At 30.5% G+C, this 72,089-nt stretch overlaps 2 protein-coding genes across 5 annotated transcripts; both read right to left on the reverse strand.

Annotated features, from left to right (window-relative positions):
* Positions 1-13,253: 13,253 nt before the first annotated feature.
* On the reverse strand, positions 13,254-28,616 carry LOC137821810 (protein argonaute PNH1). 4 transcript variants are annotated; one of them, XM_068626568.2, is made up of 24 exons: positions 28,314-28,616; positions 27,243-27,369; positions 19,715-20,002; positions 19,293-19,501; positions 19,000-19,146; positions 18,766-18,899; positions 18,565-18,674; positions 18,193-18,299; positions 17,968-18,106; positions 17,768-17,884; positions 17,439-17,546; positions 17,279-17,350; positions 17,050-17,172; positions 16,645-16,804; positions 16,224-16,345; positions 15,935-16,072; positions 15,409-15,551; positions 14,751-14,813; positions 14,591-14,654; positions 14,373-14,508; positions 14,073-14,146; positions 13,821-13,915; positions 13,705-13,736; positions 13,254-13,609 (listed from the first exon to the last, which is right to left on the reverse strand). In XM_068626568.2, the coding sequence occupies exons 3-24, from the start codon at positions 19,979-19,981 to the stop codon at positions 13,443-13,445; spliced, it is 2,727 nt and encodes a 908-aa protein (XP_068482669.1). In that variant the 5' UTR covers positions 19,982-20,002; positions 27,243-27,369; positions 28,314-28,616; the 3' UTR covers positions 13,254-13,442. The 4 variants fall into 4 exon arrangements, with proteins under 4 accessions (XP_068482669.1, XP_068482670.1, XP_068482671.1 ...); XM_068626569.2 differs by having other exon boundaries at positions 28,306-28,596; XM_068626570.2 differs by having other exon boundaries at positions 27,927-28,535.
* Positions 28,617-54,301: 25,685 nt separating this feature from the next.
* On the reverse strand, positions 54,302-57,368 carry LOC137822528 (myb family transcription factor EFM). The gene is made up of 4 exons (XM_068627422.2): positions 56,730-57,368; positions 55,550-56,167; positions 55,255-55,331; positions 54,302-55,021 (listed from the first exon to the last, which is right to left on the reverse strand). Exons 1-4 carry the CDS (start codon positions 56,917-56,919, stop codon positions 54,545-54,547), a joined length of 1,362 nt encoding a protein of 453 aa, XP_068483523.2. The 5' UTR covers positions 56,920-57,368; the 3' UTR covers positions 54,302-54,544.
* Between the last annotated feature and the right edge of the window lie 14,721 nt (positions 57,369-72,089).

The following is a 72,089-nucleotide window of genomic DNA, read 5'->3' on the forward strand; positions in this document are numbered from 1 at the left end:
TTTTAAAGTCAATTGAATTTTTCTAGTATACAATTACTTAAATATCAACCACATGGTTAATTATCTCAATCATTTTAAAATTCAAACAAAATTAATAGAATTAATTTTTTTATAATCATTGTGAATTATTTCTTATTTTACTTAAAAAAATATGGCAATACTTATTGTCCTGGACTTACTATTTACCATTTAAAAAAAAAGAAATTGAATTAATTAATTTTATTATATGTGTGGTTATAATAAAAATGCATAGAATCCATAAGTTTCACTTTTTCTAGGAACTTATTATTTGAAAGTGATGGAAGACCTTTTATTAACTATTATATCCAAAGGGTGGGAATTAGGAAGAAATATGTGATTAAATTCAACTTAAAAGTGAGTTTTATTCAAATCTTAATTAAGGAAAGCTAAGGAGCTCAACCAAATTCAACATCCAATGAAAAGGATATGATGATTATTCCACTAAGCCAATTGAAATGTGGAGCCATGTCTACATCTGAACCAATTCCCTTTCTCTCTTTCTTTAAGACTTAAGTTGGTGAGGATTTTTTCAACTATTCCGAGATAAAGATATAATTGAATTTTAGATAGAGGTTAACATTTAGTTGTAGATATTAACATTTTTAAAAATTATAATTAAATTATATATGTTTTTCAAACACATTAGTTTTTAGTTTACAAAGTAGTTATGTGGAAAATCTTTCTTCTCGGTGTTAAATTATTTTTCTCATTTCATAATTACTCATGTAATTTATGGAATCACTTTAATGTATGTGATGATTATTAGATTATAAGTGAATTAACAGTAGTGTATTAAATAGTTGGTTTGGTACAACAAATATTAACATATTTTGTTTTTATTACGTTGTTATTACTATAAAAAGAAACTATTGTTTTAGTATAATAGTTTTAATTCTATTAGTTTTGTTTGAATCTCTTTAATGATTAATATAATTGAATACATATTTTATCTTTAATAATTGTTGTATATATTTATTTAAGAAAAAAAATTAACATTAATATGTAATTAACCTTGAAGGAACTATTAAGGATTTTAAATTTTCAAAGAAAAAACAAAAAATGAAAGACTTCCTTTAAGGTTAATTGCATGTTAATGTTAATTTTCCATTTAATATATGTGACAATTATTAAAGATCAAACATATGTTGAATTACCTTGATCATTAATTAAATTTAAACAAAATTAATCTTTGGCCTAGTGATAAGTGTTCAATCTAATAATTGGTATCAAAGTCAAGGTCACAAGTTTAATTTTCAGCGGAACAATTGTTAATGAGAAAATTCTTGCATGTGACATTAATTGTTCCCAATAGGAGAATTGATAAAGGGGAGATTGTTGTTGTTATTACCTAGTTTAAAATAAGTCAAATAAGTTAAAGCCTAAACTAAGTGGGTTAATGACCTATTTAAGATAGACCCCTTTGGTCAAACCTATACCAACCTCTCCTTAGATTAACTAAGCCTTCTTAAGCTGAAGAAGACATAAAATTCTAAGACATACCCCCACCTAATTGGGCACAAACCAACCCCTCACTAAGGGCCTAAAAATCGTAAGGCTTTGTTTGCTTCAAGGGCTCCACTGTTGAAGAAGAAGGATGTGAGAGGATATCCATTGTTTGGATCAAGGGATATGCATGGAAAGAGGGAGAGTGAATCTGTGTGAATAGTGATATCTCCTTTCTCCCCCATCTGATGCAAAGATTGGAGGGAAAGCCACCTAGGATGGTGGTGTTTTCCCGTCTTACCTTATTTTTTTACTTTGTATGGAACAAGTTTAGGGACCAAATTTGGGTATTATCGTTGGATGAGAGACATAATTTTCTAAGAGTGTTAGTTTTAAGGAAAAAAAACTAGATAATCGTGTATGGATCATGTTTGACGGTAATATAATACAATAACTTAATTATTTGATTAATTAAAAAATGAAGAAATTTTTTATTGAATTTGAAAATAAATAGATAAATGAAAATTTATTGTATTTGGAAAATAAATAGAGAATTATTGTTGTGAATTAACAAAATAAATAGCTTGAGAAGTAATGATTATTAACTAACTTAACCCATGTCGCCACTTATAATCATTACTTTTCAAACTATTTATTTTGCTAATTCACAACAATAATTTTCTATTTATTTTTCAAATACAATAAATTTTTATTTATCTATTTATTTCCAAAATTCAATAACAATTTTCTTCATTTTTTAAATAATCAAGTTATTGTATTACATTACCGTCAAACATGATCAATACACGATTATCCAATTTTTTGTTCCTTAAAACTAACACTCTTAAAAAATTATGTATCAAATTAATTTTTAACATTACATAACTTACTACTCAATATAAACAATAAAATTAAAAATAAATAAATTATGATGTGGCAGAAGTCGTGCCAAGTTGGCACGACTTCAGTATGACAGGACAGAAGTCGTGTCAAGTTGGCACGACTTCAGTATGACATGACAGAGTCGTGTTTAATTGAGACGATTTGTGCATATGAAGTCGTGCCGAATTGACACGACTTGCCTAAATTTGTAATTTTTTTTAAACGGACCCCATTTTAGTAAAAAACAAAAAAAATAACTCCATGATAGTCAAAAAACCGAGTGGTGACGACTTGAGGTCTGAGAAAGAAATGTTCTAACTAATTGGAATGTTAAAAAAAGTTGTATTAATTATTAATAACTAATATAATAATATATTAGGTTGAGACAACACATCAACAGCTAAAATGAAGGGTTTATTATAAAATAGATCTGTCATTCATGCAATAATATATATAACAATACTTTTTATTTATATTATTTTTCCATCATATTGTATGATATTTCATACTTTGTTCTATATATTTTTCCTTCTTTATAAATAAATTTGTTGAACAATTCACTCTACATATTATTCTGAAAATAATTGTTTAACGATATCAAAATAAATTATTTAAAGGTACCAAAATAAATTATTCAACGATACTCACAAAAATTTACAATATTTTAATTAACTCAAATCTACACAAAAGTACCTTGTATTTTATTGTTTAAATATTTTTAAATACAATGGTAAATTTGTAAACTTACATTTTACACCTATTATAAAAATTAAAAAATTTCATAAAAAAAATTAAAAAATCTTTCACAACCATTACATCACTCACAAACTTCAATAAATTTTTCTCACAAATCAACTCTAACATACCCCGGTTCAAACACACCCACTTTCTTTACACTTTTCTCTCAAATCCTCACACATTTATTCTCTCAAATTCTCACACATCTCCTCCCCAATCCAAACACAACCTTAAAGTGTTAAGAAAAAGACCATTTTGTCTCTCATTATTCCTTAAGTATGAAATTTAGCTCACTTTCCCCTCACACCAAGTTATTTTCTTCTCTCTCTTTTTGTGCACCAAGATAAAGGAGAGCTCCATCTCCACCTTTCTTCCCAGTAACACCTTTATCCTCTCCCTTCTTCAAGATACTTAAAGTATGAATGAGTATTTCCTTCTCTTTATTTTGTTATTGATTGGCCAAACAAGGCTTTCACCTTCCTCCACTGTCTTCTCATTATTCCTTTAGGATGTTCATGGTGCATTGATGTTATATTTTTCAATAAATATCCATAATTAGGACTTGTTTATTGCACCTTCAAGTTAAGCTTTGGCTTGGTTAGATGGAAGATTTGATAAAACTTGGCCTACTAAGTGGTGTTTTAACCAAACCCTCAACACCTTAAGGTTTTTGGAATGTTGAAGCTTTGGAGGTGAAAAACATGAGACTTGGACTTGGCTAAAATTAACTGTAAGTTGGAAACAGAGATAACATAATAAAAAAAAAAAAGATGACAACTTTGCTATGTTTGCTTTTTTTTTTTTTATTGTTTTGTGTTTGAGTTCATGTAAAACTTCATGACTTCTCTTAAAAGTTTTAACATAAAAATGAAAGCTTTATTATTCGTTAAAAATCTATATAAACAAGACTCAAAAAGCTTTTGAGCAAAAAAAAGGTCATAGACATTTAGTAAAGGTCTTGCTGATAAAATGGGAATGAAGGATTTGCCAACCTATGTTAAAGGAATCCCATTTTCTCATTTTTTTTTCCTTATTTTGTTTTTGGCCTATGATATAAAAGTGACACCTTTGTGTTTTAGGAGATCAAGGAACTGAAATCACACTAAAATATATTTTAGACTTTTAATTACAAATTATTTTATGAAAATGTGCAATGATTGTTTTATTTACTAAACAATTTTATTGTTTGGGTTTTCATATGGTTTAACCATGTTTTTGATACCTTGCATAAAATATTTTACAATTCATTGAACTGTCTAATACACATAAATACAAGACAATAATAGAGAAAACAACAAGAAAAGAGAAAGTAAACAAGAACAAAATAAAAGATATACACATAAATGCAAGACAATAATAGAGAAAACAACAAGAAAAGAGAAAGTAAAAAAGAACAAAACAAAAGAAGAAATACATAAAGAAAATTTAATGTGGTTTGACTAAAAGTTAGTCTACGTCCACGGTCAAAAATTTAATATGAACAGAATCTAACATTACAATACGAAATTTCTAGTCCTACAAGTGAACTCTTAACTCAAAGTTAGAGAAAAAATTGTTCATAAAACACATTTTTCTTAGTTCAAGATATATATTTTTTAAATTAGTCGAATTTTGACCAGAAGTTTATGAATCCAAATATTAATCCAAATATATTAATCGAAAAGTTCTTATTAGTTAAACACATTTAAAGTCACCTTTTGAGAGTGGTCTAAACTAAACAATTCTATCTATATTTTGAAAAAAATCTAGAAAGAAGAGTGATGAGCATATATTTATTCACACTCACTAGCCTTATTCATAGATTATTGGACTATAATAATAAATAAATCCATTGTTTTAATTAATATTCTTATAATTGGGTTTATTTGGGCCTTAACTATTATTATTGTTAATTTTGTGTTTTTAGAGTAAATTATCCAGAGGAAGCATCTACCTTTGTGAATGGGCCAAATATGCAAAAGTCCAAGTTGCTTCTTGAACCAAAACAGGAAACAAATTCTGAGGAGAAGAAAGAGAAAATAAAATCTACAATATCTCAGAAACAGAATTGGAAGCAAATCTTCTGCAAAATACAAGAATTATGGAAAGATAGAAACTTGGAAACGGTTAACAAAATATAAACTACAATATTCTCTCAAGATCCTTGGAGGTGAAAAGCCTATAAAAGGACACAAGCATCAAGGAGAAAAGGGAGAGCTTCATAGGGTTTTCTTAGTTTATTTTCTTCTTAGTAATTCTTTTGTTTTGCCTCCGCATGGAAGGCTAAACCTTTTTGGTTGATTCTTTTGTAATTCCCCATTGAGTTCTGAGGTTTTGTTCAATAAAAGTTTCGATTTTTAATTCTCTATAGCAGTTGTTTTTATTGTCTAATCTCCTGGAAAACTGGTTTTTGTGAGAGGTTGTACTTGAACGCATGATTGAGAGTCTTCCTTATCTTAAACTTTGGTTTCTTAGTTAGTTCGCATTGTTCTAATTAATTTCTTGGGCGCATGATTCAAGGGAGAGGAGGTAAGCATTCCCATGGAGTATACGCATGGAACAAAGTGGGTATTGATTAAACTAGTAGACGCATGCTTTACTGGTGAGTTTCAGTTGAATCAGATCGGCGCATGTTCAATCTGGTTTAGCTCTGTTGGAGGATTGAGAAAAGATTAATCTTTAGAGAACCTGTGAAGAATTCAATGGTGGAAGAACTTGGGATCAACCACTTTTTATTTGTTATTTTAATTTTTTTTTATATTTTCTGCACAACTATCTCAACCCCCCTTTTTATCTTTGTTGTTATTGCTAACTTTTATTGTCTGCAGATAGATTTTAAACCCTGATCAACTGATTTTACTATTGGATTCGTTGGGAGACGACTTGGGGACATTTGTCCGCAATTATACTATCATCTCTCTAATGTTAGACAAGTCTACGCTAGAATCATATTAATTTGACAGCAAAACGGCAGCTATCAAATTTGGCGCCGTTGCCGGGGAATTCAATTTGATTTTGGTTATCAGGTTTTTCTTTTTATCTGCATATTTTTTTTTTATTTTCCTAATTTTATTTTCTTCACATTTAACCTTTATTTTCTTCCTTTTAGTTTTTATTTATTTATTATAGCAATAAAAAAAAACGAAAAAAATAAAATAAAAAAATCTAATATTTAGGATATCTCTTACCTTTATTTTATTTTGATTTGTTTTTATTTTCTTTCTATATATCTTTTATCTTTATTTTGTTTTGATTTGTTTTATTTTCTTTCTTTATATCTTTTATCTTTATTTTTTGTTTTGATTTGTTTTTATTTTATTCCTTTATATCTTTTATCTTTATCTTATTTTGCCTTTATTTTATATCTTTTATGTTTTTAGTTTTTTTTTTTAATTTTTTTTTGTCATCTTTATTTATTTCTATTTTTGTTTTTGTTTACTGTTTTTATTTTCTATATTTTATTTATTTATTTATTTATTTTAACATAAATTTTTTTCTCTAACTTTTTTTTTAAGCATTAAGATTTTTTTTTCTCTAACTTTTTTTTAAGCATTAAGTGTAGCATTTGCATTAGTTTTTTTTTTTTAGGATCTTGCATTTAGGGTAGACACTTTAGTTGCTACTTGTTGATTTTTTAATATTGAAAGCAATTCAGGGAAGACTCTGGCTAGGAAAGACTTGGTTTCTAAGTTTGTCCACTTGTGACTCACCTCTCTTTCCTGAGAGTTTACTTGGTTTTCTTTTCAATTTAAACAAAAAAAAAGAGTTTGCTCTAAGGCGTCTAATAGGTGTTGGTGTCCATAATATACATCCCCTATTTTCAATTCTAAAATGGAACGGAAATTAGCTAAAGAAATTTACAATTATGATATTTATTATGAGCCATATTTGCAACAACGTTCACAGTTTTATGAGCAGCCTCTACAACAATGTGAACCATATTTTCAACAACCTTAGCATTTTAATCCATATTGTCAGTCGTCATATGAGCAACCTCAACAACAACCATATTATCAGCAATACTATTTTGATGAAAGTGAAACACCTTTTCAACCATTTTTGCAAACTGATAATATTACTCATAATCTTGAAGAGCCATCTTTGGAGGAGCTGGTGAGACAATTAATGGTAAATACAATGAAATCTCAGCAACGCATAGATGCTACTCTATCAAAGTTAGAAGAGAAAGTTGGTCAATTGACTAGACAATTTGAAGATATTTCTAAGCAAAGTTTGAATTCACATCATGATCCTAATTTAGATATAGAAAATCTTTCCAACTTTGATACATGCTATACTTGTGATCCTGATATATATGTTGAGATTAATTCTGCCATGCCTCCAGTTTCCATTTCATTTGCAGGAATAAAAACTTATCCAGACACTCCCAAAGTGCATATGACTGCTGAAGACACAAAGGATTTTGATGATACATGTGCAGCATGTTCTGTGATGAACAAATGCATAACCTCTGATGATATAATTTGCAATGCAGACATTGTTGATTTGCAGGTTGTTAGGATCTCTGAACCATTACCAACTAATGTCCAACCTCCACTGATGGAGGAAAAATCATTGCTTAATCAAGAGGCATTAGACTTTATGACACATGCTGAAGTTGTTGATGTTGTTATACTTGCTGAATCTACTGAAAAAGATTGCGCACTAGCAGATGACTCTAATAGGGTTTTGGAGGTAATACAAAATGAGGAAGAGTTGACATTGGCCATCTTTCAGGTAGATGCTGCTAGTGGAGAAGAAGATGATATTATTCTTCCATCCTTGAAGCTTCAAAGAGTACAACCTCCACTATTTAAGGTGAAACCCATATCACTCATTCCATCATCTCCACTGGCTACATCTTCTATCATAATTGGAACGTTTGAAAGCAGCCTTTACCAGCCACCACCACCTCCTAACTTACATTTCATTCCATCTCCCACCCCAACTAGACCGTCTACCCTAGCTAGACTGTCTAGCCTTAGACCACCACCCTTAGACGATCCCCAAACAGCTAACCATATCAGATCGTCTATGATGAATACATTTTTGTCTTCCATCTATACTTTAGAAAGTACCATCATCCATTCATGGAAGAAACTGTACCATTTCACACGCCCTCCTGACCCGCCCCTTTTTCATCTATTAATTCAACGCTTATTCGTCATAGCATGTTTGTTTCATAGTTTACCAAGGTACTGCATGCCTTGGCAAGACCTTCCAGCAATCATCATCTTTGTGCTACACTATACAAAGGCCCTTGGATTATATTGTAGAGGAGATGGTTGAAGAGATTTGTTGCAATTGCCACTTCCCTCAAGCTGAATGAGGGAGTACTTCTTCTCTCACTTTTATTATACACATTTATTTGTTGATTTTACATTGCGGACAATGTATGATTTAAGTGTGGGGGAGGAGAATGATAGTTTAGGATTTATCTTTTGTTGATTTATTTTTGTGTTTTTTGTTTTTTCTTTTAATTGTTTGAATTTCTTTTTGCTTTTGTTAATAAATAAGCTTTTTAGGATTGTCTAATGGCTGACATGTTTTATAATTCTTGAAAATCTTGGTTTCTTGATATTTTTTGTTTGGATTTTCTAAAAAATTGATAAATAAGTTGGTTATGAGAAATTTTGGGTTGAATCTTTTGATAGAATGTCCCTAGTGAGTTTTGAGCCTTAATTGATATATCATTTAATACTCTTTTTAGTGTGTTTTCACTCATGTTTGCTTATACTCTAGAACTTAGCTTGATTCTTTGTTTTACAATTGTGATTTACGTGCATGAACTGATATGATAGAGGCATTCTTTGTTTAAACTAACCCACTAGCCATATTAGCCTACCTTTATGATAATCCATTTGTTAGCCCCTTGAGCCTATAACCTTTTTCTTATTTTTAACCCTCATTACAAGCCTCAAAACAAGAAAAACCATGTTTTTCCCTACCTTAGAAGATAAAGGAGCTTTGAAATTATTTAGGAATAGGTTTTTGAATAAGTGTGGGGGTGTATCTCATTTTCATAATTTACCTCTTCAGTTTTAAAGAAGAAAAAAAAGAAAAAAAAACGGTAGAAAAAAAAGGAATACAACAAGAAAAAGAAAAGCAAAGCAAAATAAAGAAAATAATAATGGATCCTCTAATACATTGGATTGACTTTCTATTATATGAAAAAATGATATCTTGAAATAAAAAGAGGAGTTGAATTGTCATAATACTTACACTTGTTTTTAGACCTATCCTTCATTGCTCCTTTGTTTTTCTATGGTTTTTAAGCCTATTTTCCCACTTTTACCTACCTTTACCTTAGCCTCATTACATCCTTTATGAAGACCTTTTGATCTTTGATTGCATGTTTTTTTCGATTGTTATGAATATTAGAGTCTTGCTAAGCATATGGTAGTCTTTGTCTGCATGGGTGCTGAGTGTAAATACAAACCCTACTAAACACTGAGAGTTGGAGAGTGTCCAGTGAAGTTCTGTCAATTTTGATTCAACCTTCGATTTCAATTACCTACTTGTATATTAAAATATAGGAATTTCCATTCACATTTTTCTTAATTCCTTGATTTCTTGAAATTATATCATGTTTGTCATTATGCATTCTTAGAATTTGCTATTTGTTATTTGCACTGTTTTTCTTTTCTTTTTAAACCTTAGAGTGTTTTGCCCGGGAGTGCAAAAGGATAAGTGTGGGGGTATTTGATGAGCATATATTTATTCACACTCACTAGCCTTATTCATAGATTATTGGACTATAATAATAAATAAATCCATTGTTTTAATTAATATTCTTATAATTGGGTTTATTTGGGCCTTAACTATTATTATTGTTAATTTTGTGTTTTTAGAGTAAATTATCCAGAGGAAGCATCTACCTTTGTGAATGGGCCAAATATGCAAAAGTCCAAGTTGCTTCTTGAACCAAAACAGGAAACAAATTCTGAGGAGAAGAAAGAGAAAATAAAATCTACAATATCTCAGAAACAGAATTGGAAGCAAATCTTCTGCAAAATACAAGAATTATGGAAAGATAGAAACTTGGAAACGGTTAACAAAATATAAACTACAATATTCTCTCAAGATCCTTGGAGGTGAAAAGCCTATAAAAGGACACAAGCATCAAGGAGAAAAGGGAGAGCTTCATAGGGTTTTCTTAGTTTATTTTCTTCTTATTAATTCTTTTGTTTTGCCTCCGCATGAAAGGCTAAACCTTTTTGGTTGATTCTTTTGTAATTCCCCATTGAGTTCTGAGGTTTTGTTCAATAAAAGTTTCGATTTTTAATTCTCTATAGCAGTTGTTTTTATTGTCTAATTTCCTGGAAAACTGGTTTTTGTGAGAGGTTGTACTTGAACGCATGATTGAGAGTCTTCCTTATCTTAAACTTTGGTTTCTTAGTTAGTTCGCATTGTTCTAATTAATTTCTTGGGCGCATGATTCAAGGGAGAGGAGGTAAGCATTCCCATGGAGTATACGCATGGAACAAAGTGGGTATTGATTAAACTAGTAGACGCATGCTTTACTGGTGAGTTTCAGTTGAATCAGATCGGCGCATGTTCAATCTGGTTTAGCTCTGTTGGAGGATTGAGAAAAGATTAATCTTTAGAGAACCTGTGAAGAATTCAATGGTGGAAGAACTTGGGATCAACCGCTTTTTATTTGTTATTTTAATTTTTTTTTATATTTTCTGCACAACTATCTCAACCCCCTTTTTATCTTTATTGTTATTGCTAACTTTTATTGTCTGCAGATAGATTTTAAACCCTGATCAACTGATTTTACTATTGGATTCGTTGGGAGACGACTTGGGGACATTTGTCCGCAATTATACTATCATCTCTCTAGTGTTAGACAAGTCTATGCTAGAATCATATTAATTTGACAGCAAAACGACAGCTATCAAAGAGCCACTTAAAATGTGCCTTATTTTGTTAGTTATGAAAATGTATAATAACTTTATTAATCCTTACATTTAGGGTCAATATTCAATTTAGTACAGTAGTTTTACAAAAAATCAATTTGGTCCTTTTGTTTTTTAAAAAGTACTTAAATTTTCCTTTCTTTTAACTTTCCTCAACGACGTCAAGTGTTGTTTATGTGACAGAGAGAATTGTTGATGTGGACTATGAATTAAAATAAAAATGTGATTTGGTATTGTGTGAGGTGACAAGTGGGGGTTTTGACAAAGTTTAGAAAAATTTGGGGTTTAGGGTTTCTCCCATTCTTTCAATCATAATTCCAAAAGAACAAATATCATTGGAAACAAGAAAATCACCTCCTTTTTTAGCAACTGCTGATGAGAATCACTTTGAGAACCATCTAGTTACGTTCACACCTCAATTGTTCAATTTTCTTCAATCAGATAAAACTGGATCGAACCAAAGTAAACAAAATGAGACCGACTCAGATGGGATAATCAAAGATAATGAACACTTTTCTTCCTTAATGGTTAGAGAGAGAGAGATCACGTTCGTGTTAGTTTGTTTGAGAGGAAGGGAACAATGTTTCATAAATCAATCAATTCCGTAATCTTCTCCCGCAGAACATCTAGGTCTATTTCTACATGACCATAGACAAATATCTCTTAACTTCCACTTCAATTACAGTACTAACAAATTCAAGAACCTTATGCAACCTCTCACTTTGGCAATCAAAGCACAATAGAATAAAATTCTCAATAACATGTTGTGAATGAAAGCAGATGGGTTTCCAAATTTGTGACTAATCGATACAAGTAGAGAAGGAATAGTGGGAGTTGAAGAAACTGAAAGATGTGGACATTGTTATGAACCATTGCACTTGCTAATCTTTTTTTAAGAAACTGAAAGAGGTTAAGGAATGGGAGAAACCTTAATCCCCAAATTTTACTATTTTTGCCAAAGGCCTCCACTTGCCACCTAACACAACACCAAATCTCATATGTCTTTTAAGTCACAGCACATAAACAATTCTCTCTGTCACATAAGCAGCATTGGACGTCGTTGAGAGAAAGTTAACAAAAATGACCAATTTGACTTTTTAAAAAATCACTGTACTAAATTGAATATTGACCATAAATATAGAGATTAATAAGATAATTATACCTTATGAAAGTTTTAAACATAGGCTTTTGAACATGCTTTCTCAAGTTCCAAAATTTGGTTTGTATTGTGCTTATAATTAAGCATCTTAGTGTTTTCCTTTTGGGATAGCAATGAACTAAGAATTTTTAGCCTTATATATGTGTGGGAACATTGATACAAAAATTACCTAAAAAAGATGTTTGATTTTATGAGTTATCATTTTTTCTTTTAAAGAAGTGTTCATTGGTCAGTATTGCTTGCTAGGTTGTGGCACATTGATTTGAAATATGAGAACAAAGTGTGAGCTTTCAAATTGTGTTCTATTTAGTTAGACTTTCTATTTTCCTATTATGTGTAAGTGTGTGTTCCGTGAAACTTTGCAATCACTACTATTCGTTTTTGTATGTGTTCATTAAGAATGCTTATAAAAATCATCTTCATTTTCTTATTATCTCTTTATTCTTTATTGTATATTATTATGTATTTACTAGACCGTGTTCATTCATACGCTTTTTAGTTTCTGATATCCAGTAGAATTTTGTTTTGATATATTATCAGCAAAGCATATGTTGTATCGTGCTACTACAAATTTCATGCATCACTATCACAAGAAAGAAGAATGAAGTCTAGTTTCTACCACTTTTCAATATATTTTCCCGAAGCTCGAATCAGACATTAACCTTTTATTTAAACTAAAAACAAATTATTATGAGATGCACCAAATATGTGAGTTCAAATCTAGTTTCTCTGCTAAATGTGTCAGATTGCATAAGTAGTCTTGTTACTTTAATTTCAACATTTTAGCACATAAAATTGCATTATTCGTCATATGCACCTACTAAAACTTAATACTTGTGCATGTTTATGGTTTTTATATTAATAATTCTCTTTATAAACAATTTAAAACATTTTCACCTTCAACTCAAGAACCGAATTGGAAGTAAATAATACATTATAGGAGGACCCATATGCGATTCACATTCTTTTGATCATTACACAGAAAGGAATGAAATATGAAACACACATCATGCTTGAAACATTGACACATACTTGAATGAAACTTGTCGGAGTCAACCAACGATGCCAACATTTGATATATTACTTTACCTTAAAACGACATTATGCATAGAAAACTAGGACTGTAAAGATATACTCAAAATTTTCCATGCAGAACTTGCTTATAATATCAACATCGACAAAAAATTTGTCACCTCTAATTAGTTTCCGTCAACTATATATGCTACTGTTTCTCTACACTGAAGCCTCTTATTGCGTCTCATTCAACAGTAAAACATTACATTCCTCACATGCTCTATTCAACAGTAAAACATAACATTTTTCACCTTCTCTTTCAGAGCAGGCAGTGGCCTAACTGGCCCCTCTTTCGATCTTGTGCCTCGCAGTTTAGTAATCTCTACAACATCAGGTTCCATGTAGAATCGAGCTCTGTAGGCTGCTAGATGAGCATAGTATGCTGGAGGCACTGCACACACAACATAAACTTTATATATCTGATAATGGTAACTTTATATTTTGAGAAGTTTGTTCAAAGATAGTGTCTGCGTTTAGCATAATTACCTACAGAAACAGACCGTGTACATCTTGCATAACTGCAACCAAAATGTTAAGGAAGGTTATGTCATCTTAAAATATAGCATTACAAATTTGAGATGATGAATACAAAAATTATTTACGTGTAGCATAAATTGTTGGTAAGAGACTGAATCTCATCTGCAGTGAAATTGTTCTCGTCCCAGAGGACATGGTAGTGTGCTGGTCTACTTGTACCCTGTAAATAGTTCATCAACAAGGTAAAATCGATGCTACTGCATACTAGATATTTTAATGGTTTGCAACAATAAGATGCTGATTCAGCAATTTATACAGGTTTTCATTTTCAGTTTTATGTCCTAACCAATGTGGCAGCAACAATACCATTACCATACCTGAATTCCTGCATGACTGCATAAGTAGAAGTCAAATTCAGAAGGATGACAGATCTTAGAATCTACCACAGTACCTACATCAAATAGTTGATGAAATTGGATAATGGACAGAAGACTGAAAGATCTTAAAATCTACCACAGTATCTACATTGCCATAAGATTTTCTTAGGCCAAAATAATCTTTTAAATTTTCAATTGAATTCATCCCCCTTAGACACTTGCATTCGGATATCGTTAAAATAGTGACAACTGACAAACCCAAAGTTTAGCAGCTGGTAGAATCAAAAAGAAAAAACTAACCAGGTAAGATATTCCCACTCTTATCAGTACTATTTCTGTCATCGTGATTGTTTGCAAAGAGTCTAGTGTGATGCCGCTTTTGAACTACTACAAATGTTACTGGTGGCTGGTAACTAGGTTCCAAAGATGCACAAGCCTATACACAGAGAATATAAATATTGGAGAATAGCATACTAATAAAAGTTATAACTATATACCGAATTGTTTTCTCCAAGTACCTTGCGGATGGCATCAAGCTCATATAGCAAAACCTGGTAGAACTGTCCTTCACTTACCCCATCCCTGGTAATATATTAGACAACATTGTTGTTAAAGTAACTGCATAGTTCACATTCTTAACTACCTCCCCATAATAATATCAGAACAGATCCAACCTACCTGTAAAAGATTATTCTCAATGGTTTTTGTCCTGTTGCCTTCTTAAATGATAGTAAAAGCTCCCTGCAGATTCACAAATTAGCATGAACTAATATGAATGAAAATGTTGGATAACATCAAATGATAAATGCTAAAATATTATTAAGATTTCCTAGTGGTCAATAATCGAGTTCCAAATTTAAAGAAATTTAATTTTGCTGCTGTGAGACTCCTCAGACATGGTCTAAGTTAACACAGTTTCCACAAAACATTAATGAGGTTGACACGGTGATCCTTTTAAGAAGTTCAAAAGTAAGAAACTTAGTGTGTAAGTTTTTATTTTTCCTTTAAACAAAGGAACCATCTATTTCACATTTACATTTTGTGTTTCCCCTTCTCTATTTAAATTTGTCTTTAGATTCATCTAAGTTACATGGTGTCTTTTCAATGATGGTGATCAACAAAGAAATAATGCGTTCAAATTGTTATATATGTATGTGTCCGTGCTTTAATAACCCATATACAGGTTGTGAGCCTTTTATATTTTGGAGCAATGTGAACCAAAGACAATGTAAGACCATTAAAGAAAAATCAGATAAATACAACAGGGGACCCAATATGAATTTGAAGCAAACACATTCACAAAGAGACAAATTTAAAAGAGATGCCAATTAAGTACCTGATCATACCACCATAAGTTACACCCCTCTGTGGATCTTTCCAAGATCTGAAAAGATCTTGAATAAGTTCTTCTCGATGAGGCTGAGCACAAACCAACCCTGCATACTTTGTTACTTCAGGCCAGTCCTGGGAGGCAACAACCTGTTACCATACTCAGTTAGAGGCCAGAAAAAAATAAATAGGAGAATAAAAGGACATGTAAGATAATTTACTATTACTCAAAAAGCAATGAGAAATACAGTAGGGTGAAGATCCTACTGCCACATAGCAAGCTCCTTGAAGGAAAACAACATTCTCTATCCCCCCTCTCTCCTATTTTTCTCCCCTGCATTCTCCCCACCCCTTCACTCATTAATCGATTCTGTCACATCTTTTTCCATCTCAGCATTTCTCTTCACACCCTTTTTTCCTTCTCCAAAACTTGCGCTTATTGCAAACTTCTAAGCCCACATTCTCAGTCCTATCAAGTACATATCAAACATAGGGCATCCTTTAGTTGTACATAGAAGTTTGGAAATTCTTACCGCAGCAATGGATGGACAAGAATCCTCTCCTGATTCTGGATGAGTTACATCAGCTCCAAATATTATTGTTGGAATATCACTAACCAGTGGAATCCTCCAACTTAAAGCATCCAAAAGTACTGTGTTTCTTCCTCCCATCTGCAAGAATAAATAATTTAATCAAGCAAATGAAATGAAAATAATAGTTACAAATAAAAGACTTCAGACATCAAAGTAAAGATTTTCGCATAGCATGTAGCCACCCTGTCACTTTTGATCGTAAAGTATGACCCAAGATTTAGTAGCAGACCTTGACATTGATTTTTAGTGCCACATTTGCAAGATATTGTCTATTGATCTTGAATACATGTTTTGTAAGGCAACATTGAGAAATCAACCCCAGATCTGTTTCACAAATTCTTTTGAGATCACCTGCGCGAAGAGTTTGTTTCTTTAATGCAAGTATGAAATAATTTTCTCCACAGATAAACTGAAATATAGATGATGGAGAAATGCTAAGCATCTCTTTTTTTCTTAAAACCATGTTTATAAAGGAATCAACCAGGGAAAAAACACATTCAAGAGCAATGAGGCATTAAGAAATGAAAAAAAATGTCAAAATGAAGAAACATCAAGGCACTATTACCTCAACATTTCTATAATTATAAACCAGTACCATCTTAGTTACGGTTATGATGTAATACAAATGGAAGAGTGGCCTAGAATCATACCATACAGAGAGCCATTATTGTCTGGAAGAATGACAATCAGTAACTCTAGCTCTTTCCCTCCGAGCTTATCCATAGCAGCAGAATGCACATAATTCAAAGCTTTCTTTACCTGATCTGGTCTTGCAGAATATATAGGAATGACAGGGTCCTGACTGAATTCCTGAAAAAGATCAAACTTTAAACCAATTGGTCGTAAACATTCTGATACCCCCCAAAAGCTAAAACTATTAGGTGACACAAGAATGTGTTTACATTACACCTTGACAACGAATGTGATTAAGAGTGACAATGATATATAATGAAAGATGAGTATATATAATTTGAAAGAGTATCGAGTGCAGTTCAAATAAATAGTCCCTACAAAAAGTTCAGCTAACAAGGCTTAGCCAACTTTTGAAACTTTACCATGCCTGAGATTTGGCACATCTGAACTAACTGTTGGCAAAATCCACGAGCTGTACCTTCCTGTACACTTCGAGAGAAATTGATACATGTCCAATATCTTACAGTACTTCCATTTATTACTTTCTGCATTAAAATTACCAGATTCCAATCAGTCAGGAACAAGTAGTTTTCCTTTTCTTTTCTTTCACCAAAAGAATTAAAACTACTATATGTTGGCGTCAGTGCTGACCTTGTTCATCATGTTCCACTGACCAACCTGTGGCAAGTATTCTTTCTCTCTTCCAGTGTCGTGATATTTCAACTATAAGTAAAAGGAAGAGCCAAAATATATTATCAACACAACGGCAAAAGTAAACAATAGGTAAAAGATTTAATTATGGGAAAATTACCCAAGGAGGTGGAAGAACCCGAGCCTCAACGGATGCAAGCTTGTTGTCTATGCTGATGCCAAACTCTTTTGCATACGGATTATTGTCGTAATTGTTTTGTTGCATTGTCTGCAAGTAAACAGACAAGCTCAAGATAAATAAAGCAAACTAAACAAACCATGTTAGAAGAGGAAGAGCTCACGTGACTATAAAGTATGAAGTTACCATGATTGCAATTTCGTATATGGGAAGGACCTATTCAAACTATATAATGTTCAATTGACTCTAAAGTAAAAATGTATCAAAAAGGGAAGGATGGAGGTAAAATCAAGAACCAATGATAATGTGACCTGTAAAATGTCTGCCTCTTGTTCTCGGGGTCTCTGGCATGAGAACTTCAGCAGAGAAGTTATCTGTTTCTCATTTAGCCCTTTTGTATATCTCTGGCCCTCAACTATTTTGCATGCCTGGGACAAGATTCACATGAGTTCTCTATGGAAAAGGTAGAGATAGAATAATTTAATTTGATTAAATTCAAAGCAAAGATTACCTCCATGGGCAAATAGTTCACCTTCCTTTGGCTTCCTACTTGAAGGCAAGGTAGATGAGAATATTTGATAGTAAATCCATACATTTCTTGAAAATAATCAACTACTGATTTCATGTTCATTTGCTCATCAAGAGGGAAACTGTTCAGAGGGGAGAGAGACAGTCATTTCAAAGGAGGATATGTGTAAAATGTAAAGTTCAACCTTCTAAGTTAGAAAAGACATACATAAGCTCCCTTGTAGGCTGTGAAGTCAGTCCTGATATTCTATACTTCCTTCGGAAATTTCCTCTGTGTGTAACTTCAACTTTTACACCTCTTAAGGCCTTTTTTATCTGTTTTCCAGTGACAGCCCACACATATTTTGGTTAGATACTACTTAAATATTTCTCTCAATTTGAGAACTAGAGACATCACCAATTCACAGTTACGTCATTCATTCTTGATGAATTGTGTAGTGGAACAATGATTGAATAGTTTTCCATAAGACAACATTCATAGTATTAGTGGAACATTGATTGCAGAGTTTACAGGAAGGTAACATTCATAGTTTTCCTCGACCAATGATTGCAGGGATTCCAAAACACAATAAATTCATACCTTGACACGATCTGCATCCGATAATGGCTTTGAGTGCACATCTTTTCCCAAAATTTGAGCAACAAAGTCAATCACAGGTAGTGGTTCAATAAAAGCCATTGATGACATATCTGAATGCAATCAAACATAACTGAATAAACACCAATGACAAGGGAAAACAAAGGATTGCAGCTTATTAGTTATTAATGGTGGAAGCATAACCAATGTTAAGTGACAATCCCATCTGAGTAGGCCTTATACTCTGGTAGAAGCCCCTCCACGATTCAAGGCCACCACCCAACTGCTGTGGTTTTCTTACATCCGGAGAATAAAGAAACCTCCCAATTGACACATAACTAAACATGCACACGAAGCCATAAGAAACAAGAAAAATTATCACAACGAATGGTACAAAAGTAGTCAACATATAACTTTCAAAGAACAACCACAACGCACCTCTGAGCCGCAAGCTCCCTTAACACAATATCAAAGACGGTTAGAGCTTCCTGTGGATTGTCCACTTGCTTTCCACTTAAAAGGTCACGTAGCTGATGCATGCTAACATGAGTTGCAAACTTGATTAACACCTTAAACTCTCTTGCCCTGTTACAAAATAATTAAAACTCCATAAGACACTCACATTCCACAAAATCCAAACGTTGGTGCAAATTCAGAAACAGTCATGGACCAGTTATGATTATGAACAAAATAAAGTACTCTTGAAGAGAACATGGGAACTTGAAAATTACCTGGTACCACTGGTGGCATCGTCATCCTCACTCAATGTTACATTGAATTCTTTGTGTGTAAAAGGAAGCAAACCAGATGTGTAAAGGTTTCTTCCTCCATCATACACAGGGAGCCTCGTGGCTAAGCCAGTGTGCCTGTGAACCCTCACCAACTCTGCTATGATAGCCTTGCTTGTTTTTCGTGAAGTGACTTCAGGTGTTATTTTAACCTTAATAAAAATCAAACGCAACAAAGTGAGTCAAAACAATTCTAGGCCAACCCTTGCAATGAGTAGGTGTTCATATTTTCTCCACACCCCTATTTGATTATTTTGGAAGAAACAATGTACTTTTTTTTAACCACTCTCATGAGGGTGGCAAAAAAAAATCTTTTTAAAATTAAATCATCCATGCATAAATCATATATATAAGATTAGACTTACATTGTAATGGCTCAAGTCAGATACTGATATATCTGCAAGGAAGTGGTTAGCTTTGATGAGACACTTAGTCCCAAGTTGGCCAAAGCCAGGCCTTTGATGAAACACAAGACTCTTGCAAGTGGCAGAGGAAGCAAGCTGTGGATCAAGTTCTGCTTCTTGTAAATTCTCTGGCTTGCACTGGCTCCTCCTCCTGCACCTTCTTCTACGTTCTGTGGGTTTCGAAAGAGGCCTTCTAGACTTCACTTGGTACTCCTCTGGATCCTTCATTTTTCACTTGGCAGAGTAGTTCTGTGGAAAAGACACAGAAGCAAGTTTGTTTTATGTTTCTGTTAGGAGAGGGGCAAGTGGGAAAAAGACAGATTCCAGCTGGGAAAAAGGAACCAAATGGTTTTTATGGCACAACAAGTCTCAAGTTTCACTCACAAACAAACCATGTCTCAGCTTATCGGTTATGCAATGGTCTTGAAGGAAGAGAATAGAAAGTACAAGAGTGGGAAAGAAATGAAACTTTGTAACGGCTGAAAAGGCTGAAAAGAAGGGGAAAAAGAGGAGGGGAGGATGGCACAACATCAAATCCAGACAGTGTTTTCCTCTTCCCCTAGGTGCTGTATATTCTCTGAAAAGATGTGGATCATAAATAAAGTGACGTGCTTATATACATGCAAACCAGGAATAGCCTATATCTATATATATACTTTCCTAACTACAATAAATTCTCACTTTTATTTTTTTAAAGTTAACATGTCACCATATATAAAATTAAGAAAAAAAAATATACCCCATTTATTTTAACTTAACTAAAAATATGAAATTGAAGTCTAAATATGTCTTTAAAACTAAAAAATAATTATCATCTATAATAATATAACATAAAATTTTGTCTTTCATAATGAGCATAAATATTTAAACTAGTATATTGGATTATAAGATTAAAACTTTTATGTAATGTCCTTGAAAAATCAACCTGCTTTCATAATCTTTTAAAAAGTAATCAATACTATCCCCCTAATTTTCATATTTTTCAAATATTTATGAATGAAAAAAATGGAAAGGATTTTGACCGAGAGAAAATAAATAGTCATTATAAAAAGTAAATAATTTGACAAAGTAAAACTTACAATAAATTTATTAATATTATATAAATTAAGAAAAAGATACCTATTAAACTTAGATTTTGAAACTTTTAAAGGTTATGCATGTAAATCTAAATAACCAAATTAAGTTTTTGTCTTTTTCTCTCCCCAAATAGTTTCAAATCTTTCAAAAGTTTAACTTCACTATTTTTTTAATTGGTAGAGTGGAATGAAGAAAAACTGAATTAAAATATATAGGTCCCATATTACTTATCTATGAATTAATCTTTAAACTACTCGCACTCTCGAAAATGAAGCATAGAAAGTTGAAGAGTTAGTGAGTGTGAGAAGAAAATTTTTGATATGCCCCATTAGGGTGGAAGTGTAGGTTGCATGTCCATAGGCGATAGGTGTAAGGTAGAAAGAAAATGGGGGTGTGTAATTATTTGAGTTGAAATAAAAAGGTGGTCCCAAAGTAGATGTTTTGAAATTTACAGTAGTCGAAGTTCTTGGAAGGACAGGTTGTAATGTTGCATGTATAAACTCCTTTTGCAGAAAGGAGAAGAAAAGCTTTATGATCTTGGCAAGTTGAACTACAGCGACAGAACATGGCCTAAAGCAGTGAGCAGTACTAAGACAAGAGACTAAAACAAAATGAGAAGAAGGTAATGGCACTAGCAATGGGTGGCTGCCACCAAATAACAATGTCAGGAACTGAGGCTAAAACACTGCAAGCTTTATCATGCGTGGCCGAAAAAACAAAGATTTTGGTCCTGTTCCCTTTGGCTTCGGTCTTTTGGATGCGAACGAATGTGGAGCCTAGAAAACTATAATTGACGCTAACGCTTATCGACTATTCGGGATCTTTACAAAGACATGAAGAACAATCATGTGTCCCGTCCCTTTCATCCAACCGACACAACAACATCCCTCTAAATTTATTCACAATTTTCATCAACACTTTAGACTTTCAAATTTAAATAACTTTATTCTTGAGGGATTTTGAAAATAGGAACTACAAATATTAAAAAATTTATGTTTACAAAACCAAAAGAGATTAGTGATATGTTATAAAGTTCATACACTTCTCTTAAATGGTGTGTCAGTATTAAATATTCGGATACCGTATGATACTTGTAGAAACACGTATCCGTGAAATGTTCAATTCAAAAATTATTTGTTGGATTTATAACAATTTTAGTATGACTCTAACACAATTTTTTTTTAAAAAAAATACATTAATTTTCTAAAATCTTAAACTTATTGTATAAATTTTTATTATAATTATAAAAATAAAAAGTAAATTCTTTTGAACCAATAATGAAAAACATCTTTCTGCTCAAAACAATAATTTGGAACATACTTATACACATAAACCTTTATTGTCAATTTATATAATTCATAATTATATAATATATAAATTTATGTCATGGTGTTCTTCATTTTAAAGATTATACTAACTCAGTATCAATATCAGTTTCTGTGCTATATAGGTGATATGTGTAAAAGCTAATTCCGATTATTTTTAACTATAATTTTTTTAAGGAAAAATACTCAATCAGGAATCAATTTAATTTAACTTGATAATTATCTCAATGACATACATTTAATGATTTCTTATAATTCATCTTTGATATTGATAGTATTATGAGTTAATTTTTTTAAAATAAAGACTTTAATTAAAACATACTCTGTCAATACAATATTTTTTACACATTCTTTTATATTTCCTTTAATATGCATTTCTATATAGTATTTTTATAATTTCTTGAAAGTTTAATATAGTAAACATATAAAAATTAAACAATAAATATATAAGAAGTCACACGAAAAAATATAGGCGTAACATTTATTTTTCATGATATAAAATTGATATTGAATTGATGCGAGAAAAAAATATATAAAAGAACCTCTAATTCTTCTCCAAACTTTAGGTTTTGTGTGCATCTATTTTTTCTTATATTTTTTAAAGGGTTAAAAAAATTGGTAAAAATTATTCTGTATTAAATTGGTATCACAATCATTTTTCAATTCGTTTATTATAATTTAGTCCTTAAAATAATTATGTTACTTTTAAACCAACACCGTCGTTGACATATAATCAATTTTAATATATTTTAGTAAAATATTTGCATGTAAAGTGAAATATGAGAATGTTAAAATTAATATATAAATGGAAAAAAAATAACAAAATTACTCCTCAGATCACATTATAGCATATTTATTAAAAGAGAGATAAAAGTTAATATAGAAGTTTTTTTCTTCTAAAGGTCAAGTTAAAAGAATAACAGTTAAACTGAAACAAATTAATTTTAATTTTGACGTAAAAAATAATAATAGTTTAAATTTTAAAATTAGTTTTTATTCTTTAATTTCTTTATAGATTATGGAGCATGACGGGTCGGAGCTGGTGAAGTGGTATGATTTGGCAGCTTGAAGATATTAAAAATTTATTTAATATTTTTTGTAAGGAAAAGACAAAAAAAAAAAGGTCCTTCTGCAGAGGACGAAATGTACTAAAATTTTGTCTTTTTTAAAGTAAATGGAAAATCAGATGTGAAAATGTCACAGTCAATTGACAATTCGTGTATCAGATTATCTGAATTCTTTACCCGATTCAGCTCTCTATCTTTACCCTAAGGTCACCCAAAGATTAAGACCCACTATCAAATATTTAATTAATTTTTATTTATTTATTGAATATTTAAAATTTTATATTTTTAATCAAACTTTTGTTTTTTAACTTTCTTTTGTTAAATGAGTTTAAAATTCTGTCATCTTATTTACCTCTTGTATTAAGAAATATAAATTTTTATATGAAACCATATTAATATTGATAAGTTTTTATAGTAAAGAATTCAGCTCTCTATGTCTACCTTAAGGTCACCCTGAGATTATGACCCACAATCAAATATTTGATTAAATTTTAAATATTTTTAGTTGAGGTTTTATTAAATTTTTGTTATTTAATTTTTTTCGTATTAAGAAATATAAAGTTTTATATAAAACCATATTTAATAATGATAAGTTACTTTAATTTTTTAATTTAATTGAAATATTGTTTTATATTAATCATACAATTTTAAATTTATTAATACATTGATACAAGTAAACAATAACATACATAGTCACATCACCTTCATAAAAAATTAAATGAAAAAGTTAATTAGAAATATATTTTTTTTTAATACTTAATAGACAAACTTTTTTAATAAGAATTTAATTGAAAATACCAAATTTACGAGAGACTTGGAATCCAATAAAAGATTATATTAAATTTGCTTAATTTTTAAAAGCTTTCAAGCTAGAGAAGCAAAATGTATAACATAGTTTAGAAGAATTCACATATAATAATTTAAACAATATTTATTATCCTACGTTTAATATAGAGTATAGGATAGACATCTATTATCTTATAAATTAGTATCTTATACTTATTCAGGATTCTTATAGATAAATTGAAATATGTTTGACATCAGAAATATTAAAACAGACGCATGTAATTTAAAATTCTAAAACAAATTATTCTCAAGATAGCACTTAAATAATTTTTAAATTGCACATTAAATTACTCATAAAAGTATATAATCTTATTATCCAAAAAAAAATATTAAATAACAACTAAATTTAAAAATAAAAAAATAATTAGTTACTATATTAATTAAATTAGATACTAATTTAAAAATTAAAAAATTATTAATGTATAAAATAATTTCTATTATTAGTAAAAATTTATAAAATAATTTTTAAATTGATAAATAAATTACAATTAAATTACTCATACAAGTATATAATCTTGTTATGTAAATCTTCTAAAATTTCAAGATGTATTAAATTGCAACTAAATTTAGAAATAAAAAATAATTATTCACTATATTAACTAAATTAGATAATAATTTAAAGATTAAAAAATTATTGATATAAAAAATAATTTTAATTATTAGTATAAATTTATAAAATAATTTTTAATTGATAGCTAATTTAACTATCTAGGTTTTAAATACTAATAATAGAGACTAATTTATAATATAAAGTAATAAGTAGTTAAAAAATTGATAGTTAAGGAGTTAGATAACAATTTAAAAATTATTTTTTAAATTTTTTACTAATAATAAAAATTACTTTTTATACCAATAGTTGTTTTAGTTTATAAAATAATCTTTAATTTAGTTAAATAGTAACTAATTATTTTATTCTTTAAATTAATTTCTTTTTTAGTGAATATTGTAATAATGTGAGTTTTAATAAACATTGTCGTAATTGTTAAATAATTTTCCACCAACAAAACTCTTTTAAATTTATAGTTTTTATATTTTACTTACATATAATTAAAAATACTCAGATAATGCAAGAAAATCTTGATAGTTGATTGTTTGATAAAGGAATATTTTATGCAAGAGTTGAGATTTTCCCCAACTTAAAATATATACATTTTTTTTAATTTTAATTTTAAGCTATTAAATAATAAAGTAGAATAAAATAAAATTTAAGAGATTTTGTGAAAAGTCTTCACCGTTAATACCACCCAATTATTTTTATTTTAATTTCAAGCTATTAAATAAGAAACTATAATTAAATTAAATTAAATTAAAGAGTTAGTGTATTAGAAGGATTAATTAAAATTATTTTTACTATTTTTGAGAACAGATGTTTCTAGAATCTCTATTATTTTATATATTTTTTTAAATTAAACTGTATGTATGGAAATTTATTGATTGTACTAATATTAATTTATACATTTTTACTATATTAATTAATAAAAAAATTATTTTAAATATTTTATTTATTATTATATTAATATCTCTTTCTCGAATAATACAATACAAAACCGTATTAATATATTGATGTTGTTTGCAGCTTTAATTAATTAATTTATATTAAATTGTATATTGACATTTGTAAAGAAACTACAAGATAAAGGATAAAAAGGACATTGTAGTTTTTATAGACTAAATTAATCTTATTTAAGTTATAAATTTTCTATTAATTAATTATTTAATAATGAATTTATTTAGCCTAGACTTGAGTAATAAGTTGAAAATAAAAACTGTTAACAATTAAGGGTTATGGAAAAGAAAGTTTTACTATAATATTTAATATTGTTTTTTATTTTAGTGTCTAAATGAATAAAAAACATTTACACATTAACTTTTTGTGGACCTATATAATAACAAAATTATATTTAAATCTAGGATTTCCTACTATCTATAAAATTTCCCACTATAAACTACTCTAATAGATTTGCAAATAATATTTAAATTTTTTTGAAGTGTCTATTTTATTAGATGTTAATCAATTCCATAAATGTTTAATACTATTGTAATTACTGAAGTTTCCGAGGATAAAAAACTATTGATTAAATATATTTTTAGTCCTAAACTTCATATAAAAATGACTTTTGTCAACTTTCAATTGATACTATTCATACATATAGTATAGTAAGAAAAATTATTAGAATGTTTTATTGCCATTTTTAGTTAAATAATTTTTATTGTAAATTAAGATCTTAAAATATTTTATGTAACTCATTACTAAATGTTAATGTATTATAATATAATTCAAACTAAAAATTAATTTATTATGTAAAAACATATATTAATAAGATTTTATTTCAGAAAAAAAAATTCTTTACCACAACTACTCAACTACTCATAATGAGTAGTTCTAATATTTGAACTAAGAACAAAATCTAATTTTATATTATAATAATATATTTATTTGTTATGTAAAGAAATATACTAATAAGGTGGTTCCATTCAGAAAGAAAATAATTTCTTTACCACAACTACTTATAATAAGGAGTTATAATGTTTGGATTAAAAATAAAATTTAATTTTATATTATAATAATATATGAACGAAAGTGTTTTTAATCCAAAAATTATATATTTTCAGTCAATTAGATATTTTCAAATGAAAAATTATACTCTTGTAACTTTTAAAGTAATAAACTTATAATAAACTATCATTATTTTTTTCTTAAGAAAAAAAACTATTTCTAGATAGTTTCATTTTAAAAAAATAATCTACTATATTATCAGTAATATAAGGAGCTTGTAACAAAGAATACCTGAATTTTAGAAAAGAAAAAGTGTAATTAAAAACTTGAAAACAAAAAAATTAAACTGGCCATGATTTAGTGTGTCAAGTGATATGATCTATTCCTCAATTATTCTCTGCAGAATTGTGTTTGTGGCTTTTTCTTTTCAGAGATGTATTTATGAGTCTGGAAATAGTCGAAAATAGCAGTGGAGGTAACCCATATCGCAATCATGACAAAGTGAGACCCAAATCAACACATTCACACACCAACAAACATTTCACATCCACAAAACTTCATACATAAACATAATAACTCGGGTATAGACTTTTGCAGAGTAGAAAGCCAAGTGTAAAAAAATTTGAAAAATTAAGAACCTTTTCACAGAACAAGAGAAGCAGTTAATGGAACCAAACCTTTTGCTTTACGCTATGTGTGTGTATTAATGCCTCTCTGCTCTGACTGCGCTCCAACCCAACTATATGATCAGTATATTAAATACCAAATGTCAACAAAACCTTCACATTACCCCTTCCATTCTCCCTGCACACAAAGGTATAATACTGTTACCACAGACTTTCAATTAAGATCATACACATGCATCAACTGCACTTAGCTACTCTGTCATTAATATACCCAGAGGCACCTTCAATCTTCAAACACTACATGCACTAACAGAGGTTTTGTTTTTCTTACTATATGAATTATGATAAACTACTACTACTAGTTTAGTATCATGGTAAATTTTTACACAATAAAAGCTTGTTTTATATCATGCTAAATTTTCTGAAAGACACAGACAATGGAAGTATAATGGAATATTTGTTTGTGCTTGTGTTTGTGGTAGCTCTTTACCAAAGTTGAAAATAAACCATGAAAAAACTGAAACTTTTGTGTATGTTTGGACTTAAGAACTAGTGTCTATACATCAAAAATATCAAAAACATAAAAACATCAAAGTAGTGTATACATCAAAATAGTTTATTATTTACTATAAGGCAAACAAGAATTAGTTTCTTAGGGTTTTTTGGAGAAACATGAAGCAGAAGTAGAATTAGAAACAGGACTAAGATTGTAGATCTACAGCGGTTAGAACGAACCTGAAAAGTCAAATTTTAACAGTGAAGAGTGAACACCATGCAGGACCTTTACCAATTTATATGAAATTGCAAAGAAATTGTGAAGAAGGAAGTTGATGAGGCATTATATAATGTTTGAGAAATTGGTGTTTACTAAGAAAGGAGCTTTAACCGAGAAAGGAGATCTAAGAAGGGGTTTTGGGGATGAAAGCGTGCCACTTTGATTATTTAAAAGGATAAAAAAAAAATGAAGGCTTTTTTATCTTTTGGGAACCAGGAAAAGAAACGCCACATACATTAATGAAAAATTGCAGAAAGGAGCATTTGGGTGGTTGGAGAGAGTAATAAACAAAATCTGAAGTACTGTGTATAATGCAAAGAAAGGTGTGAGATTCCTTACACACATACATAAATACATAGATAGAGTCTCTGCCTCTGGTGCAAAGCTTGTATCAGAGCATTTCCCAGCAAACTTTGGGGTGTTATGAGAGTAAAGAGAAAATTAAAGAGATTGTTTAAGGGAAAGAGAAGTTGTGTGTGAGTTTCTTAGTCGGAAAATGTGGCGGAATTGTGTTATGTTCAGTGTTAAAAATGGCAGAAAAAGAGAGCAGAGAGGTTGTGGAGAAGCATGTGTAATGTGGCGAAGGGTAAAACTTTTATAAAGCAGGAACGAAGGCCAACACTTCTTCTCTCTTTGTCCCTGTACCTCTCTACTATTATTTATTTTACAAAACTATATACTATTAATATTTCGATTATATCATATATTTTCTCCTTTATATCATATTATTTATTTTATTACAGGAATCGTTTTCTTTACCTTTTACATTTTATAGTATAAAAACTGTATAAAGGACATTGTCTCTCTTTTAACAAAAACATGTTACTTCCTCCTATGCTTCATATAAAAATTTAAAAAAACTGACAATTCTTTTTAAAAATGAAAAAGAGACATTTTGTATCTTTATGTTTTTTTAATAATAGTAATAATGTAAAAATAGTAGATAGTTTCTAGTATATTGTGCTATTAAAATATGAGTTATTTTTAATATGTTAATGTAGTTGAAATGTATGTGTAGTTCTTTGTAATATTTAGAGAAAAAAAAATTAAAAGATAACTAAAAAGTAAAATAAAATATATAACGTGTATACCAATGAAAGAATCTCTTTATTTTACAATTTTATATAACATTGCATTTTTTATTTATTCTATTAAATAATACAATTACCTGTGTTTCTTAATAATAGATCAAACTAATATAGTTTTAGAAGTCATTATTGAAAAACTAATTATTTGTATTGTACTGGTGATTTTGTTAGAAGTGTATTATATAGAGAATCATATTTTTTCACTTTAACATATTTTTATTTGTGATTTTAAGCATTATCATATCACTTGAATTTAAAGAATTACTATTAATTTTTAACTTCAGAAAGTGAAAAAAATATTATTTTAAATAAAACTTCAAAATTAATAATATAAATTATTTTAAATTCTTGGATCTTAAAAATCATAGAGTTCGTTTTTAAAGTCCAATATGGTCTCTTTTCTAATTTTCTTCTTTCTTTTAAGCTTATTTTCAACCTTTTCTTCTTTTTTTTCTCTCATTTTTCTCCAAGTTTTTATTTTTTGTTTTTCATTCAGAAATAGCCTATTATCTAAGAGGTATTACAGTATAGAGCATTTTTATCTAACACTATAAAAAAAATTGTGATAACAAAGAAGTTGTCACAAAGTGATAAATAAAAATTTAATTTTTGTGATGATTTTTTTTATAAATTTATGTAAGGAGTACGTATTGTCCCTAAATATTATGTCATAAAATTTTATTAGTGACGAAATTTTGTGACGCTAAGTATTATTTTTAAAATTATGTGTTTTAAAATATATAATTTGAAGTTTAGGATTTGATCTCTATAGTATTTTAAATTAAAGTAAAGCTTAAAAACTTTACTTGTTGAAAATGAAATTCTAAAAAAGAGATATAAACTGATGGAAAGATCTCTATTTTAGAACATACTCAGAATTCAAATGTTGAGAAAATAAAAACTCTAGAAGAAAACGTAATGTTGCAAGCATTTTTTCAAAAGTTTTGTAAAAGCTCAAAGACTTTAAATATTTAATTTTCTACTTCCAAACATGCATCTAACAAATTTGGATTAGGATATAATTTTATCGATAAGAATAAAAGAAATGGGAAAAAGTTAAGAGTGTTCAAAAGTTGTTGATTAAACATTTATTATTAGACCAAAAGTTATAGTTGATAGTAAATGTGTAATTTTTTCTACTTAAGAGTGTAAGAACACAAGTGTCATGATTCAATTTTTGGATCAAGTGTTTACTACCAGGTCAAAAGATATAGCTGATAGTCAAGACACAACTTTTTATATACTTGAGAGCTTAACAACCCAAGCACCTCGATTTGATTATGACTTTGCCCACTTGACCTGCATCACGGGACAATTGATGCACTCTACAATAAAAGTGTCAAATGTAGAAACAAGAAGCAACTTCCTAAAACTAATAGGAACATACCCAAGAAATTTTGGGTACCAAAAGAGCTCATAATTCTTGTGCAGACATGTTGTATAGGAAGAGGCCAAAGGCTAAACTGGTTCTTGGATAATGGATGCTCACAACATATTATGGGGGCAAAGTCTACATTCGTAGACCTCTAAAAACATGACAGAGGAAAATTAGTCTTCGACAAAGGCAATAGTAGTAAGATAACAAGTATTAGTTCTATCGAAATCTCTTCACTTATTTCAATTCAAAATATTTTATATGTTCAAGGTCTCAAGTATAACTGCCAAACATTAGTTAATTATGTGATGATGGTTATATGGTTTGAGCAAGGACAAGTGCATAGTCTTATCGTTTGATTGTTAGACTATCTTCTTTGCCAAACAAAAAAATAATTTATATGATATTGATATTATAGATCTAAGTAAGCAAAATGTTACTTGCCCGCTTTAAAGAAGATGAAAGATGGCTTTATTGACACAAAAACTTAAGGCATTTGAACTTAAAATATACTTCATAACTTTCAAAGAAAATCTCGTAAGAGGATTGTCCAATCTTTTGTGGAAAACTCATCTTCTTTATGAAGCATGCTAGAAAGGAAAGTAGTTAAAAAGTTCATTTAAACCCAAAAACTATGTTTTCACTATTAAACCTAATACTCGATTAACGTGATCAAGATTTCACTAATGCAGACTAATGATGCAAGGTACAAGGCAAGGATTATTTGAACACAATTACTTCTGGCTAAACTACAAGTATTCTATGAACACAACCACTCTTGGCTAATACACAAGTATTCTTTGGACCACTCTTAGCTAAACACGAGTATTGTTTGAAATACAATCACTCTTGGCTAAGACCAAGTATTCTTTGGAACATACCTCTTGGCTAAGATCGAGTATTCTTTAGAATGTAGACACTCTTAACTGAGTGCAAAGATTCTTTGGATCCAACCATTCCTAGCTAAAGCACTTTATTTACATAAAGGTTTTGATGTAAATGATCACAAATTTTGTTCACTGAAAGAGAGTTAATATCCTAAGACGAATACAAGTTTGAGCACAATCTTCTAGATGGTTGCGAACACAATAATGATCTTTCTCACAAACTAAAAGCGTAAAGGATTGCTAAAGATAATGATAACTCGTTTGTATATATTGTAGTTGTCAACCTCTTTTCTTCAAATAGAATTTATTTATATAAATATGAGAAGAAAAGAGTCACTACAAATCTGTTTTGGAGCCATTGTGAGTAAAATGGAAGTTCATTTTATTCAAGTATTATTTGGTCACATTAAAGCAGGTATACACACTACATGTTCTTCATGCAACATTAAATGGATGTGGTTTCTTTACACAACTTCTCTACTACATGACATAATTTATTAGGCCTAGGGTAGGTGGCTTTTTTCCTTTTTAGCATAAAGCAAAGGGTTTGACACAATATGTTGCTACACAATGCTAACATACATTATTTTCATAAAAAAGTTGTTTGTGTAGATACATTTTAAACATGTTTTTCAAGAGATCTTGTTGTTGACACTTCAAAACAAGATTCTTTTGAGAGAAATGAAAAGATGAATATTTCTTGCACATAATGAATAAATATTTATAAGTCTTTGATAAATACCAATAATGCTCAAAATTTATTGTTTCTCAAATGAAATATATTTATCAAATATACTTATTTTGTCTAAGCAAAAATTTATCAAACAAAATATACAAATAAAGAAACTTACATATATTAACTCACATAAAATTATAACATGTTTTTTTTTTCTTTTAAGCCAAACAAAACACTTAAAGTTTAACGAAATGTGATGTTTATAAAAAAAATATATGTTTAACTTTACTAAATGTTGGAGATCCCACATCGACCAGAGATGAGGACAATTCATTGTATATAAGTGGGTGCAAACCTTAATCTCATGAGCCGGTTTTATGGGGTTGAGTTAGACTTAAAGTCCACTTTGTAATATGGTATCAGAGTCATTTCGAACTTATCCTAGTGAGTATTTGTTGGGCTTATCAGGCCACCCGCTATCGCACCACCCATAATATGTTATCCTAAAGATGAGGACAATTTATTGTATAAACTTAAAGTCCATTTGTAATACTACATAACCAAAACTAAGTAAAAGAATATGTTGAACTTCAGTAAATAACCAAAATCAAGTAAAAAAATATGTTGAATTTTGTTATAACTATTGACCGAAATTCCCACTTTCACTAACCCATCACATAATTATATAATGTATATGTATTTGTTTTATCCCACTTTGACACAAAAACCAATCAAAATGATTTTAAGAGTCACAAGTTTATGAAATAAATGTTTGCCGTAGAAGTTTACAAAATTAAAAAACATGTAAAGAAAAAATGGATGAAACCAATTTCGATTTCAATCACCATGATTTTTCTAATTTTAAACTCAAATCACATCACTTGTTCGTTAAAGAAATTATATCATTTGTTCATTCATTAACCGAGTAAATTTATTTTAACTATTAAGAAGTGGACTTTAAGCCTAACTCAACCCCATAAAACCGACTCATGAGGTTGAGGTTTGCACCCACTTATATACTATGAAAGGCTCTAATCTCTAGTCGATGTGGGATCTCCAACATTAACCATTTAAATTCATTTTAACTAACTAATTAATTGCAATGATTTAGTCAAAAGAAAACTTTTACAAACTTTTCTTCTCAACAAGGTTTAGGCCGGTCAAAACTTTATTTTCAATTTTTTACACTTATCCAACTAACATAGTGACCTGATAAGTAGTATTAATAAGTAAATATTAAACATAAACCAGTATAAAAGAAATTTAAATAAAAATAAAAGAATAATATAATAAACAGAAATTTAAAGGTCTGAAAATTTAGATAAAAGTAAATATTATGTGAAAATAAAATAAAAAGACAGAGTAACTCACAAGTAAATAAAGAATCAAACATCATAACTCAATACGTTGTTCCTAAGACAAAAAAAAAACAATTAATTAGTTACGCATAATAATATTAAATACTGTACCGATCGATACCGAAAGCACTCACTCGATCTTGGTGACTGACCGACCGCGTTAAAATACATTTAAGGCACTCAATTAATGACAGTTATGGAAACTCCCTACGAATCAGGGTCATATCCCATCAAATCTAGGTGACACTCCGAGAAATCAACTAACACCTGATATTTGATAGATTCGGCCCATCACAACGGGTCCATGACTAAACACTATAAATAAACCTTCTACAAAGGAGTAAAATATGTTTTTTATTTATCCGTTTCACTATACACTCTTAACATAGAGTACTTACTTGATCGTCGGAGTACATTTTCCAAGTCAACCCGACTGAGCACCAACAATTAAAGAAGGAGACTTGAAGTGAGGAGCAAGGAAGCAACCAAATGACCGATACATCAATAATTGTACAACCACTAGATACTATCTAGGTCACTTTGTCTATACAAGTACAATTGACGTCCACCGTAGGTCAAGATAGAGTCAAAACAAGCAAATGGTATCAACAAGTAGATGAAAAATGAAAGAATGACGAAGACCGAACAAATGACTATGTTCCAAACCTTATAGAGAAAGATGACGAAGATGCCCCAAAAATATTATTTTGCCAATTTTTTTTAACGACAACAAGAATTAATAAATATGAGCCAATTAAGGGGTGCTCCAACCCTTATACAAGAAAACATCTCACCCAAGAGTAACCTACCAGAAGAACAACCTCAAAACTGACATAAAACCACCTCTACGAACAAAACATCAAACAACCAGCCTCATACAAACCACAAGATCCAAACACCAGTTAGAGAAAGAGAACATCCTAAAGCGAGACTTAGAATAAAGCCAAGACCAAACCTTGACTTGAACCATAGCAAATACTTCTGACACATCAGCCTTTTCCCCTATTAAAAATGATATTGTTCCTATGATTCCAAATTTCACTCACGACTCCAACCCAAATTGCTCCCCAAAACTCAATTACCTGACCTGGAGCATTACACATCCCGAATTGAAAAAAGTTTGAAACTGGATCATAGTGAATCACAAACGACACACCTAGCCACTCAAAACAGAGGCACCAGACTAGCCAAGCAAATCTACAAACGAAAAACAGATGGCAGTGGGATTCCACCTCCATCCCACACAAGCAGCACAACGGATTGTCAACCACGATTCCACGCCTTTCCAAATTGACCGTAGTAACAATCTTATCCTCCAACACCCTCCAAGCAGTGAGAAGAGCATAAGGCAAAGCTTTACACCTCCACAACCTACTATACACGGAAGACAAGTCCTCCTCACGATCCCTTCGTAACAAGGCATAGGCAGAGCTTACCGAATAAACTTGAAACTCTCCTACCTCTCAAAGCCACCTATCTTTCTCTCCCAAAGCCAGCCCTACCCCAAGTAAAGTCTGAAAAAGACGACGCTCCAACAACTTCTCCCACTCAAAGAACGACCTTCTCCATTGAAGAGGCCAACCCCAAACACCATTACTCCACACCCCAAGTTGTGCTACCTTCGCGTCTTTGACAGAGCTTAAAGAAAACAGCCTCAGAAAAACCTTCTTCAGTGTGCCACAATTCAACCAGTTATCCTCCCAAAAAGAAATTTCTCTTCCATCACCAGCTTTGCACTTAACCGCGTTCTCAAAATTCCCTCCCCAACCCTCTGAAGCCCAAACTTCCTTCAAATCCTTTCACCAAAGCGAACCCCTACGGCGGTTCCGGTTATCTCTCAAACTTCTCCAACCACCATATTTAGAATCGAGAATCTCCTTCCAGAGGCCTTCTTCATCCGTCCCCAATCTCCAGATCCACTTCTCCAACCACCATATTTAGTAATTATTTTGTCAATTACTATATATTTAAATTTCAAACTCTATTAATATTTTGTAAGGCGCATAAATTGTTGCTACTCAAACTAATATAACTCTTGACTGAATGAACCTATTAATGAATATATATTATTAAAAAATACATTTTAAATTTATTGAAATTTAGTTACGTTTTTACACATTTATACATGATAAAATACTTTTATATTTAGTTGATGTAAAATTTTCTATACTATAGCCTAAAATAAACATTAATTAATAAATTAAAATCAACATAAAATATAGGTAAAGTAATCTTGCCTTAAAAAACCAACCTTGATGAATTGGAGAAGTGATGGTGTCTAGTCTCCATTGAGAGATTGTGGACCTTACTCACACTTGCCCCCACAAAGTGAAATGATTGGCAAAAGGATTAACATTACCCAGAAAAGGGGAATGTGTGTCCATAAAGATGAAAATGATTATGGGGATCTATGGACCTCACCATTACAGACAAAGATTAATTCATCATCTTTCAAACCTGTACTTATAAGGGTTTCAACATTTAATATCATTAACTACTTTGCGTAACATTACTGGACATGTCTTACATCCCAAATGTTAGGGTTTGAATTCTATTTTGTCTTTTTAATGGAGAAAGGATCACTGCATTTGCAAGGTTATTAACCACTTTTGAGACTACTTTTCTTGTGTTCTGTTCAAATATTTGACAAATCATCATAAAAATGCCTTCAGTACCTTTAATCATTTTCCTTTTCACCGACATTCCCTTTGCCATTATCAACTATGATTATAAGCTAAACATGAAAGAAACAGTATCAAGCTAAAATTCCAATTGGAAATAAACAAGAAAATCATAAACACAATACATTTCAAATATAAGTTTTTATTATTTCCTTTCAGTAGTCTAGTCTTATTATTGGAGATCGTATATCGATTAGAGATTAAAACTTTTCATTGTATATAAGTGGGTGCAAACCTCAACCTCATGAGCCGGTTTTATGGGGTTGAGTTAGGCTTAAAGTCCACTTTGTAATATGGTATCAGAACGATTTTGAGCTTATTCTAGCGAGTGTTTGTGTTGGACCTATCGTGTCACCCGTTATCAGACCCATAATATATAGTCTCACGCATGAGTTGGCAGTCTCGGCATGAGGGGTGTGTTAGAGATCCCACATCGACTAGAGATTAGAGTCTTTCATTGTATATAAGTGGGTGCAAACCTTAACCTCATGAACCGATTTTATAAGGTTTAGTTAGGCTTAAAGTCCACTTCATAATAGTTACAAATGTATGCTTCTCAATATATATTTCATAATCAAACTTTTAATACCATAAATGTCCACGTCATAAGGATTAACAATCAATTCAATAAATCATAATGACTAAGCGGGTACTTATGAATCATAAGACTACTTTAAGATCAACCTTATGACTATTATCCAAAGAACTTATAAATACAACTATTGAGTAAGTACAAACTATCATATACAATATATTCATATTTGACACACATATAATCATCTTTAGTGCTCTTGCTGACTTAAACCTTAAAGAGTCTTTTTTCTAGTGGACTTCCTCTTTTTCGTGGTGATCAATTAAAAATTTATCTGTGGAATCTCACCGAGTTCTCACTGCATTATTCTTCGAATTCATTTCTAATTTCTAGTAAGATGAGTAGTCATTTCTTTTATATAAACTATACATTTCTAATTAAATAGTATGTATATTTTTACTTTGATTATACGTCGTGTATGAAGAAAAAATTGTAATAAATAAAATTAACTAAATAATATATATACCTGTGGTACAAAATAATTCAACTATAATTATTCCTGAATATAATGAATGTATCTTTTATCAAATATTATGCAACATCATTTTTACTTTTACTTTATGGTAATTTTTTTTTATTAATAAAGTCTAAGACTAGTTATAAAGCATCGATTCTTCAAATAAATAATAAATATTTTAACATTAAGCATGATATTGTAAACAATATATTAAGATTTATACAAATAAATATTTTCGTCTGTCGCATAAATATGAAGGTTATGATGAATCTTAATATATTGAATAATTTAATTACAACTAATTTTAAATTGGTGTTCTAGAATTGCGAAGACCAGATCTTCTAAGCAAAATAGCGACAATTTTTAATTGTAATTTTGCAACCCAATGAAAAAATTGATCGTTAAATTGATCACAAATTAATTTAGTGATTTTGATGGTTGTTTAAAAAATATTTTTTTAGTAAATATATATACGAATCCAAAAGGTTCTTCCTTTGATCTATGTGCGTTGTTCAGGCTATCTCAGCACTTAAACATATTCTACTTAAAAAAAAGTGTTTTAACAGATGAGATTAAGAATTGATTTAATTAATAGAAATTTTTTTTAACTTAATTTAGTTGTTGGTAAGATTTTTATAAATTTTTAGCAAAATAACAGAGATTTTTTTAATTTTTGTTGAATTTTAAAGATTTATTTTAAAACATCAGAAAAATAATAGAATTATTTTTAACCTTCCTTAAATTTCAAAAATTTATTTTAAAACCTAAGTAAAATAATAATTTTTTTTTAATTTTCGTTAAATTTCAAAGATTTATTCTAAAACCTCAGCAAAATAACAGAGGTTTTCTTAACCTTCGTTAAATTTCAAAGATTTATTCTAAAATCTCAGCAAAATAACAAAGTTTATTTTTTAAATTTTAGTAAGTTCCAAAGGTTTATTTTACAACCTCAGCAAATTAACAGAAGTCTTTTTAATATTTATTAAATTTCAAAGGTTTATTCTAAAATCTCAATAAAATAACGAAAGTTTTTAATTCCAAAGATTTATTGTAGAACCTCAATAAAAACATTCCAGATTTTTCAAACTTCAATAAATAAATATAATTAAATCTATTTATAAATAAATAATTAAAAATTATATAGTTTTAATATATTTTATAACTAAATTCTCTAAAATTTTGAAAGTGTAACTTTACATTACAAATAAGTTTTCTAAAGTTTCAAAAATTTATTTTAAAAACTCAGCAAAATAACCTTGAATAATAAGTATGTCAACAATTAACCTTGGATAATAAATATTTAATAGTATTTGCATATTTCTTATGATTGATAGTAGTTGGTTTATATAATTCATAGTTTTTTTTGTTATGGGCCCTTACTTCAAAAAACCTGACTTCTTTTGTTTTACCTTTTGATGTACGTATATTTTATGTGCAATTTTAGTTTTAGTTATAATTGTTAATATTTAATTCTCATAATTTTGAAATATTTTAAATTAAGACCTTTATTTTAAAATGTATCTAATAATTAATTCACTATGAAAGTAATAAGTAATAAAATTAATTTCTTCTCACAATATGCTCTTTCGTTCTTTAGCTAAGAACACACATGACTTTGAAGCCCACAACTGAAATGCAATTATTTAGGATATATAAAATAGAGAGAAACACTAGTCTGAGCTAGGTAACAGTGGCTTGTGGCCCAAGTTGATACAGTAAGGTGATGGAAGAAACAATAATATTGGAGTAAGAAGAAGATAGTGCCTTATTTAGTGTTTCTTCTCCTTAGATATAATAGAAATAAGTGTGGCTGAATTGTGATTCCTTACTAGCACTGTCGTCGATGGCCATTGAGTCTGTGCCAAAGAGCAGTGTGTCTACGATGGAAGAGAGAAGTCAGGATGATCGATAAAGATGGTGAAAAATGAGGTTGAAGGTTATTTCAAACGGCAAGTCATTTTATGAAAATTTTGAAACTCGTGATATTTTATAAAAGTTCTTAAGCACATTGTATTTTACAGAGGTTCTTAAACCTATAGTATTTAACATGATTTTTGAAAGACTTTTTCTGAGGTTTAAAAAAACTCTGGAGAACATGTTCCACAGAGATTGTTTAGCAAGGGAAATTACAACCTTGAGTAAATGACTTAATAGATATTTTAACCTTGAATATATATAAAAATAAACCCGGTTAAAACCATTTTTCTCGTAGTGTTCTAAAGATTTTTTTTCTTTGATTAGAAAGAAAGTGAGGTAGATTTCAAGTTTAGAAATAGTTCATTTATGTTCGGTTGAGAAAAAAAATTCTCAAATCTTAGGCCTCTAAAGAGAATTATTAAGAACTCAATTGGTTCTTCTACCACTCGAGATGTTCTACCGAATATCAAAACCTACTCCTAGACGCGGATAACAATTTGAAGTAATGGAAGTACGTACAAAGAGAGAGAAAAAGTTAGGATGGAACCAAAAAAAAAAAAACGATTGATTAAATTGGTTGAGCCATATATGGAAAAAATTGAAAAGCATTAGAAAAATCCATGAACATTAATCCTTGGTATTTGACATGTAAACGCACTACAAACCCTACGCTTTTGCAAAGTTGTAATGCTAATTGAAGTCACTTTTGGGTTCCTCCACTCTGAGACATGAATATGAGATTTTAAAGGCAAGTTATGTCCCACGAGCATCTTGTGAGAGAGGGAATGTGATAGGAACTTAACGTACTTTGTTACGTAGAAGACAAATGCTTTAAACTTTTTGTCTGGATTCAATGATGGGTTATATTTTTGCATTATGATTGCAGCGAGCAATGAAGAAGGCAACATTCCTGTTTAATCACTCTCAGTATCTGGAAAGTGGCTTTCGGTATCATATATTCGCAATCATTCTTGGACATGGATTTGTACAAACCTTTTCTTTCTTGACATTGATTAACTCAATTTGTTGGCTTATTATTTATGCATTCTTCATCATTTTCTCACTTTAACAAAAGAGACCAATAACAAAACAAGGGTACATTTATGTGGGACTGCTCTAAACAAACATCACTCACCATCTCTTATTTTCCTCTATCTTTTAATTTTACAGTTTCGTCTTCTACTTTCTCACCTAATTCCTATCTTCCACTTCAATATATACCACCTAAATTATTGTACTTAAAGCCCTTATCTTTGTAATGCATGTACCATCACTGTAACACCATTTTAATTAAGGAAAAACATTCTTGGATACTTGAGTGCTCATATTATCACATGCACAGAGAAATGCCATTGGATAAAAGAGATACAAAATAATAAATATTAATGAAGTATTTAATTAATATACAAGAACATTTATTCGTCATATTTGTTTTAAATGTCATGAGTTGTTATATGGGGAAAATGAAATAAACCAATATCATGGTGGTGTAATAGGTTACTATTGGCTCTCTAGAGACAATTAACTAATTGCTACCATAGATATTTCAGTTGAAGACAATCATTCACTTACATACATTGAGAAAATAATTTTAAATAAATTAATACATAAAATTTTATTCTGTTAATTAGTCTATTATTTTTTAATAATTATAAAATATATTATAATTAAATTTTAAATAATATACAATAATTTAATACAAATTTAAGAATTGTAAAGATAAAGTAATTAATACAGATATAAATATTGGAATGTATTTTAAGTAATTTTTTTATTTTTTTTTAAAACATACTCACAATAAACCAAAAGAAAAGTATGTGAAAGTAAAAAAGAAAATTATAATTGCAAAAGATAAAATAAAAATATTATATATCAGTTTCACTCTATACGTTCTTCTTAGTAAAAAACACTAAGTTTCAGTATATTTAAACAATTCAAGTAATTATTTTTATTAATTAAAATTAGGAATATTAATTCGAGTCAACAAATACTATTGAATATTTTAAAAATATACAATTTATTACTATTTTATCTGTTTAATAAATGCATATATAAATATAACACGAATACAATTAATTAATTTAAAATGAATTTAGCCTATAAAATATTTTGTGTAAACTAATAAAAGTTTTTAGTTTAATGATGTAGTAAGAGGCTTCACTCAATAGTTTAAGTGTTTGAATATAGGAAATTCAATAGCAATTGAAATAATATTACTCACTACAAATTCTCAAATTTCTCAAATTTCGGTTCCTATATCATACTAGGTCCACATCTTCAAAGTTCATAAAAAAAATAATAAAGTGAACAAAGTTTAAAGATTACATCTAGAAGCATTAGCTGTCATATCTGAGAGAAAATCTTACGATTATATCTTTCTTTTAGTCGAGGAAATAACTATCCTATAAAGATTCACTTACAATAATTTTTAGAATCATTATAAGACATTGCAATAGGAAAGGCGGACACTACAAGAAAATCATCAAATAGAAACTAATTTTAGAGACCTAAAATAATTAGTTGTTATAGTGACTAAATTAGAAACCATTTTAGAGACTAAAAAAATATTGATTTCTAAATTAGTTTCTATTATTGTTAAATAGTTTCTAAATTAGTATTTAATTAGCTACCAAGTTTTTGCTAACAAATTTATAATATAGATAATTGGTACTTAAAACATTGGTAGCTAATTAGACACTAATTTAGAAACTCTTTAACAATAATAGAAACTAATTTAAAAATTAAAAAAAAATTAGTCTCTAAATTAGTTTTTAATTTAGTTACTATAACTACTAATTATTTTTTGTCTTTAAAATTGGTTGTTAGTTGATTATTTTGTTGTAGTGGGAGAGTTAATTTTCATTTTTATCTTTCTAGACTATTTTTCCCTTTTTATGATTTTTGCCATAAATCCTTCCCTCCATACAACATCGTAACACTATATCAACCACAAAAGGGACTGAAGTAAACAATAACCAATTTTTTTATTACCGTTATTATCTCTATCAACCTTAGAAAATGTTTTTTTCTATCACTGGATAATGGAATACTGGTGACAAGTTAAGTCTTAAATTCCCCATTACGATCATAACTGAGGCTATAAAAGATGACAAACTTCAATATGCCTTTGTTCAAGAAATTCTTCATGGTCATTACCTTCTTCCTAATCACACCATTGAGGTTTTAAACATCAAAGCTGCACCAAATGCTTTTGTAGAAGACTGGATTACTCCAATTCCAGCCAATTGCAATAGTAAGTTATTCTATTTTTCCCAAACATTTTCTAACTCAACTTACGTTTGGGAAAACTCAAACCAACTATTAAGAATACAAAGCCTCACTAGTTCACACAAGGCACAACCTACTAGTAGTTATTAAAAATAATTCCAAAATATCTAGACACAAAAGCTACTAGCACCTCTTTTCTGCTAGACACACACAACCTACTAACAACTCTCTTCTACAAACAACCTTCATTGTTTCCTCTATATTTGGATAAGATTCCTTATCTAAGTTCGTTTTAATTTAGAGTTTCTTCCATACATGCAAGGGAATTGATGATCCAGAGTTGTTATTAAATGATACTTATCCCCTCTTTGAATCTATATGTGAATCACTATGAACTAATTTTGAATGTGTTAGAATTACTGCGAAAACTATTAACATAGCTTCTGTTGAGGTTATTGCTTATAAATTTTCATAGGCAAACACCTTACAATGTTTGGCTTAGAGTCAATCAACACGTATGCTTGAAGACACAAAAGGATATCAACAAGTATTTTATTTTATAATACCAACCACTATTTGGTTCTATGGTACCATACTATTTTTTAGAACTATTTTGAAATATTGAAACATGAATCATTACTATTTTTTATTCCATAACAAAGAAAACTAGCCGTAATCACAAATGGTGTTAAAGATTATCTATCAACAGTATCAACGGAAGCAACACATTACCACCGACGAAATTAATTCGTCATCACCAACATCTGTCGGCTAATGGTAGTTGGAAATTTCTCTCTGTGAAGCACCAAAATTACAGATGAATAGATTCGTAGTTAATGTGAAGATTTAATTAATAATTGAAATTTTCATGTTCCCTTCCATATTTATCCACGGATGAATTCATAGTTATTTTGAGTTCTTATTTGCAATTTTATATCCATTGGGAATGGCTATTTTCCAATGAATATGGATCCTTGAGTAGCATTTAGTTTGTAAATTATAATTTTTTTAATGAGATTTGGATATAGTTGTCAAGATTTTTTTTCTCACAAATCACTATATAATCTCACGATAAAAGGCAACACAATAAATTTATATCTGGTCGCCCAGAACAATTCTAATTCTCCCTTAAATCAAAATTTAAGAGGTTCCACCACTCAACTTAATTACAACAAATAATTCTTTTTATAACTAATATAGAAACCACTCCTACCTAACCCTTCTTAAACTCGCATTGGGATTAAGAACTCATATATTATAGTCGTCACTCCAAGCTACAAAAATAATGGTAGTTTGTTTTGTAGATAACTCTAAAGAGAGAATGGACAATTGACTTTCTTATAAAATGGATAACTTCGTAGAGTGAAGTATACAAAAGTTTATCAAAGTCCTACAAGGTGAAGAATCATTCACTAGTGCAAAGTGTGAAATACAATTTGGGTGGGGTCGTTGGAGAAATATGGAATCACAGAAATTCTATTATTTTCAATAGGGGTGTGACTGACGAGTCTGAAGTTTGTACCCTGATGCAAGCAAAGGTTTGGTCTTAGATTTCTGCAAAATCTCGCACTACTTCAGTTTCCTTTTCCAGTTGGTGTTTGGAACCTTTGGAATGTATGCTTTTGGTTTTTTGATGTTTTTTAGGTTTTTAGGTTCTTAGAGTGGAATGTATTTTTACCTGTTTGGTTCGGAGAGTACTGTTAGACGTTGGATTATGTATTTATTGTATAAGAGTTGATCCACTCCTGAAGTGATTCACATTTATATATCTGTTATTGCTGATAAAAAAAACCACATATTAGGTAACCGGTATAAACAAAAACGCAGTAATATTTTTGTAAATATTTGACACAGATTACATCGATTGTGAGTCTTGAGCAGTATTATGTGTATTGTTGAGTTAAAAAAATGATTTAAAAAAAATACATATTTAGGAATTACATATTACATTGGTTGAGTCGATCATAATTGTAATGTTAGGAGTGAATGATTTCCAAATGGTGAAACCATGGCAATAAATTAGGAGCTGGCACAGTGCAGTCGGAGTAATCACGCAACTGCCTTTGCATTGTGAACTGGAGATTTGGCTGGACCGGCTAACAACGAATTGTTGAATTAAAATTGTGAAAAGCTGATAAGATGATTTTAATTAATTGAATAATTCTGTGAGATTTGAATTGAAAATTGAATTGCTCAATTTGACGCTGGAAACGATAATTGAATTGTAGTTATTTCTGAAATTTCACTGAAGGTTTTTATCGAACGGTAGGGGCAATTTACCTTTGCATGTAGTAACTATATTAATTCTGGCTGGTGCTTAAATTTTGAATTTCATCATTCTGGTCTCTGCATTGAAGAGGCTGAAGCTGATTTCATCATTTTAACAAGTTGCTGGAATTTTTGTTCTAGCATCACAACAATTTGGTGCAATTGTGACTCTGAGAGAATCATTAAGCAGCTCGCTGGCTTTGGTGCAGATTCGTTCTTCCCTGTGGCGCAAACAATTGACAAATTTCGTCAAACACAAGGCGTGCATGCGAGTGAAATTGATTCATATTGTGTCTAATTTGTGATTTGGAAGTAGAAAATCATTTCAGTTGCTTTAGAATTATTAGAATTTTAAGATACAACAGTTGAAATTTTGAACAAATTCAAATTGTTGAAAATTGAGAAGAGAATTGGCACCTGTTAATGGAAAATTGAAGTTGCTTTGTTTTTTTGAATCCGTGGGAAGCGCTCAGAGTGGTTTCCTCGGTGATTTCTTTGGCAGCTGGTGCTGAATTAGCACGAGAATTCATTTGTTTAATTGATTTCATGTAATCCAAGCAAATCGCGAGTTGCAAAGACTATAGAATAATCACTTAAAGAACTTTGTTGATTTGTTGAGAAAATTGAAATCTAGAGCACTCGAGCACGGACAAACAGATTACAAATTCATACTGAAGCTGTTTTGATTCAATTTTTTTCATCTGTGTTGTTTGTTTAAATATTTTCCATCTTATTCTATCTTATAATTGAAGTATCTTCTTCATAATTTTTCTCTTGAATTTTTTATGTTCTTTAATTTTTTTTAGAAGTTTTACGATTAATTCAATTTCTAACAGTAAGTCGATTTTAAACTTAACTCAATTTTATAAAATTTTTATAAGATGAAATCATCTATAAACTATAAAAATATCTTAATTTTGATAATTTAAAATTAAATTTCAATATTACACAATTAGGAATTAAATATTAGCTTCATTTCTTAGAATTCCTTTAAATTTGAATTCATTGAGAGATTAAAAAATAAATTAAGCAAATTACATAAGTGCTAAGTGGCTTTCATTTATCTCTCAACAAATTAAAAAAAAATGTATGATTCTATATTCTTTTGATATTTAGATTTATTTTTAATTTAGTTTTCTACTGGATATTCAAATTGGTTCTAATAATCTAAATAGTGTTCATTACTTATGAATGAATTTTCTGTAATTGTTTAGATTAGTTTTACAAATTTTTGGTGGTGATTTTAAATATATTGTTTAGATTATTCATAGTTTTTTAAATTGTTTTTTTTTTCTTTAGTTTTGTCTCATATAAAGGAGCAAAGAAGATGAGAAACAATCTAACAATAACATATGAGGGTTACACTAAGTAAAATTTAACAAACTTAGTTTTCTCACAAGGAAATAAATTGTTCATTATGAAGAAAAAAAATGTAGAAAGTATGCTAAATAAGTTGCAAACCATACTCAACAAGCTTCATTATTTAGGTAAAAATTATGAAAACTATGATCATGACAAAATTTGAAAGAGAAATTAGCTATATAAAGAGATGATTTTGAATAAAGTTAAAAACACATTTTTGAAGATTTTCATAAATTGTCCTATTAGACGCGTGATGGTAGCTATCTAATGGTTTTATAAAAGGTTTGCAGATATTTTTCTAAAACAATTTAAAAAAAAAGGATGGGTTGTGTAAGTAATGGAGAAGAATAGTAAAAACTTTAGATTTTTATATTAGCTTACTCTTAATTTATAGTATGTCCAATTCTATATTGCAAACTGGAAAAGAATTCACCGAAAAAATGTTTACAAGTATTTTTACTACTATTTCTAACTCACACAAATACACAAACCATTGATAGCTTAAAAGGATGGAAAAATTCTTGAAAAAAGAACAATGGAAGTATTAAGTTCACAAATTTGCAAATGAGAAATATGAATTTTCATAGAGTGTAATGGTAATTTACTATGAGTAGTATATATAAGCAAATGTGAAGAGAATGTTAAGGGTAAATGGCGAAAATCATGGGTTGTAAGTTAAAAGTGTAAGGTTGTGAGCTTAAGATAAGGGATATTATAATAAAAGAAAAGGAATGGATAAGGTTTTGAGCTTGATGAAATCATAAAAGAACGTGAGCAGTTACACATGTTTTGTTTGGATTAAAGTGGAAAGTTGAGGGTTCTGGATTGGAAGTGTGAAGATTTGAGAAGAAAGTGTGAAAAAAGTTGAGGGTGTTTGGATTTGGGATATGTTAGGGTGAATGTGTGAATAAAATTTATTGAAATATGTGAGTGATGAGATTGTTGTAAGAATATTTTTAATTATTTTTAATTGTGTAAATTATAAGATTATAAATTTACCCTGTATAAAAAAAGAAGAAATAAATGATAATTACTTTTTTTATTATATTAATATTTTTTTATTATAAATATATTTATATTTTAAGGTATATAAGTATTTTTTATTAAAAATATATTTAATATTTTTATTTTTATTATGAATATATTAAATATTTTTTGGATATTTACAATTTACATGGAATAGAATCAAATAAAATTAAGTAATTTAAATTATTTTTTATTATATATGAAGAATAAAAATGTAAATTTATGAATGTTCATGTGACTTTCTTTTTTTTATTGTCATTTCTATTCAATTATGCAAAACATCCAAAAACTTTCATCTCCTCCTTTGTGCGCCCCTCTTCCCTCATTCATCTATGGATGCAAACAAGGAAATGCACTCTCACATCCATTTGCATGAGCAGTACATCCCCCTCATCCAAACGATACCTAAAAGAAAACCGCTTCATAAAACATGTATCATCCTATAAAAGACAAGTAGATATTCAAGTAATGTTATATGGAAATAAGTGTAAAATAAAATATTTATTAATATGGGATTCATGTAATGTTTTTTAGGTGGAAAAAAAATAGACAAAGATCATTAAGAACATCTATAATGCCAAATGAGAAAGGATTCAAAAATAACGTTTCCAACGTTGTTTTATTCAAAAGATATAATATAAAAATACTTGTATGATTCTTAAATTTACACAATGACTTGCTTTCCTTTAAATTTAAATTAAAGATGTACAATATTTAATATGAAAAGTCAAATCTTTTTAGAAATAAGTATAAAAATGTTTCTTTTTTAAATGTATTGTTACATCTAAATTGAAAATATGAGAAATACTAGTCTAAATATAAAAAAAAAATCACAATTGTTATAAATTGTAAATTTAAATAAAAATATATTTTTTTTCAAAAACAAACAAATACATACTATACTATTATTATGAAAAAATTAAACTAATGGTGCTTTCATATTGCAAAAGCAAATAAAGTAAGAAAGTTCAACTAAGAGGAAAGAAAATATAGTTGTTTACTTTCGGTTGTTCTTTTATGGCCCATTCTTTGAGAAAAATAATAAATGGAGGAAGATGAGCTTCAACCAGATCTGTATCGGAATTTAACGTTCGTGGTAAGCGCTTTATCCTACTCAGAAGACTGAACAGAGTACTAAAAAACGGAAATGGCACACTTAACTAGTACAAAAGTATTTTAGCATCCTAAAATTCAAGAATTCAATCAATGAATACTTGGTTTCATTTATTACCATTCTCAAGTTGCTACCTTTATGTAGATTCACGTGGTAACAAAGTGATTACCAAATATAACAACACATTATTAATAAAATAATAATTCAAACTTAAATATATGAAAATATTGAAAAACCAACCCAAAATCTATATACATATATTAGACTTTAGAAATAGAAAATAAATAACAGAGTTATTATCAAGATAACAACTATCAAAACAGAATAATCTACAAAAACAAATAAGTAGTATGACTAATTTGATCCTTTCATTAATTTGACGTGTGTATTAGCCCCTCGAATTGGAGAATGAATATCAATAGTTTGGAAAGCATGGATTTAAATGGCGTAAGGGTTAAATTTTTGTGTGCAAATGTAAGCTAATTATTGTGTTGTGGAGACAAGAAGGAGATGAATAATTCATTGGTTAAGCTTTTCTCGAGTGATGTAACAATTTAACTCGATATTTTGTGTGTTTATGAAAGTTTGGATTATAAACAATATGAACTGTGGAACGATTGTCATAGAAAACTTAGCAAATTGCAGATCTTGTAGCAAGTAAGAAATACATTGCATTTCACATATGGTTGTTGCAAGTGCTTGATACTCAACTCTATAGTAGTTTGTTTCTTGGATCACCATGAGATTTGAGAGGAACCAATGTATAAGCAATACCCAATAATTAATTTCCTAAAGTCGAGATAGTCTGCCCAATCAGAGTCATTGTATGTGGTGATTTTGTAAGAATTTGATGATAAGTATAAGAGGTTACACCCAATGATCATAAGACTCAGTGAGTAACTATTAAATGGCGGTTTGTAGGAGCAGGTAAGAACTGACTAAGTTAATTCTCCGCAAAATCTATATCTGGTCATGTAGTTGTAAGATAAAGGAGTCTTCCTATCAGTCTTATGTACGAGCTAATATCAAAGTGTGGTTCACCGGTAGTACCTCCTAGTTTTACCGAGGTATCCATAAGTGTGGTTGTGATTTTACAACAGAGGAGACCAAAGTTAGATAAGAGTCCCAAGGCATATTTGCTGGTTAACTATTATGCCTTTAGATGACCATATGCAATTTCTAAACCTAGAAAGAATTTGGCTTCATGAAGATCCTTAATACGAAATTGTGTATGAAGAGAGTGTTTAAACTTATTGATTTAAGAGAGGTCATGACCTGCTAACAACATATCATCAACATATATAAGAAGTGTTGTGAAAGAGGTCTCACTCTTCTTGGTATTCAATGTATGATCCACTTGACTTTGAGAAAAACCATGATGTTGTAGAGTATGTGAGATAGTATTGAACTATCCTCAACCCATAAAGAGATTTTTTTAATAAACATACTTGATTAGGCATGGAAGGTGATAAACCTTACAGTAAAGTCATATCAATTTCTTCTTTCATATTGGCATGTAAAAGGCATTATCTACCTTTAATTGATGTAAAAACCAATTTATGGATGATGCTAAAGCCAAGACAACTCTTAGAGTTGTCATCTTTGCTACAGGAAAAAATGTATCTACGAATTCAATACCTTCTATTTGAATGTAACCCTTCACAACCAGCCTTTCTTTGCAACACTTGATTTTACCATCTTATTTGTGCTTGATTTTGTATACCCACTTGCAACCAATGAGGTTTGTGTCATGTCGTTTGTCAACCATGATCCATGTATTGTTTCTCACCATTGCTTCTAATTCTTGATTCATGGCTATCATCCAATATTCATATTTGTTGGCCTCGGAATATCTAGTGGGCTCAAGAACAATGGTGATATTTATGATAAAAGTCCTTTCAGTGACCAAAGAAGCATTAACCACTAGACTAGACAAGTTCTTTGGTCATATTATGATTTTTATTATACTTATTATTAATATAATTTATACTTATTATTATTAATAATAATTATATTAATAATAATAATATTAATAATAATAATATAAATTATATTCATATTAATAATATTATTATTAATAATAAGTATAATAAAAATCATAATATAATACTAAAGAATTTGTCTGGTGTAGTGGTTAAAGTTTCTTTGGTCACTAAAGGAACTTGGTTTCGAATCCCATCCACTGTAATATATACCTATGAAAGGTCATGAGTTAATTTCGTAACTCATATTAGGTTAAACTTAAAACTTGGCAAAAATAAAACATCGGGTTAAAATTGGGTGATATGTGTTTGTATGTGGTAAAGGAATTGATAGAATTTCATATGTGATCCATGACACTAGTGTCTAGGATGCATTGAGAAATAAACACATAATCATTGCTTGTTGAATTGGCACAAAGCGTTCACATGAGCATAGTAGGGTTGTTCTTATTATGGCAATAAGGGCCTATAAATTTTGGTATTGATATGCTATAAAATCAAATTGTGCACTTCTTTAGATGTCATGTTATGATGAATTCTCTATGCAATTGGTCCCATTATCTTAAGTTAACATTATATTCATAGATCTTGGAGCAATGTTCTTGGAATTTTTTAACTTGAAACCAATAAGGAAATTGTGTTTCCTATAACAAACATCAACTATATGACCTATTTTTTTGCACCATGAATATTTCTTGAAGGAGTATTTGTTGGTCTAGTTACTTCCAGACTCGTGACTTCTCTTCAAATCTGATGCATCAGTTTCAATTGTAACGAGGATCTTCGGTACAGAAACAGTCTTAATGGAAAATTGTCGTTCTTGTTGAGTGATTAAGGCAAATACACGATTCACATTAGGGATAGTATCTAACAACATGAGTTAAAGTAACATAACTACTATCAAGGTAACAACTCCCAAAATAGAATAATCTAGTAGTTAAAGTCAGGTTTTTGAAGAATAAATATAAGAAGATTCTTAATTTTAGACCCTTTTCCATATTGCCAGGTATCAAAGATTTATATGATGTGGTCATTGAAAATAATTCCTAGATTGTGGACACAGGGTATAATGTTATTTCTAGAATGACCTTTGGTGCTCTCCTAGATGTTTATCCTTGCTTACAGGTGTTTCTTATTTTGTTAGGCTTAAGCTTTCTTCTAAAGTCTCTGAGGTTTAATGAGAGTTCTTGGTCTCTTCCCATTCCTTTGTCTAATATACTCGATTTTTTGAATTTGAAGAATATTGTTATTTCTTAGAAGAAGGATGTTTCTAATTTGATACCCGAGGATTTTGGCATTTTAAATCAAAAGTCCACTCACCTTTTTCTCTCCTCTCCTAAAATAACTATGTTTGGGATAATATTATTTGGTCATCTTCCATCCCACCACTAAAACTTTGATTTTATGGAAACTCCTTCACATTGGGTTACCTATTATTCTTGAGGTTCAATATAGAGGGGTGATTTTATATTCCATGTGCTCTTTAGGTAAATCTCACGAGGAGCCTATTTCTCATCTCTTTTTTGAATGCTTTGATATTGTGTATGTTTGGACTTGACTTCAAAAAAAATTTGCTAGGATGAGTTTTCTTCTTCTTCTTCGGACCTTATATCTTTTATTAAGTCTCGTGGGAGCCCTTTTGGTAAACCGATTAGACTTGTTGCTATCTCGTTTTCGATTTGTAGGAGAAGGAATTATTTCAGGTTTCTACAAGAGATTAATCCACTACAAAAAAGTGTGCATGTGGTGACAGTTATTTTCGTATAAAATGACGTTTATAAATGTCACAATATACACGTGTGGTGGTTCCCCAAACTTCCATAAAACTGGCTGCCACAAAGTTTAATATAACGGTCTTATGCGACCTGCCGCAACACCCGCCATTTAACGCTTTGTATAAAGTGGCGGTTTTTTTATGTAATTAATGTCTGTCAAAATTGTTGCAATTTATTTCATTGAAAAGGATTTCAGCACAAAACGATGCATGTAAATGCCATTATATACAATATAATATAACGTTTTTAACTGTCAGTATTAATATTATAATAAAATTGTAAAAAATAATACAACAATTTTAACTGACGTAATAAAATTAAATACTATAGAAAGTTCTAAGCAAATATAAAGGATGCGCCACCAAATATAAAGGACACACCAGCGAAAATATATCAAAGAGCTTAACCCAACTAGATAATCAACAAATTATTATTCTCTAAAAAGACCCAAACCAAACATACCACGCACCAAAAATTTTAAATTCAACGGAATTTTAAATTTTATAAAACAAGACAAATTATGAAATTAGAATCAGTAAAGCTTTCATAAACAATAGAAATGCAAATTTGGAAATTCAACTTAGAAACCAAACGAAGAATCAAAACACCATACCAAACAGCATGCACCAACAATTTTGGAAATCCAATTCATAAACCAAACCCAGAATCACTGTAATCGTACTTGTTGCGACGACGAACGTTTGAAATCGTTGCGAGGAGGGTGTCCTTCAAGCCGGTGGCAATGGCGGACAAAACCAATGACGACAATGATAGGGTTTGTAGAGAGTGTTAGGTTGTCGTGAGTGAGATTGAAACAATAGGGTTTATGGAGAGTTTTTTTTTTATCGACAATAAAAAATAAATAAATAGGAACCACTTCAGGGGTGGTTCAACCCTTATACATATACCAGCCTAAAACCTTCAGACTTACTAAACAAGCCAAACTCAATTAATTAACCTCATGCAAACCAAAGGTTCTAAACACCAGTCAGAAAAGGAAAACGAGACAGACCTACAATTAATAGAAACCCACAACCAGACCTTTACTTGTACCAAAGAAAAAACTTCAAAGGCATCCCCCACATCTCTTTTAAAAATTATGTTATTCCTGTGCTTCTATAATTCGCTCACTACCCCAACCCAAATTGTGTTCCAGACATTATTAACCGTTTCTGAAGCGCAGCTCAACCTAAATTGATCAAAGTTACTCTTTGGCTCAATATGGAACGCTACCAGAACCCCAAGCCACCTATGACATAAACCCCAGAGTGAAAAGGATATGGGGAGAGTGAGAGGTTATCTGGGGTTTCCAAAGAGTCAAAGTGAAATTTTCAGAAAAAAAAATAAATGGGAATGAGGAATGGTATGGAGGGATTGAGAACACATGATAGTGTATATTTCAAAGGAGAATTGGGACAGTTCAAAATGACACGTTCTGAATGATAATTGTGACAATTATTAAGATGTCGGACCATACGGACAATTATGACAATTTTTAATAAATGTCATAATAAAATTGTCACTACACCCATTTTGCCATTAATTCTATTAGGAGCTACATTAAAATGTCAGGTAACTCTTCTAATAAATTTGTGTATAATGATATATTTGACTTTGTTATCTTGAAGTTTTTTGGCATCAGTTCTAGGTTTGGAAAAGTCTCGAAGCCTACCCATGTTTTATGGAGTTTTCCTTTTGCTAGATGGATTAAAGTCAACACGGATGGTGCTGCTATAGGTTCTTACGGCCTTGTTGCTTGTGTTGGATCTGTAAAGGGAGTATGAGAGAGTTTGTTGGTGGTTTTTCTTCTTTCCTTGGGATCTAGTCTTCCCTCTATATTGAGTTTATGAGAGTTATCATTGCCATTAAGCATGCTAGAAAGGCTGATTATAGACGTTTATGGTTGGAGAGTGATTCTACTTGGTTTACTTGCTCTTCTAATTATCTCATTTCTTGGAATAAATGTTAGTCTTTTTGTAAATATATCAAGTTTAATTTTTTTTTATATTTTTAGAGATAACAACCACTATGCTAATAAACTTGTTTTTTTAGGGTTGAGTAACCAGCTTAAATATGTTTAGTGTAATAGTATGTTATCTAGTATTTTTATAGTTTTTTTTCCATATAAACTTATGTGTCGTTTTTTATTAGACAGTTCTAATTTTTTTCTGTATTTCTTTGTATGAGTTTTTTTTTTCTCTCTTTTATGCAATGTTTAATATGATGACATATGATTGATGAAGTCTTGAGTATAAGCCTAACTAATGTTACCCTCTCTATTAATTATTTTCGTGAATATTTTTTTTTTTTTTCATTTTACATAAACTTTTAGTGAGTTTTTGCAGAAACGCAAATGGAACCCAATGCCACCCTACCAGAAAAAGTATAGAGAAATATTCCTGTAAATCATTTGGGAAAATTATTCTAATTCAAATATTGACCACAGAGCTGGGACCAACGGTTAGTGAGTGTTATGGCCATTACCATAATTATCAACAAAAACGAAGGGCAAAAATGTAACAAAGAGAAGAAAAAAATGCCAAGAACCATGGAAGAATTCATCTTCTCATTAACATTGCCTATTCACAAAAGCGAAATAAAACATACGCATAACATGCACTTACTTTCCCCAATCCATTGTTTACAAACAGAAATAAATATCTCTGAAAAGTTCAAATAATGAGGATATATTTTCCTTCATCTTACTTCGCTTCACTCTTGTTAAGACTAAAAAGATCAAAATAAAAAAACCCTAGTTCAAAAAATAATAATACACAGTGACCACATAAGCCCTAGAATCTAAGAGTGATCTCACTCCCAGTGCTGTCTTCCCCTTCTTGATCTCTTAGTGCTGCCAACCCTTTCCTCTCTCCATTCTCTCCTTTCCAGCTACCACTCTCCGACTTCCCATCCTCAATGCTCTCAGATCGTCCGCCACCGCTCCGAACATCTGATTCTGAAGAACTTTGGGTCTGTGGTGCAGTCTTGTACATGTGAAAATGGTGATGGAGAGTGTGGTCTTGTGGTGGTGGCAACGATAGTGATGGAGCTAAGTTGTAGAACTCTTGTGACACAGGGGTGCCTGCACAGTAGTGTGGCGGTGGCATATGTGAGGTAGGATGTGGGCCATAGAGGCTGGGGCCACCAGAGTGTGCCGTAGCAGTGGCATATTCCGGTGGCACCCAAATTCCTCCCAGCACTACAAGTTGTGGTGTTGGTGCTCCTGCATGTAGGCTTGGGCTGGGTCTTCTAGTGTGAAGCCTATATTTCTGTGGACAAAGTTTATCATGAAAACATGATGAAAATGAGAAAGTGCAATAAAACAGACAAAGGAACCATGAAAAGAAGAAAACAAAAGAAAACATGGTTTCCAAGAGCACAATATTGTATTGTGCAGAGTGATATATACCAAGTGTCAGTGAAGCAGTGATAATTAGTACAGCACACAAACAAAGTGGATATTTCATTTCTGTCTGTATGTACAATCCAGAGATAGAAGTACCTGGAGATGGCTTTTAACTTCATCATTGGTCAAACCGTCAACCTTCATCAACTCCCTGATCTGTTTTGGAGTGGCCACTGTAAAGTAACACAAAACAAAAAGAAAGAAAAAACACTTATTAGTGATTGCTGCAATGATTATTATTCGATTGCAGTAATGATTAAAATTATAATTCAAGCCAGGAATACGTAGTTTATAAATGAGGTTAATATTATGTATATGATTATAAAGTTATATATATTGATAGTTCTTTTTAATATTTTTTAGTATTTCAAAATTAATTAATTGATTATACCTTGAGATCCACCAAGCATTTGAAGAGCATTAACAAATCGACGGTGCAAGTCCGGTGACCAACACCTTCTTGCTTTCCTATGAGTTTGGCCAGTAGTGTTAGTTGTGGTGGTTGTAGTATGAGTTGTTTGTGACTCAGTTGCAGCACTTTTTCCCTGATCAACAATTCCTTCACAATTCCCTCCTTTGCCTGAATTGTCCCTTTTGGAACATTTCTCTGCATCTTCACAGTTCTTCACCTCCATTTCATTCTCAGAAGAGGCAAGGGCTAACTCAGGAAGTCCCCCTACTCCTTGGCATGAGTTTCGCTCTCTTGAGAATGGTAAAAAGGCTCCTCCATTCCTATGTTTGTTGTCTAAGGCTAGCTTAGGGCTCACGCTAAACCCTGTATCAGCACTTTCTTTTGGTGATGTAATTGTGGATTTTGGTTTGGTTCCTTCGCTTGCTTGGCTCCATAATTGGGCTGATGTCATCCAATTCGCCTTGTCTGATAGGTTTGATGCCTTCTCAGTGCTTTCTTGAGAGTTTGGATGCTTTATGGGTATGAATTCTTCCAGAACTGGCCTTGTGACTTGGTTTGATCGGAAGGCCTGTAGTTGCTGCCTTGAAGCCTCCACAGCTACAAGAAATAAAAGAAAGAACGAAATTAAGACTTTTTTTTTTGCATTCAGAGGATAAAATTATAAACTAATGGTTGTGTATATGCAACCAGCTAATAAATACAGAACAATGAATACCATGGAAATTTAAGGGTAGTACTACTATTGAGAAGTTATCTATTTCTTTCTCATGGTGTGCTTCAATTCTTTTAATTACTGGACCAAAAAATAACCGTATTAAAATCGTTAATTTCTTTGGGTACCGTAACAAGAATAACGAAGAAAATCTCTCTCTTTCTTTCACACACACTTTTATTCGAGAAAGCAAAAGCAAAAGAGGAAAAGTGCTAGAAAGAGAGGAGGCGGTTGAAAAAAATAGAAGACCTTAATATTAAAGGCATCATTTGTAAGATGAGAAGAAAACAAATGAATGTATAATATTTTCATGATGGGGTGCTGATGAAACTTTAGGGTTTAATACATTCTGTGATGTTATTGGTTCATGGGAATTTTGAAAGTGTCAATGGTGTTTGATTTGATATATTTCTGTGGTAAAAGATGGTGATTGATAGAGAGGTGTACCGTTGGTGAGGAGTTGCATGCAGAGAGGAAGCTCACGCTTGAAGGCATCAATCTTGAGACGTTCTTCCTCTAAGCGAGAAAGAAAGTCTTCGAGCTTGTAGGTCTGATCAGTTTGGTCTGCAAAGGATTTCAGCAGTGTGGAGTAGCTGTAGGGCTTGTAATCCATGCTAGATTCTGCTTGAGATGCCATCTTTTCACGTGTATTGAATGACAAAAACTGTTCAGGAGGAAATGTTCATGACAAAACTGGAGGAAAGTAGGAACAAACAAGAGGAAAAGAGGGTGTTTGGCCTCTTCCTTTCTAGGGCAAGTGGGGGAGACTGAGAGAGAGAGAGAGAGAGAGAGAGAGAGAGAAAAGGGATTGTATGTTGTTTGTGAACACAAGAAGGATCGAGGGGGGATCGTCTTCTTTTTAGGAGTGAGTTCAATGGAAGAAAGCAGGGTTAGGAGAGAGAAAGAAAAGAAGAAAAAGTAAGAGATAAAGAAGAAGGATGTAACTTCCTTAAAAATAATAAGAAAGAATGAGAGAAGGAATCAGAGAATCTGACAACAGAGAGTCTTGTGCTTAGAGCCTGGTTTTAGCAAAACTTTGAGTGTTATTGTATTAATTCAACATTAACAACAGAAAGATGATTCTTCTTCATGTTACTGTTTTTGTTCCCCTTTATACTCCATTCTCTCTTTCTATCATCTTCTACCTCCCTAATTTTAGCTTTCTATTAATGTTTATTTTCACACTTTCTATTACTCTGTAGACAAGCTATAGGTATGTGTATACCTTCTTCGTAAAGATTTCTAATTTTAAATGAAAACACAATGTGGAAAACTAAATAAATTTATGTATAAATTAAAAAAATAGTTTAAACACGCACTAATATAAAAAAAAAATTGAATTTATTTAAAAGCTATTTTTTTTCTTTCTATTTTTCTCTTATAAAAATTATACTATAAAAGAAATCATTAAATAAAAATTAATTTTAAAGACAATACCACAGCGAATAATCAAATTATTACTATATTTCTTCATTTTTTTTACTTCTTCTTCCAAGTGCAGGAAAATTCCAAGGAGTTGCGGATTTTTTTCTACCAATTGGGGCCTCCCTTCACCACCCGCATGCAGATGGTCTACAGGGTTCATAATTACTATTAAATATTAAAATAGAAATTAAAAATATTATTGACATCTAAATTAGTTTTTTATTATTGATAAATAATTTTTAAATCGGTATATATTTAACTATAAGGTTTTACCAATTATTTAAATTTTAAAATTGTTAACTAATTAGATACTTTTAGAAAGTATTTATTAATAATAAAAATTAACTTAATACTAATAATTTTTAATTATTCAAATTTTAAAATATTATCTAATTTAGTTAATATAATAAGTAATTATTTATTATCTTTCTAATTAATTTTTATTTAATATTTTTTCCAAATTGATAATGAAAAAATTAATGTATAAACATTTAATTCTAAACAAGTTTTTTTATTATATTCCCACCTTAAGTGGATTGTGTTCTTCGGGAAGGGATGTTCTCAGCTCACGTAACTAACAATTAAAACTCATCCAAATCGACCTACTAATTATTGTTTGAACATTTTAGTATTATGTTATCAGTTTAAACTCATTCATATAACTTTAGCATGGTTACATATTTTAAATATAAAGATAAAAATAAGGAATATTTAAAACCCCATATTCAAATCCCATTAGCAGATAACATGATTTCAATCTGTTTATGGTTATCCTAACATTAACATTATTTTGATTTACTGAAATGATAGTCCTTAATATTAACATGATTAAATGTCAAACTTTTTATCGATGGAGATGTAGATCAAATTTATCAATAAAGATTAATAAAAAATTATAAATAATATGCTCTATAAATATTTGTATTTTTTAATAAGATTTGAACATGTAAGCATCAATTTATGCATTGTTTGCATCTGATTTCTGTTCACTTGGATTGAAAGGCGAATAAAGTTTATGTTTGGATCAAGGGATTTGTAGTGATAAGGGGAGAATGGAAAGACAAAGAAAGTGAGGGAGTAATTTTTGTAGATTTGTGAAGATCTACAAGAAAATTTACCTTTTACCATCTTACCCTTTGTCACCTATCATCCTCATATGCCATAACAGTGAACAAATGTGTAAAATTACATTTTTATCAATTAAAAAAATACAATTTCAATCAGACCCATCATATAATTCACAAAATTTTATAAATTTTCCTTACACTTTTCACTCTATTTACCTTAATCCAAAACATCTTAACTTTTTTTACACTTTCTCTTCAAATCATTTCAAATTCACTCCCTCATTCTCACTCCCTAATCCAAACAAAACATTAATGGTAGATCTCGATAATTTAATTTTATTAGTCTACTCTTTATAGTCACTGTTAGAGTTTAACATAATTTTGATAACATATAATTTTACATAAGAGTGTTAATTGTTATGCATTAATTGTTATGGATTGTGTTTATATTTATAGACTTCATGAATAAGATCATTGATGGTTGATGGTCTCATGTTGATCTTCTATTCATGTGCAAGAGTTTAAAAGCTGGTAGTCTTTTTGTTAACATTGTTTGCTCTTGAACTCAACTTGTTACGTATAAATAAAATAAACTTTTACTGTGATAATTCTTATTATAGTGACAACATCAAATTTAACATACAATTATAGGAAATGTGAGTTTGTTCTTCACCTTTTGAATATTATTTATATAGTCTTACAAATTCAAAAGTGAATTTACATCTTGATTTTATAAGAATTTTTAAACATATACATAACCAAAAATTCAAATAGTCACACCACTTTTTTTTTCACATATCAAAACTCAATGTTATTTGTCATGATAAAAACATAGATTATGTTATAAAAGTTATGTGAAACTAATGATAAAAACATGGATTATGTTATCAAAATTATCAAGATAATACATATAGTTAACTATCTTTGTTAATTGGATCATCTACCAGACATAATACATATAGTTAACTATCTTTGTTAATTATTTACTTATGTGAAGTTTGTAGTAAAAAGTATCTTGTACACTACCAAGAGGGACGGGTTGAGTTGGTGCTTTAAAATTGTCTTTTTGTATTCACAACCATAAAAAGTATTTCTTCAAATAATCAAACCAAAAGATGAGTTTCTTGCAAAGAAAAATATAGTCAAGAAATAGTAAAAAGATAAGTGTTGGGTGTTCGATCAAGAAAGTTGCAGAAAAACTTGTAAGAAATACCAAAGGCATAATTTGATGAGAAGAAATGATATATTTATACATGAGTTCTTGATGAACCCATAGAAGAACAAAATGAAATTATTACAAAAACTTTATAAATAGGTGAGGTTGGGTTTGGGAGAGGCGGATAGGTGGGTGTGGAAGGGAGGGGGTCATCAGATGTTTTCAGTTAACTCTGTTTATTCTTTGGTTAGGAGGGATTGTGAGGTGGATGTCTCTCTGGTTTTCAGTAAGTTATGGAGTTGTAAAGTTGTACCTTCAGCCTTATTCACTGCTTGGAGGGTGATGGAGAATAAGATTGCTACTATGGTCAATTTGGAAAGACGACGGGTGTTGGTTGAAAGTTCCTTGTGCTGTTTGTGTGGGAAGGAGGAAGAGTTTTACCGTCACTTGTTTTTCGACTGCTGTTTTGCTTGGCGAGTCTAGGGATTATGCTTTAAATGGTTGGGAGTGTCGTTCGTGTCTCACAATGATCCCATGTCAAACTTTGCTCAATTAAGGATGAACACGTCCTCTGATTCGATTAATGACGTGTGAAGTACAATTTGGGTTAGGGTTGTAGGGGAAATCTGGAGAAATTCTATCATTTTCAATAGGGGTGTGGCTGACGCGTCTGAAGTTTGTTCTTTGATGCAAGCAAAGGTTTGGTCTTGGAAGTCGGTAAAATCTTGCTCTGCTTCGGTTCCTTTTTCTAGTTGGTGTTTGGAACCTCTAGAATGTATGCGATTGGTAGTTTGAGGTATTTTAGGTTGATTAGTATGGACAGTGCTTTACTTGTTGGTTTGGTGGTTCCTATTATGTTGGATTATGTATCTCTTGTATAAGGGTTGATCCACCCCTGAAGTGGTTCGCATTTATATACTTGTTATTACTGATAAAAAAAAACAAAACTTTATAGATAGCACAATTTTAAACAAAAAAGAACCTGTGTCATTAAAAGATCCACCACTGAGGACAACTCAGATAACATAAGTCATTATCAATAATAAGGGAAAGAGAGATTGCCCAAATAATTTTAGAATGATTTGAATCATATTCTACATCTATCAATCTACTCCAGCCTAGACAAATTATATTCACTATCTTGCTAATTTAGACTACAATGACACTTCACATGTAATCACAAAAATATATGGATTAAAATATCTTGAAAAAAATTTAGGACATACCACCTATAGGCAAAAACCTACTCCACAAAATATACTTCACATTATATAGCTTAAAATGCACAAAATTTGGAAGAATATCACCTACTTTAATGAATAGCCAAATATTTAAATAAAAAATATAAGAAAATATATTCACCACACCTTTCCTTGATAGGAATTTTTCTTTTAAAATGTGTAATCAAAGAGTTTTTTTAATTGAAATTTTCTTGAAAGAGTATAGTTAGTAATATCAAATTCAAATTATATGTTTCAATAGAACATTCTAATCAATTTATAGAAATAACTTATCCAATTATGATTAAGGATAATCAATTATATTGTTATGTTTTTTCTTAAAATATAATTAGAACAATCTATTCAATTATTTCTTCACTTAATCAATTAAAAGTGCAAGTTAAAACATGTATGTTGAAAGTAATTTATTAAATGTACAAGAAGGTTATCAAAATCAATTTTTAGATAATCAATTTTGTAAACTGATAATTAATTAATATGTTCTTAAAACTTTTTTAAAACTTTTTTAGCATGTATCAAGCTTCGGGATGAATCCTCTCTATAGCATGATTCCTACACGTTCTAACATGAAAGTTTGGAACAATTAATGCAAACGTGTTTCATCCTCTAAACATAATATGAAATATTTTCTTCAATCTTTAAGATCTTTCCTCAACATGATCAACATATATAGACCACACTTAGTTGTTCAAAGAGACAACAAAAGATTTTCTCAATTGCTATTAAGCAAACTTCTCTAGGATCAAATTGGAAACTTGGAAACAAATAGATAAACAAACAATGAACATGATGTTAGGTATGGAAGTTGTACAATAAAGGAGTAACCAATCATTTAATGATATATAATTATTTCTTATTTTATTAACTTTTGGTCTAGTCTTAGTGAAGTAGCCGAGTGCGCATAAGTTTTCATCTCCTTAATATTGTCTAACTTAATTTTTACATAATACTATAAGAAAATCATTAAATGTTAATTAATTTAAAGATAAAAAATAATTAGTCATTATATTGTATAATTAGATATCTTATTTTATAAATTAAAAAGTAATTGGTATCTAAAATAGTTTATATTATTAATACAAATTTATAAAGTAGTTTCTATATTAATATCTAACATTAGTTATTAAGTTTAGCTACTAACTACTTTAAATTCTAAAATAATCACTAATTTAATTAAAGAACAAAATAAAATAATTAAGGCAATTATGAACTTTTTAACTCAAAATTATCAAAGTCAACTACATGTTTATTTATTTATGTTTCGTCCTTCACTGATAATGTTTTAAAATGATTAATAACTTATTTTTTATTTTATACTATATAATTTTCACATTCTGGTTATGATATATGTTCGCATTATAGGTTTCTGATAAGAAAGTGGTCAATCAATTAAGTAAATTTCCACGTAAAGAACATGTAGGAGATAATTTTTATGTATAGTTGATTTAATATAGAATATCGTGTTGTGTTGGTGATTAAGACTAGGATTAACGGTTTCGAGTTGATTTCAGGTCTCAAGGTAAACTTCATGAAGAGTTACATAGATGGGGTAGGGTGCAGTTAGAATCTGATACAACATTGTGCTTCTATCTTGAATTGTGAGAAAATGAAAACACCTTTTAAGTACTTGGGCATGGTGGTAAGGGGGTGTCATAAAAGATAAAGTTTTTGGGAATGGGTGTTGGAGAGAGTGAGAAATAGGCTAGGAAGATGGAAGGGCAAGTATATTTCGATGGTGGGTCACCTATATCTGATTAAATTTGTCTTCTCTCCCTTTGTTTTATTTGTCGCTTTACAAAATGACAACCATGATGGCAAAGGAGTTAGAGAGGCTTTAAAGAGATTTTCTCCGAGGATGGGGCTCGAAAGGTAGAAAGATAGCTTGGGCTTCGTGGCAAAAAGTTTGTGAACCAAAGGGAGCGGGAGGGCTTGGTCTGATAGAGATTAGAAAGTTCAATGTGGCTCTTCTAGGGAAGTGGATCTGACGCTTGGGCACTGGAGAATTTAGCTTGTGGAAAGAAGTGCGAATTCTAAATACGGAGGCTGGAGAAATATAAGTGCTCAAGGGAGATGTATGTCGGATTTCCTGTGGTGGAGGGATTTGAAGGAAGTATGGAAGTTGAGGGTTGGAAAGGGAATTTTGAGGACAACTTTGCCAGGGAGGTCGGAAATGGGAGAGAGATTAGTTTGTGGGAGGATACATGGGTGGGGAACGAAGCTCTTAAATATAAATTTCGAGGCTATATCAAGTATGTTCATGCATGGCAACCAAGTTGTGGCAAGGAGGGGAGTGGAATAACAATCTAGAGTGGACTTGGAAGATATGGTGGATGAGAAGCTTGTTTGATTGGGAAAAACATCCGGAACAAGAGTTGGATATGCTTTTGGGGAGGAAGACTTTAAATGATGAAAAGGAGGATAAGTGGGTTTGGAAATAAAGTGATGATACAAGGTTTACAATTCAGTATGCTTATAGAATTTTAAAAAGTGAGGTGCAGGGGGAAGATTCTGATCTTTTTGAAAGGTTACTACAAAAAATTTACTATTTAGATACTGATTATTACATATAAATTCAAATTTATATGTAAAGTGTACATTATATAGGAGTTTTAACATGGAAATGAAATAAGAAGTGTGCTGTAGTCGAAATCTAGAAATTTTCACCAATCACAGTTTTCAAATTGATCAAAATCTATTGATATTTTTTATTGTGGCTTTAACTATATTGAAGATTTATAAGGTAATAGAGAGAAAAAATGTTGCTATCAAAATTATAATTGAACAGGAAGAAAATTTTCAATTGTTAATGCGAAATTTTGCTGGCATATAAGGAAGAAATGATTTTGCCATTAAAAATAAAAAAAATTGAATAAATGTTCATAAAAGAATAATATTGCTTTTTTTTACTGAAAAGAATAATTGTGCAAAACCAAAATAATTTTCTTGAAAAATTATGAATATTCTATTTTTATGTTATGATAATTTAATGTTTTCCTATAGTTAGTTTGGTTGTTCCTTAGATATTCAGGTAGGTGTAGGAGTATGGTAAGGTGTTTTGCTCTTCATGTATAAGGGTTGAACCACCCTGAGGTGGTTCCCATTTATTTATTTTTTATTTCCGATAAAAAAATAAATAATAATAATGTTATGAGGTTAAATAAAAAGTTAATATTGAAGTTTGATTAACTTAAGTAAAAAAAAATATTTTATTTATTTATTTCAATCAAAAGATAAATATCAGAGATCTCTATTAACACTAACATTATTTTAATTTATCAAAATAATACCTCTTAATATCACGATTCTGAAATGCTAGAATTTTTTAAAGAATAAACATCAAAATATCTTCGATGGTTGAAATCAAATATCAAAATTAAGAATGATGAAGATTAATGAAAATTACGGGTAGTTTGTAAATCTATAAATACTATATTTGTACTTTTTTTAATAATAGTTGGAACTTGTAAATATCCACTTAAATTTAAGATACCAAAATGAAAATAAACAATTATAATTGGATTCCTCACTGCAACCGTTGAATTTTTTACAGCAATATTTATGTTTTGATTTTACAAACACTTTATGCAGTAATATTATATAGATAACACGATCACTGTGCTAAAGACAGAATTCAGTTATTAGGACACGAATTTCGATCAGTCTACACACAAAAATCCATCAGAATTTTATTTGAAATTCGGTTTCTGAGGTGGTTTTTTTACTTTTTAGGCTTTTGATTGGATTAAAGAGAATATGTTTCAGTAAAGTATAAATATTGTTTTAATTAATTATATTATTATTTAATTAGGTATTTTGTTTTTATTTTTTTAGAAAACTTTTAAGAATATATTAGTCTATTAATCAATATCTTACTTAATTAAATTATTAAGAAATAATCAACTAGCTTAAGGATTTAATTAATTATCTTAATCATTCTCAAGCAAGTTTATTAGCTGAACTAAAATAGTCGATTATTATTTTTACTAATCTAAAAGAAAGTTAAAATAAACATATGTTTAGTTTATCCAACATTTTAATCAATTACGAAGAACTGTTAATTAATTATTCTATTCTTGATATGGAAACACATTAATAAAAAATTAATTGTTTATATAAACACTTAATCTAAATGTTTAATCAATTAAATTAGAATTAAGACCTTTCGGGAAAAATATTTTAATTTTTTAGAAAAGAGTCTATATATTAAGTTATATACACTGTGAATTATCTTGTGAAAGACTCACACTCCTGCAATGAAAGCTTTTGACAATCAATACATCTTTCAATACCATCTTCGTCAAAACTAGCTTTGCTTGCTCTTCTAGTAAGTTTGACTTGACTCCACCTTCAATTCTAACAAGACCATCCAAGGTGATACAAGTTACACTATAAGAAAATCTTGAAATAGAAATCAATTTTTAGAGACCAAAATAATTAATTACAATAAAAATTAAAATAGAGACCATTTTAGAAACTAAAAAAAAAATTGGTTTCTAAATTAGTTTCTATTATTTTTTATTATTGTTAAATAATTTCTAAATTGGTATCTAATTAGCAACTAATGTTTTAATTACCAATTATTTAGTTTCTAAATTTGGTAGAAAAATCCTTGGTTGCTAATTAGATACCAATTTAGAAACTATTTAACAATAATAGAAACTAATTTAGAAACCAAATTTCTTTTTAGTTTCTAAAATGGTCTCTAATTTAGTTACTATTGCAACTAATTATTTTGGTTTCTACAAATTGATTTCTATTTCATGATTTTATTGTAGTGTTATCTACACGATTAAATCACTTATTCTTGATTTCCAAGGATTAATCCCAAAAGAGGCTTCGAAATAATTGGTTAATTTAGTTCTTAATCTTGTTTACAAGATTATACCAATTGATTTTTGTATCCTAAACCCAATTGATAGTTATTGTAGAAAACAAAAACAAAAAATACAATAAGAAAAAGTTGAATTGTGCTTTAATAACTTTTTATGACTTTTGATAAATATCATCATCAGTTTTTTTAATAAGGAATACATCAATAAAAATAAGTCAAAACACAACTATACGTTTAAAATATTCAATTGTTTAAGAACATTTCTTCAAACATTCAATATAAAAGAGATAAGAAGAAAGGTAAATACACAAGATATTTTTGTATTGGTTTGTCTTACAAAACAAACAACATCCAATTCTCAATCAACAAATGGAGTTTCACTGAGCAAATTATTGTTTTGAAGTACAAACGTAGTCACTGCTAATTAACCCCTTGAGTATTCTTTTGAATTGTAGTCATTCCTAACTAACCCCTTCTTTGTGCTTATAACCACTCTTGTCTAACCCCATTGAGTATTCTTTAGAATGTAACTACTTCTAGCTAAAACAAATATGCAACTACCCCTGACTAAAATGACTATTGTTTGATAGAAAATCACTCTTAACTAACTCGTTTAAGTTCTTGTCAAGTTGTGATTATTAGTTTAACAATAGGCAGAAATGATGAGATTAATACTTAAACTCGATATTGACTATGTTTCCTTATGATCATGAATAATTATCGTTGTATAATTAATGTTAATCAAGACACTAGTATTTTTTTTAATCAACAAAAAAGAATATATAAATAAAAGAGTACATGGGCTATCCCAATTTGTATACAAGGTTCTGTACAAAAAATACACTTATAAAAGAACAAGAAAATTTACAATCCATAAAATTACAACATTTGTGCAAAACTCAAGATGGAATGAACAATTAACAATAACTTGAACACATCCCTATGTTGTAACTATCATATTAAACATAGAATTTTCAACAAATAAATCTTCCACCTTTATGCACTGTATAGAGCCAAAAGTTTGTCATGATCCTCTAATGTGCCAAACTAGGTGAAGCTGCTAACTTGATAGAGAAATGGCTAGCAGACTACATGTCGATGCCTTAGGTGAGAACAAACCTCTAACCACATTTCATACATCATATCACTCCCTATTTATAGAAAAATAAACCGAAAGAATTAAGACATGTGAAAACATGTTAAAGGACTCAAGCACCACAAAGGATAAGTAAAATCAGATTTTTTTTTATTCGTATTGGTGATCCATACCCACCATTTCAGTTGTGCTATGCTAAATATTTCCTCCCTGTTACAAATACCGTTCTTAAACTCAACTCTATTTTTGCGTGACTATATTTCTAACATTATTATTATTGTCCATATAGACTTTCATACTAAGTTCTGCCTTTTACTTAAACCTGGACCAACAAATTGATAAAAATTCCCTACAACAGTATTATGTAACATATTCGAGAGTCCAATCCACCTGAATCATAAATTCCAAACTTGTCAGGAAATTTTACATTAAAAAAACAAATGTTGGATAAATTCTACATGTTGTTGGCAAAGGGTACAAAGATTCGTACCCATTACCATGCCCCTATTCTGCAAATTTAGCTTAGTTTGGATTCTGATCAAACCTATCTTCCAAATAAGAGTTTTAGCTTTAGAGACAATGTGTACTTTCCAAATATCATTGGAGAACTTCTCCTGATAAACAACATTAATACTATGCAGTAAGTCATATACAAACCTAAACAAATAATTTTCTGAGTTTCCCCCTTTCCACACCCACCTATCTAACCTATTTTTTATTGGAAGAATTTTTGTTACCTCTAACTTGAAAGTTTCTACCATTGACCTTTCCCACTCAAACCAATCCCTCCTCCATTTAAGATCCCACACCCAACTATTATTTTCCCATCTTCCAGCTTGTATTAAAAGTAAATCGGAATCAATGAAATTTTTTAACATCCTTGAAAATTCTTATGTCATTACTTTTTTTGTCCTTTCAACTTCTCTCTCCAAAATCTAATTTACTCACCATTTTCTAAGTTCCAACAATTTATATGAGGACACTAGTATGTTTCATGCTAATCTAGGTTGGCAATGAAATTGGTTGAAAACCTCTCCCATTTTTTAGCCAATTTGGCTAGGATGAACTTAGGGATCCTAATTTACGTAAGAACTATGTGTTCAATAATTTTTACTTTTGAACCAATTTTTTTCTAATAAAGCAGAAGTTATGTAAAATGGATCTTTAAAAATGGTTGGCATGAGAATCGATCTCTCCACATAATCGTAGGATAGAATCTTCAATTATAGCAATTAGTCTAATTATAATCATTATCTAATTATCATAGTTATTGGTAATTACTATAATTTTGTCAATAGCTTAACATAGTTATTTGTGTGTGTATATATCATAGTGTATCTTACATAAGGATTAAACTTTAGACTTTTTTTTATAGTGGAACCGGATATAATATATGAAAATCCACGTTCCAAAAGTTTAATTTACTTACTAGACAAAGGTAACCGAATAATTTATTTTATATTTGTACATATATAATATATTTTTTCAAAAATCTAACCTGACCTAAAGAAGCATAAATTCTTTTTTACATTGTAAAGGGGAATCCTTGGCTTCATACCCACTTCACTAAAAATAGGTAGAAGTAGAAGAGGATTCTCCATTGTTCCCCCTCCTTTACCACTCTTTTAGGGAGATGTTTTGTTTTTTGCCCTCGTGAGTTGTGTTCCCTTAATTTACAGTCATAGAATTGAAGCTAAGATATTCCTTGCTTCCATGGAAATATTATATTCTATGTGATGAATGTCTCATTTTTTAGAATCTTTTTCTCTTTTAATGCAATCAAATTCAGGACAATTATGCAACTTTTTTGGACTCGGAGAAAGTTGCAAGGTGGATTGATACTAAAACTTACTTTGAATATGTGCTTTCTCTCTCTCCCTCTTTTTCCCTTTCTCTTTATTCAATGTGGTGGTGAAAATTATGTTGATGATGGTATATGCTCTCCCATCTCAAAGTGGTGGCTATTAAATAATCATGGCAGAATCATTAATAACAGCAATTTGTATACATTGGTAAGGACACCCGCAAGTACAACCTTGCCCTACACATGCCCAACACAACCTTTTCTATGAAACCATGCTAAACCATATTTTCTATAAGAACTAAATTAGAGATTAAGTTTTCTTTTCTTTATAACAACAATTTTAAATATTTTCTCTATATTTTAAAGCTCTTATCTTAAGCTTTAACTTTAAAGTATTTTTAAACCATGTAAAAAGTGCGAAAAAGAATAGAAATGCTTGTGTTGGAGGGATTTGTGTCTTGGATGTGGGGATTAGAAGAGTCTAACTGGTATGGAAAAGTGTGGAAACTAGGAAATGGCACTAAAAAAACATGGATTTAGCAAGGTTTTGTTTCGTGGTTTAAATCTCGCCCAAATGTATTATTTGCATTTGCTCAATTAGTTGGAAAAACATAATGAGAAGTAGGACTCCATCGAGTTGGGATGACAGATTATTGTCTACACCTTATTCACTATATAAAAAAAATCATTTCACTATTTGTTGAATAACTATACACAAATATTTATGGAAAAGAGAGTTTTGGAAGTTTTCTGCATATTTTTCACTCATCAATTTCCAAGTTCGTTCAACGGTTCTCAATCTAATCAGCACAATCCAGTTTTATTCAACCATTTTCATTTTTGACTTAGTCAATTTTTCAGCACTGCACCAATTTGTCTGTGGAGGAAATCTAATTAAATCTACAACCTTGTTCTCAGGAGTGAATCTGCTCAGTACAAGGGTTGCACCTAACAAATTTTAAGTAGTGACAATGTATATTTTTTAGAAATCTGCTCAACGCTTTGAAATCCATTTAGTGAATGTCAGTTGAGTATAAATAGACCTAAGTTGTTATTTTTATATTCTTTGGCACATAACAGAGTTTAGAATTGTGAGAGAAAATGTTTAATCACCACCTAAAGCACAATGAATCAAAAGGTTCTTCTTTCTTCCATCTTTCTTTGCTTCTCAATCAATTCTTCTCCCCACCCTCTCCAAGTTATACTGATTAGTTTTTTTTTTCAAGGTGAGTAGTTCTTCTATCTCCATCCTTTTCCTCCTTTTTTTTATCAGCAATGAATAAATAAAATTAAAGGGATACTTCAGGGGTATCCCAACCCATTACAATAACCAGAAGTGAACTTCCTATCATCCACAAAAGAAACTCTCCTTTATGGTTGGAGCAGAACAACCTTAAAGTGAGAAGACCATACCCAAAAATATAACCAACAGGTTACCTCAAAGCAACATTCAACTTTACCGAAACACCCATAATCGAGGCCACCTACATTCACCTCGCCGAGCGACGATTTACCCGTGCACATTGCATAACTTCGGTGACCACCGACTACACACATATGGAGAACACCGCTTCCTCGACCGGCGATCTTGTTGACCTTTGCATAACTTCGACGACCACCGACTACACACGCATGGAGATCGCCGTTACATCAACAGGCGATCATGTTGACCTGTGGAGAACGCCGCTTCATCAACCGGCGATCATGTTGACCTTTGCATACCTTCGGCGACCGCCGACTACGCACGCATGGAAATCTTCATTTCATCGACCGGCGATCCTGTTGACCTAACTTCGATGACCACCGACTACGCACGTATGGAGATTGTCGTTTCATTGACCGACGATCATGTTGACCTTATATAACTTCGGCGACTACCGCCTACACATATGGAGAACGCCGCTTCATCGATCGGCGATCGTGTTGACCTATGGAAAACGCCGCTTCATCGATCGGCGATCATGTTGACCTTATATAACTTCGGCGACTATCGCCTACACATATGGAGAACGCCGCTTCATCGATCGGTGATCGTGTTGACCTATGGAGAACGCCGCTTCATCGACCGGCGATCATGTTGACCTTATATAACTTCGGCGACTACCGCCTACACATATGGAGAACGCCGCTTCATCGATCGGCGATCGTGTTGACCTATGGAGAACGCCGCTTCATCGACCGGCGATCATGTTGACCTTGCATAACTTCGGCGACCACCGACTACTCACAACTGGAGAACACCGCTTTATCTACCCGGTCTCAGCTCGAAGCAGCACCTTCCTCGGACCTCAACTCATTCTGTCAGCAAGATCTCCCTTTCCTTTCTCTATTCCGCCACCAGCCAGCAAACTTTAAACCTTCCACTGCAACACAGAAACTACTTATAACTACTAATGCAAATCATTGGGTTCAACACCCAATCAGATAAAGAGTAGGTAAACTTATTTCCTTTATGTTTTAACCATAACCATGACTTTATCTGGGCCTGTTGAAAGACTTCTTCCGCATCCACAACACTTTTATTAAAAACCACGGAATTCCTATGATTCCACAGGCACCGAATGATGGTAGCCCAAACCCCTCTCCAGATCTGATTTTGTTTATTACTGCCGTGGGTCGATATAAAACTCTCGAAATGGTTCCTAACGTCGTTATGGTGGACGTAGAGAATTCCAATCCATCTGAGGCATACATCCCATACACGGCTGGCGACCTTGCACTCCAGGAAGAGATGTTGGCAGGACTCCTCCTTAAGTTCACAAAGGGCACATACATATGTGTCTAGTGGGATCCCTCTCCTTCTCAAGCACATCCTAGTTGGAATTTTGTTCAGCAACATCCTCCAGGCAGTGAATATAACATTGGGGAACGTCTTTGTCTTCCATAGGTGTTTGAAGACATCGATTTGAGGTCCCCTAGTCGCCCTGACTAAGCACTCGTAAGCGGAGCTCACTGTGAAGCACCCGTTAGCCTCACATCTCCATTCAAGCGCATCCTTTTCATCCTTTCTTACTTTGGCCCTAGATATGAGGCCTTCCAGCTCAGCTTCTAAAGAGGTTTCCCACTCAAATCTACCTCTCATCCATCTTAAGGACCACCTCCATACCGATCCATCCCAATCTCCCACTTCTTCCAGCTTGTGGCCTTGGTTTAACGACAGGGAGTACAGTCTCGGGAACAAAGATTT

Source organism: Phaseolus vulgaris, chromosome 9 (assembly GCF_051622355.1).
Source record: "Phaseolus vulgaris cultivar YP4 chromosome 9, ASM5162235v1, whole genome shotgun sequence".
In the NCBI taxonomy this organism is placed as follows: Eukaryota; Viridiplantae; Streptophyta; class Magnoliopsida; order Fabales; family Fabaceae; genus Phaseolus; species Phaseolus vulgaris.

Coding starts and splice junctions, on each gene's coding strand:
- LOC137822528 (XM_068627422.2), bottom strand. CDS start 56,919: ATGGCATCTCAAGCAGAATCTAGCATGGATTACAAGCCCTACAGCTAC. Junction 56,168..56,729: donor CATGCAACTCCTCACCAACG/GTACACCTCTCT, acceptor TATTTCTTGTAG/CTGTGGAGGCTTCAAGGCAG. Junction 55,332..55,549: donor AATGCTTGGTGGATCTCAAG/GTATAATCAATT, acceptor GTTACTTTACAG/TGGCCACTCCAAAACAGATC.
- LOC137821810 (XM_068626568.2), bottom strand. CDS start 19,981: ATGAAGGATCCAGAGGAGTACCAAGTGAAGTCTAGAAGGCCTCTTTCG. Junction 16,805..17,049: donor TGTGCCAAATCTCAGGCATG/GTAAAGTTTCAA, acceptor GATCTTTTTCAG/GAATTCAGTCAGGACCCTGT. Junction 16,073..16,223: donor CACTAAAAATCAATGTCAAG/GTCTGCTACTAA, acceptor TTATTCTTGCAG/ATGGGAGGAAGAAACACAGT.